We start from the raw sequence: 60948 nt of genomic DNA, 5'->3' as shown, positions 1-60948 counted from the left end.
GAGTGTTGAATTCCATGTTTTGTTTCTTGTGGCTTGTCTTTGCTGTCATCTCCTTTGTGCATAGCCTCATGTACCAAGGAGGGAAGCGAGTGGAAAACTTGGAATTACCTGCCAAGTTTCTTTCTGTGGAGCCTTGGAAAAGCCACTCGAACTTTTATTCCTGCCTCGTGTCCTGCGCTGGAGTCCAGTGTCCCATTGAAACTATAACACGACTGTGCAGCTCAGTTAAGCACCATAGAAATAATACTAATTCACTTTCAGTTAAGCTAATTTACACAAAATTTTATGACAGACAAAACAAACATCTAAGTATTTTTATTCAGAAAAAATATTTTATTCAATGAAATCTCCTGGAAAAGCTGTTAAGGCCTTGAAGGTACAGTATTAGAAAAACCGGTGAAGATATCTTCAAGAAGGCCTTCGATGATGTTGCCAACGCATGTAGAAGATAGAAGATGTGAAGCCTCCGGCAGAATCCTTTATTCAACACCTTTCATGAACTCCAGGAACTCTATCAGAGACAACGAACAGGTCAGTACATCAGTCACATCAGCAAAGCTATTCATTACTAACGATCCATGACTGGGTACAATGGAGGAAACAATGTTATTTTGAACTTTTCTACACAACACTGTTTGATTTCAAATCTATGGGTTTTAAAATCAAAGTCCATAAATATCATTTTCACAGTTACTCCTTTGGATTTTGTTTAGTTGCCTTTTGAACTCAGTTTCTGATTTTTGTTACTTTATGCACTTTGTCAGCCACAATAAAGAGCTCAGTGACTCTGTAATCATTCTCCGTGAAATGGTTTGTGAACGTGATGAGAATGTTCTCCTTATGTTGTCAGGAGTCAGCTGTTTTGTGCACATTTTAATTACAAATAAACTGCTTCCCATACCATCATAATCAATTTTGCCATCATTGTTTTTGTCTCCATCCTTCATCAACTCTTCGATGTCATCTTCAGTGATGGCCTCTCCAGTGGACTCCAGCATGGACTTCAGCTCTTCTAAGTCTATGTATCCATCTCCATTCCTTCACATAAAAATACACTCATCAATCCTACGTGGAATACTCGCTGAGCTCTTTTGGCATTAAGATTTTTACTGTATGTGTACTTCACATACGCAATAATATTCAAAACATCCCTCAATCTCCTACTGGCAGTTAGCAATGATTTGTGTGGTATCAGGCTGGTGGTATTTTCTTTGTATTCTGGCTGCGTGTGAACAAAAAATGCAAAAGAGACCTACTTATCAAACATGCGAAAAAGTTCAGCCAACTCCTCCTCAGATTTTCCTTTGCTCTCCTCCTTCATGCAGCGGACCATCATAACCAGGAACTCATCAAAATCTACCGTCCCACTTCCTGTGAAAATACAGCAAATAAATAAATCAGGACTATAATGTCTTTTTCACCTTTTAATTTTTTTAAATATGCAAACCATGTCGTGAAATAAACATGTTCCTGATGGAAACATACTAATACTGACATACCATCTTCATCCACCTCGTCAATCATCTCCTGTAACTCTTCAGGAGTGGGATTCTGTCCCAGCATTCTCATCACCTTTCCTAACTCCTTGGTACTGATGCAGCCGTCCTCTGCATCCTGAATGAAGATATCAAACGCAGCTTTGAACTCTGAAAAAACAAATCATTTTTGTTACTGAGATTGTTGTTAACGTTGCACACAACAACAAACAGCTGATGCAGACCAGACTGATGCTGAAAATATAACATCTGTGAGGACGAAACTAACTTTGAACTGTTTCTATCGGGGGCTTGTTTACATCATCTAATATTACAGGAATTCACTGATTATCCTTTGTTATGATAAAAGCTGTCATTTAAACACAAAGATCCAAATCCTATAATCTTATAATTTATCCACAATGGAAAACAGAAAACAAAAGAAAATATTTACACTGGAAAAATACTGTTATTTATTCTGGCACCATTTATGGGAAAGAAATAGGCTTTCCTGTGGTGTGAGGTTTATTGTCAAACAATGAAATAATCCAACAACCACAAATTTATCAATTTAGTTTTATTTATTTTGTTTGTTTTCTGTTTAACCATCTTTGATTTGTCTAAAATATTTATTTATGCTTGCTTGAAAACGTAGCTTCACATATCAGATACTTCACAATCTCAGGCCTTTTTCCACACATGGAAATCTGAGGCAATGATCAGGAATCCCTCAAAAAGTATTTAAAATAAAAGCCTGAAATGGTTCATTGGTTTCTCCTGTCATGAAAAATAATCAGGATCTGTAATTGAAACAAAATGAACACAAAAAATAATGAAAACAAAACATATTCATATTATTAATATAAAGTGCTTTGAGGTGACTGTTGTTGTGATTTGGCGCTGTAGAAATGACACTGAATTATAATTCTATAACTTCTTTCTCAAAGGTGGGATGAATAAAGCATTTTTCATTTCATCTAATAAAGAGAAAGACAGCAATGAAAAGAAGTCGTTTCCTCACCATTTTTTTGCTCCTCTGTTAAGTTCTCGACCTGGAGGAAAACATCACATTTTAATTGACATGAAATTCATCTGACTTGTGTTTTTCATTTGGTGATTGTTTGTGGCACTCAGCAGCAGCAGAGGTTCACGTCTGCAGCTTCACTCCTGCTCTCAGTATGGACTGCAATGTGACACTAATTTCTTCACTTGCTATTCTTGTTTATGGGAGTTGAGTTGACGGAGTCAGCAGCTGTCACTTCTCTTCTTCCCTTCAACTGTCCAGCTGTTCTTTGTTCTCTTGTCAGGCACCATTTATTTATACATATAAAAGTGACATTTTCAAACCATTTTCAGACCAGCGTCTTGACTCCAACATGAGTTTGGTGACCTCGGGCAAATATTCAAATGAATCCCTTTTTCTTTTCTATGAACTTTCTCCTAAAATTCTTCATTGCACTGCATTGTGAAGTTGGTCAAATATATCACACTGGTACACAAGGCTGACTGAACTCAGATTTCACTGTAAAGCTCCAGTAACGCAAAGCTTACAATAATAACATAACTTCACATTTTCAGGAGGACACTGACAGTTGTTAAAAAACAACTATACAGTCTGTCTTATAATATAATTATGTAATTGTCCAATAAATATGTATATCATAGAAAACATGTTATAGAAGGAAATATAACAGCATACTCGGCAATATCAGTACTCACCGCTGCTTTGTATACATCATCCATGGCTGCTTATCTGATCCTGCAGTTGAAACAAGAGCACACTCAGACACAGCACGAGGACTGGCAGTTATAACTCCCTCTACCTTTATTGTGAGAGGACTGTGAAACTAAAAAAAGGCTCTTGACCTATCTCACAAAATTCAAGGAGGATGGTGGGAGGGGTGACAGAGGGATTAAAAGAGAGAAGTCTATAAATAGGAAACAACAGAAGGCAGCAAAGAACAGTGAAACACTGTCAGTAGCCCCTCAGCTCTCCACTGCAGCACATTTGAATCATATCACTGCAGGCTTCAGCTTTTTCTTTTGGTCTTTGAAGGTTACTCCCAGTAAACACCAGGACTGCTGTAGTTCCCAGTGACCTACACTTACAGGACTGTAATGGACCGTAATATCTTAAGAGCTTCGCTGATTTTAGAAAAGACATGGTGTCATTGAACCGCTGAGTGCTGGAGGGAGCTTTAGTCGACTTCCAGTGAAGAAGAAGATAACGTCCTGCCATTAAGAAAGTAAACGTTAAAATATTTATTGGTTAGAGGTCAAGTGGGACATGGCAACATGGGGGAAAGGTTTAATGATCACTGAAAATGTCCTTTTTTCATGAAATCGAAATAATTCTGCCAAAAGTGAGTAAGTGATGAGCCAGAGAGTCAGTGAGACTGGGATGGATCTGTGACTGTCAGGTTTTAGAGAGCAGGACTGTATGAGAGAAAGCCGAACGCAGACTGAACCTGTGTGATTCTTTTAGAGCATTGTCTCACCAGTCATCCCCCAAATTTAGACCCAGTTCACGTTCCCAAGCAGCCTTTAGTAACTGGTGAGGAATCAAAAAATGACATTTCATTATAAACTTTAGAGCTAATTGGCTTTTGAAGAGGGTCTTGGCTCATAAGCTCCTCCCACTGCTGTGGAGAAAAGAACTGGGAATAAAACTTTGGCACAATGTCTAATCTGAAAGCACTGAAACAGGTCAGAAGGACGGAGATCTGAGAGAGAGAGATCTGTGACGCTGCAGAAAACACCATCATTGTAAAAATCATTAAAACATGCCAGCCCCTTATTATATCATGCTAAAATGGTTGAAACAGATGATTCCTCAATAAAGGAGATAACGTAGATACTTAGAGAGTTAAATTTGACATGCCTCCTAGACTGATGCCAAATTTTCAGTGTGGAGTGAACTAAGGGTTAAGCCAGAGAGGTTGGATGGAATAGAAGAAGTAAAGCATTTAGAGTGGATGAGAAACAGGACGGGGGCTCTACACTGCGCCATAGAAGGTCCAAAGATCTGAACCAGAAGGAGATTTTGGGGATATGCGCTGTCCAGTATGGAACAGGAAGTTAGGAAGTGACAATCCGCCTCTGAATTTTACATCTCTGAAGTGTGGATTTGTTCAGATGGTCATTTTAATCACACTGATTTTACCAATAAGCGAAAGAAGTAAGCTTCCCTATCTTTGGAGGTCCTGTTTAATTAGCAGAGAAAACAGCATTTAATGTTACATTGATCCTTGATGTTTAAAGTCAGAGGGGCCTAATTTAAAAAAGGGACATCAGAATGTGTGAGCAGTAATGATGATAGGCTAGCATTAACTTTTAGCGATGGTCACTCTATAATCAGAGAATGAACCAAATCTGTGAAAAGCAGATAAAATAAATGATTTGGAGAGAACAGGATCTGGGACATACAGCAATAAATCATCAACACAAAGCGATAACTTAAATTCTGTGCCTAATTGGGAAATTCAGCTAAAAATAGAGGAGGATCTCAGAAAGACTGACAGGTGCTCTATGTGAACAATAGGGGGGATAATGGGGACGCCTGTCTCGTGCCACAGGAAAGACTAAAAAAGCCTGAGTGAATGCTATTGGTGGAGATGCTGGCATGAGCAGATGTATAAAGGACTCTTATAGAAATGAGAGCGGCAGATTTTGAAATTAATCCAGTTTTAAGTGAAACTACTGCAGTTGTCAATGGTGACAAAGGCACCTGTTTGTCCATTATGGAAACTGTTAGCCGATAAAAGTCTAATCATTAAAAGTGCTTCTTTCTGTCACTGACAGGCTCTTATTATAAATGTCTACAGCTGCTTAGAGAGAGATTTGTTAAAGAGCCTGATCATTTTGGTTTAAACAGAAACAAGTGATTTATGCCAGAACGTCCTGTCCTCCCTGTTTCTCCTCACTGCTTCTCTGATATCCGCCCCTCCTCCTCCTCATACCTGCTGTGGCGAATGAAGCCTTTGGGCCTAACCACAGTTGGTCATTGAACAGTGTAAAGGTAAACCAAAACATTTTTCTTTTTTGTTTCTGTCAATCTTGAATGAAGTGATGCTAAAATACTGTTTCTGTAAACGGAGCTCTGCTTTGAACAGAGAAGTACAGATGCTTTTTGTGATGGAGGAAAATTATTTTATTCATTTCACAAAAAGATGTATCTTTGTAGACCATAGCGCTGTCAAACACTCACAGCTGTACATGGCTGTGATAAAACAAGTACTATCAATGAAAATACTTTGATGGCATGAAAAAATGTAACAAAAGGGCAAATTATTATGTGTAAACACAATACTGATGTAAAAAACAGTCTGGCATGCTCAGTCATCCAGATAAGGCAATTCTGCCTGACCGGAGAGGTGATGAAACGTTTCTCCCACTGAAAACATGAAAATAGGACTAAAAATAAAATATTAGTAAAAGTACAAATTTATGACAATTCTTGCATTGCATCAGTTTTCCTAATGAACTGCTTAATAAGTGTATATTAATGTTACAAATGGTAATAATGTTACAGAAGTTCTACATATTCATATTTTTATGCACATAGCAGTGTTTGAAGTATGATGTTGTTTTTCAGAGAGTAACTTATAATTGTGCAAAATATTCTTGCTGCACCCTCCTTTATAAATGATCTCAATAGGGAGCTGGAACAAGTTGTCCCGGTGGCATCTTCACCATCACTGTTGAGAGAGGCGATGCCAGCACAGACAAAGCATTGTTTCTTACATGGATTCTGCATGTGCAGATTCAGGAACACTGAATCTCATTTACCCTCAGCAACTGAAGCCGGCTGTGAAGTACTTCAGAACATCTTCCTTCAGCTGGATGCCAGCAGGCTCTTGACCAAAGTACAGATGCTCAATAATAATGTGTATGAATGAGCTGAATCTTCTGACAAATGGGCAGAATTTTATTTTAGACTGAAAGTGAATAAAATGATCCATTGGTTAAAACAGCAGAGGAGGGAAAAACTACACTTGAGAAAATGTTAGCAAACTTTGTAACGTTTGTTGAAGGTTGGTGAGCAAGTTCAAATTATATGTTTATGAGGTATGTCGTATTTATACTCCATGCAATACAGACAAAGAGTAAAGAAAAATATGTGATTTTGATTGCAGGGTGAATGTGCGTAAACATACTTACATGTGCACGACTAAAGTGTCATCTTATTGACCTCTTATGTTGGCAGAAATGTTGTCATTTTCATTTATCTGTCCATCAGTGTCATGTGGTTTGGGTTTTTCTTTTAAACTCACCTACAGTGCAGGCATGTATTGATCAGTATTACAGTTAAAATCTACACAGATCCATAAAGGAATACATCCAACCAGTGTTCCCTCTAAGCTGTGCATGGAGACTGTGTCAGCAGTGCGCGATTGATCCAACTAAAGCAGGATAACATTTATTGTTCCTGAGCTTCATGTCAAAGTAAGGAAAAAGATCAGAGATGGATCATCAGCGCAAGATTATTATCAGAAATGGTTTCCATACTGTTAACTGTCGAGTGGTTTGAAGACGCAAGACCATTAAGATCGGTGATATGCTCGGACTCAAGTTCATCATTGGCTAGTTTAGTATTTAGTATTTATTTATTTATTGTCATTGTCAAGAACAATGAAATTGCGTTTGGGGCTTCCATACAACCCAAAAAAAAGAAGAAAATAATAAATACCCCTTAAAACCCAAGTGTACATATTTAACCCAGTGTGACTCCAATGCAATAAGACAATCCTTAGCAATAATGTTCGTAGAAATTCAGACAAAGACCTGAGAAACATGACAAAATACAACAATGCAACCCATTCAATATTATTGTACTGTGAGATATGATATCAGATATGATAGTTATCTATTTAAGAAAGAGGGGGGGGGGGGGGGGGGGCAGGAGGGGGAAGAGAATAAAGATATGATGCACCAATGCAGACCAGTTCATTGCTATTAAGAAGTTGGATTAGTTTGCAAGACAGTCACTCAGATAGCAGGCCACACAATCTGATAGAGATTCAACAAACACTATGGAGTTGATACGATGGGGCTAATGGTCACCTTCTTGGGTACCAGCGCATCATGAATCAGGGGAAATGAAAAGGCAGGTGTTATGGGGAATCTTATGTTGAGTAATTGTATTTGTAATGTTTTATTGTAAGTTCGGGGCACTGAGAATTTAATTCATAGAGTCCCCAGGAGACATTGAAACAATGTTTAGTCAATATCAGGTGATTCTATTGAATCAACGTAGTGAATTGTAGTGAATTGTAGTGAATTGCTCACTACACTCCCCTCAGAAAATAAATGTGCTTTTGTTTTATCTTTGTTTTAAGACGATGATCAGCTCAAAGTGCTCAAAACGTACTTATAGACATTTCTCATGCTGAAATAAAGAGCACTTATCAGCCTACTGGAAACAGATTATTTCAGCCCGGTTTCCTGTTTGTAAACTGACTGATCTGCTGCCCAGTGTCCATCACTCCCTCCCGTTAAATCCCGTTTGTTACTTTTAACCCAGATCAGTCACTCTGAGAGGAAACAGGCTCCAACAGTTCTGCGCTGAGAAAACGGGCTGCAGTTGTTTATTTTGTGGAGGCTGACGTCACCAGGGGTGTCCAACCTCAGGCCTCGAGGGCCGGTGTCCTGCAGGTTTTAGATCTCACCCTGGGTCACCACACCTGAATCAAATGATTAGTTCGTTACCAGGCCTCTGGAGAACTTCAAGACATGTTGAGGAGGTCATTTAGCCATTTCAATCAGCTGTGTTGGATCAAGGACACATCTAAAACCTGCAGGACACCGGCCCTCGTGGCCTGGAGTTCCCCCACCCCAAACAGCAGCTGTCCACGTTAAACCGTCACTGTCACGTGGGCGTGTTTCCTGTATCAGCAGCAGGTGTTTAACAGCTGACAGGTAAACCCGCGTGCCCGTCAAACTAATCGTTGTCGTGAGGAAAATGTCGACTCGTTGTTTATGTTACAAAAAGACGGACCAGGCAGAAGGTGTTTTGGGGTTTTTTTTTAAATTAAAATAATTTAATTGTTATCTTAATATAATATCGATACGTGTATATATTTGAACGAGCTGGAGATGGAGACTTTATTTTGCGGAGGTCTTTAATATTGTTAGAGCGATCAGACGGTTCCGTGAAAATGACGAATCTGCGGGTGCAACATTTTTAACACGGAGAGTGAAAAACAAACAAATCTAACCAGTTAATGTAAAAACTAGTTAACAAGGAATACCGGGACTATTGCGAGGTTCTATGAACATCCATTGCTGTTTTTAAAAAAGTTTATTGGATGAATGGAAATGAAGCGATTTTGGGACAAAACGAATTCCATCAATTTTTCGGCGTATGATGTGTAGCGCATGCGCACCGCTTGCTCTTCCTTTTTGATAGCTTCTTCACCATGGCGCCTATTGTAAGTAAAAAGTCGTGCTAAAATCTATCGAAGTTGTATCTTTTCCTATATGAAATCTGGAAAAAACTGGCTTGTTGCATCTACATGGACTAAAATGCAGGGTTTGGGTCCGTTTGTGATGGTTTTTTTCGGTTACACAGCTGAGTTTTTTGTGGCCTATGGCTGTCTGTGAGTTAACGTTAGCTTAGCAGCGTCGCAGAGCTAACCACGTTGCTAGCCCTATAACGATACCTTTGTTTAATAAGGTGCGCAGATAAGGTTTTGGAGGCTGACAGTATCTACGGAGCTGTGTTTGTTTGTTTGACCTGCTTGTTAGTTAATCGCTCCGAGACGTGGACGTTACTAGTCGGGGGATTGACGCAGAGCTCAACTCATGGAGATGTTTTTAATTACTTTTAGTCGTACTTATCAAAACATTAAAGAGTCGAAAATAGCACTTATGCATACTTAATGTTGTCATTGAATGTTCTTATAATTAAAGTCGAGCTTTGGCTAGAATCGAAGTACAGTTGCATCATCACGTATATTAAACTGTTATGCTGAATACATATAACTCTGTAGGTAAAAGCAAAATCCGCTATTAATTCAGATTGCAGGATTTTTGAATTAATCAGTTGAATGTGATGGTGACCAGATTTTACCAATCGCTCTTTGGACCTATGTACTGCACAAACGGGAAATTAACATTTTGATACATTGGAATGTTAACAGTTGGTTGTTGTTGGGTGTTTTACTAAATTTTGTTCATATAAATGTAGTGGACAGCCTAGAGGTTCTTTGCAGTGAAGTAAATGTTTGTCCTTCCATTGGCAGAGGAAGCAGAATGTCAGCAAAGGTGGTAAGAAGAAAAAGCAGGTCCTAAAATTCACACTGGACTGCACGCACCCTGTCGAAGATGGCATCATGGATGCTGCCAACTTTGTAAGTTTTAAGCTGTAACTTTTTCTGAGTTATTTTATTACCAATTTAAGACTAAAGGCTGTCCTGCACAAGCTGCAGGGCTTCTTTGAGATGACATTCCTAGCCAGATCTGGCTCACTCTACACCCTTTTTGAGTTCAGCCTCCATTTGGATTAGCTCGGGAAACCACACCTTTACACACACACACCTAAGCTTCGGACTATATTTTTTTTCTTCTTCTCTTCAGTCGGTAACATTTCTTGCTACAGATGTCTTTAGGGCCACATGACACTAATGGTAAATGGCCTGCATTTGTATAGCGCTTTTCTAGTCCCTAAGGACCCCAAAGCGCTTCACACTACATTCAGTCATTCACCCATTCACACACACATTCACACACTGGCGATGGCAAGCTACATTGTAGCCACAGCACTGACAGAGGCGAGGCTGCCGGACACAGGCGCCACCGGGCCCTCTGACCACCACCAGTAGGCAAACATGGGGTTAGTATCTTGCCCAAGGATATTTGGCATGCAGCCTGGGATCGAACCACCGACCTTCTGATTAGTGGCTGACCTGCTCTGCCACCTGAGCTACAGCCACTAAGGATGAATGTCATTAACATTTTCTCAGTACTGGTAGTTGTCAGCACCTAGTTACTGATACTCACTATAATTTAGTGTGAAATGCTTAGTTACTGGTTATACTTATACGAGTTGTTAAGAACAAACTAACAAGGCCAATGTGGTTATGTATTACAAAGCTGAGGTGGTGGCAATTTTTCTGGCAAGTGGCAAGAAACAGTGTGTTTACATGTTTAAGATGATATCTAAAACAAATAAGAGTAGGGTTTTTTTTTTTCTTCTCTTTTAAGCAACAAGAAAATTGGTAAGTACCAACCAAGTTTCTGCACGTTGAACAGATAATGAGGTAAAGGTCTCCTCTCTGTGTGGCTCCTGTCAATTGATGAAGCTTTCTAGGTGCTAATTAGCTTTCTAAACTGCAGTTATTGGTTATTGCTCACAAGCATTTTGATGTCAACACAGCAGCATAACAGCTGTGATTGGAACACCTGAATTCAACAACTTGGGTGGGTGAGTGAATACTTTTGGCAATGTGGTGTACGCGCCACCAGAAAAGCTGTGCACAAGGACAAACGTTCTCATAATGCCAGTAACTGTACCTAGGATAAAGAAATGCAGATCTATTGCTTAAATAAAAATAGTGCTCGTTATTTTGACTTGAGGTGGAAAAACACTTGAACGTTTAGTTTGAACATTGAAGGCTTTGCTGGAAACACAGGACTCTAAAGCAGTTACATGTAACACAGTCAAATGTGCTGCACAAAAAAGTCAAAATGAATTAACACCGAAGGAATAACCCCAGAAATGACTAATTTTTGAATATGTAACTATCTACTTGGGGACAAGTTTAATACCAGGGTTCTGTAGCCATCAAACTCACAGCCATACAATTGGAAAACAGCTCGTAATAATGCATACTACTGTTAGCTTCATTTAAGCAAAAAGGCCTGATGCATTTAAAATCCACAAACTCATTCACCGAAAGAGCTTTGTTGGTTTTATTAGAACTTTGCTTGTTACTCTTCAGTGAACTTGTTGCTCATGTGGAGCATAAATAGAGCCGTCGATATAAAGTAACATTTTTACCACATGTTAATTGCAGGAACAGTTTCTGCAGGAGCGCATTAAAGTGAACGGCAAGGCCGGGAACCTTGGTGGCGGTGTGGTCTCCATTGAGAGAAGCAAGAGCAAGATTACAGTGTCCTCTGAGGTGCCCTTCTCCAAAAGGTATCAGGCACTCACTGTGTTGTTTGATCCTAATGTAAAGTTCTGAGTAAGATGACGAGACCACATTACTAACAGAAGCAAATGTAAAGACCAGTTAACTCAACATCTTCATATAGATCATGTGACGTTACTAAAAACTGCTATTGGTGATTTCACTGTGCTGAAGGGTTCATGCAGCTGCAGCCATTCACAAATACTAACATTAACATTTTCATTTTAAGACATTAACAATATGGTGGCATATCGGTGTCAAACGACAGCTGACACACATCTTTAATCCTGAATGATCGGATATCGGAGAGAATGTAAAAATAATAATAATGAAACGATGTCTAATAAAGTGTCAAATATATTATATGAAATGTAACTTTCTCTCTTGCTGTGCAAGAACAAAGCTGCACAGGGTTTTTATTGAGTAGAATCATCATGTGACGTGAGCTGGGATATTACAACTGAAGACTGGAACCTGTAGTTTAATTGAAAGTGTAATTTCACAGCTAGTGAGCTTATTAGTCAGTTTTTTTTATTTAATAGAGGATTCCAGAAAAGCTGAGTCTTTTCAAAACTAAAAATGGATAAATGTATTTGCCACGTAAGCAAATAGTTTAACAATTAATGATGATGTCAGGGAATGGATGTTTAGGGAGTTCATCATCATCATGATCGATGAGAAAACGGCCCATGGTGAACAGGATTCAGTTCTTAAAGGTATAATGGCAGTTATGAGTTCAGATGTCGCCACACCACCACTCTGTTGTGTTTGTGGGGGAAAAATGTGCTATTTTCATGGCATTGTTAAAGCAAGGTTTGCATAGCTTTTTGTAACATTCCATATACCAGGAAGCTATCCATTAGAGATGGACTGATCCGATATTACGTATCCGTATCGGTCCGATACTGACCTAAATTACTAGATCGGATATCGGAGAGAAATAAAAAAATGTAATCCGATCCATTAAATATCAAAAATCACCTCACAAAACTTGCGACATGGCATAACTGCTCATAACCGTAGCGCGTCGGAACAGTATGCATCACGTGATAGAGCGGCTGTGGCGTGCGGGACCTGTCCGCGGTCTGGTTGAGCATTTAGAGTTTGAACTTATACAAAATGCAGCAAGATATTAAAAAAACAGTTTTATTGATTAAAAAACACTATATCGGATTCATATTGGTATCGGCCGATATCCAAATTTATGATATCGGTATCGGACATAAAAAAAAAGTGGTATCGTGCCATCTCTACTATCACCCACCGTGCTGCTGTTCCCTGAAGGGGATTCAACTGATGATTCAACATCTCTTGTTTTTCCAGATACCTGAAGTATCTGACAAAGAAGTACCTGAAGAAGAACAATCTCCGTGACTGGCTGCGTGTTGTTGCCAACACCAAGGAGAGCTATGAGCTCCGCTACTTCCAGATTAATCAGGATGAAGAGGAGGAAGAAGATGATGATTAAAATGGCAATTAATCTGATTTTGTGTATTTAAATAAATGTTGTTTACAATACAGAGTTTTTGTTTAAGGTTCTTTTTCATAATGTGATGACAGATCCGGAGCAACATTATTCATTCCAGTGTTACTGCACTGTAGAGCACTCACTGTAGGATCTACATAGGACCCAATGAATCATGGAAACAAGATTTTAAAAAATTGCAAATTAAGCAGCTCAGATGGGCTGAAATAAAACTGAGCGATGTGATTTTGTTCATTCTTCATTGTTGTGAAGTGGGCGGAGTCTTCATATGGTCAAATATGAGTCAATTACTGCTGGAGTTGAAAACAAACTGCTTGTAATTTAATGTAAGAGTTCTTCACAGGGTTCTTTCTGTCCTGTGACAAACCCAGTACACCCTCTGACTTATTAGCTTGTAGATCCAGCTTTAGGAGGACATGTTTTCTGTTTGTCTTGCGTTGTTGTAGAGCAATTTTGGCCCCACTACAACAATCTGTTGTGGATTTGCTGGTGTGTTTGGGGTCACTCTCCTGTTTCTCAAACCAGTTTTGCTCCTTTCGTAGTCTTGATGGTGGTGATTTGGTGGCTGAGGAAAGGCACAGACCAGTTTCATGTCATTCCACATGATACCACTCAGCCAATCAAATGTGTGTATTCTGGGCAGCAAACACTACGACTGTACAGTACAGACAAGATTTAGAGGCAAATGATGCAGAAAAAGATGGTAGAAAGCAAAAGAGAATGATACATGTAGGGGGAAAAAAATGAGAGCGATACAGTAATGAAGTACCAATACTTCAGGTTTCTGTATTATTATTATTTTTTCTGACAACGTTTTGCTTTTAATCCCTACAGTTTTAAACAGGTATCTGAACTTTCTACTCCTTTCAAAACAGGCTGTTTGCTTAAGTTATGGTCAAACGTCTTAAAATACCCCAATTTGTCCTGTTATCTATTGTAATTCAAGTTGTTTAAGTACAATGAAAGCTTGAAATGTTACAAAGTGGTGAGCTGGCAGAGGTTTAAAAAAGTAAGGTTACTCAAAACTGAAAAATCATGTACATTTCACAATGATACATGGGTTAACAATTTAACCCTTGGTAGAACCTCAAAATCCCATCCTTTCGTGAACCTCGGGACCAAAAAATGGTCCCGCCCCAAAAGTGCTCTAAAAATGTTATATATCAATATTTTTTTCTACTTTAAATTAGTCAATCTTTTAAAACTACTTCTGCTTAAAATATCCATGTCAAGTTTTAATTATATTTTCATTGTTTTAACCCTTTAAAGCTGTTCTGCAGCAATGGAGGTTGATCAAGCCTTGAAAGCTGGTGTAATTCCTACAGCTGTTCCAGCTGTTGTGGATTACTTTGTCTGCATAAAAGTTGAACAGTGTTGTACTACAGAAAGTAGTGTGTTGGTACAAAAATGGTGAGAAAAAGGCTATTAACAATGGAAGAGAGAAGGACCATCATAATACTAGCCAGCTGAGTCTAATAATATGGGGTGATAACAGGAGGAGGAAAAACTGCAGAGGTGTGTAAGACTGGCCCCCACTATAGTCACGTTTTGGGTAGGTACAATAAGTTTGTCCAGGTTTCTAGAAATTAGAGCTGCTCCATCCAAACTGGGATGGATTCTGTGTCTCTTAGAAAGACCATGTTTTCCCCAGAAAATTTCCAAATGATCTATGAAGCCCACATTTTTGGACACCACTCAGACAGCCACCATTTTAAGGCAAACATGGACCCTAAAGATCTTTAAAATGTTTTTTCTAACCAGATTCTTACTCTGGATGGCATTACCTTGGCCTCCAGTAACACTGTGAGGAACCTTGACCAGGACATGTCCTTCAATGCACATATTAAACAAATATGTAAGACTGCTTTCTTCCATTCGTGCAACATCTCTAAAATTAGAAATATCCTGTCTCAGAGTGACGCTGAAAAAGTAGTTCATGCATTTATTACTTCCAGGCTGGACTACTGTAATTCATTATTATCAGGAAGTCCTAAAAACTGCCTGAAAAACCTTCAGTTAATCCAAAATGCTGCAGCATATTTCACCTGCACTGACGTCTCTTCATTAGCTCCCTGTTGAATCCAGAATCAAATTTCTCATCTCATACAAGGTCTTGAAAAATCAGGCTCATCATAAAGACGTTGTAGGCTGTTAATTTACTTGTTCCTAGAGTATTTAAAAGTAGAATGGAGGCACAGCCTTCAGTTTTCAGGCCCCTCTTCTGTGGAACCAGCTCCCAGTTTGGATTTGGAAAACAAGATTCCCCCTCTACCTTTTGGATTAGGCTTAAAACTATGCAAGTGCTGGATCAGGTGACCCTGAATCCTCCCTTAGTTACACTGCTGGGGGGCTTCCTTTGATGTGAGGAACCCCCCTCTCTGTTTCTACACTACTCCGCATTAAATCAGTCATTATTTCTCTCTGGTTTTCTTCCACTACAGTGTTGTCCGGTCTTCCTGGTCATGAGCGCCCCTCTGAGCCTGGTTCTGCTGTAGACTTCATGTTAAAAGGGAGTTTTCTTTCCCACTGTCACCAAAGTGCTGGCTCATAGAGGACAGCAGATTGTTTGGATTTTCTCTGTATTTTCCGATGGTCTTAACCTTACAATGAAGCACCACGAGGCAACTGTTGTTTGGTACTGTACAAATAAAACTGAACAACCTCCCCACCTCTGAGGTGGATGGATGGCTGAATCGTTTTGTTCAATCTGACCTGAGTAGAGGTTTGACTGCACAGACAAATTCATTTACAGGAATCTTTATTCAACCATTTCAATGAAATAAAAAAAAGAAGCAAGAAACAAACCAAACAAAAACATAACCCAGAGAAATTTCACCATTAAAAAGAACGCACTGCACCTTATCACGTTGAACGAGTTTAGACAGTGCATTGGTGGTTTTGAAGGTTCAGACCTGTTTGTGAAATTGCTTAGAGCGCTGTAAAAGTTAAACTTAATGAAATAAACAAGAGAAAAAAAAGAGCTAAGAGACTCTGTGGTCTTGGAAGGACTGAGGCGCGCATCATTGATGCAAACATTGAAGAAACAAGGAATGTAACATCAACATGAAGTGCACAGAACATGGCTGCTGTGTCTCAGGTAATATTCTTCCATACACTTACTATTTAATGCATAAGTGTGCTCACAATGACAAGTGCGACTGCATAGAGTAAACAGAGTACCTGAATGGTATACTCAACAGCTGGACCAGGATGCATACGAGCCATCCGTGTTGTTGCACCAGATCATCTTTTCTTAGTTTCCTGTATATCCATAACAACAATAAGCTTGGCATTTTTCAGACTTTTGGCAGTTGTTAATAAAGCTGTGGTGTTGTAAAACTGCACGTGGATACTCCAAGTATAATTTGCAAAGGAAAAAAAGCTTTTTAAACCTCATTCTGGGGCAGTCTCCAAAAGTGTTTTAATCAGATTTGACTTACGATTCTATGCATGCAGTTTGGTCCTGGTGAACACTAAAGTCAAACCTTCAATTCAATCAAAAGAAGCTTCAGAATAGCTGCCCAGAGGCATTACCAAGATGGCTGCCAAACATCAAGACAACTTCAGTCAGTGGAGAGTATACAACCAACTGTGTTTAATCTGGGTAAACACTATCCTGTCGACCTTAATGCAGTCTGCAACAAAGTACTTAAGTGCACTATATGGAAGTGTATTACTGGAAGTATTCAAAATGAGACACAGTGTATGTTCCAAATCCTGATTATAATCTGCAGCAGTCGCATACACTCGGTCACACTGCCACAGACAAGATGGATCAGCTGATCCTCGGAACCAAATAAACAAGAATTCCATAACCTGAACATACATGTAGAAAAAGGCACAGGTATGGAGTGTTGGTCTTTAAAATGCCCCCAGTAGGAAAAGACCGAGGGCTCCTGGAGTAGCACCTGTAAATGTCACAACTATCAATACTGAAACAAACAAACAGAATTAAGAGACCCGACATGAATGAGAAAAGAAACTGGAATGGGTTTTTTGGGAAGCACAACTTTGCTGGACGAGATGTGCTTAGAACAAACCGTTGCAGGCTCATTGGGAAGTAAAGATATCTTGACCATTCATTGTGAGAGCTGGACCATCCAGAGCATCTGTCAGTCTCCAGTCCCATCTTCTCTGATTTGAGTGTCCAAATTGTTGTGGAGTCTGTTGGGAGTCGAGATGTGTGGATAACCTTCAGACTCGTGAACACCTCTCCCCTCAACTCAACCATCCCACTAGCACGATGCCGTGACTAGTAGCGACTGAACAGGTCAGGTATTCCTGCTGATCACATGGTTGTTCCTCTGCTCTGTGAAATGGGTTGAGGTGTCACTGCTGGTGGGCCCTTCAGATTGTTCGGGGGTTGTACTCAGGCAGCTTTTTAAGTTTCTCCTGTTCCTGCTCAGTATCCTGTCTAGCAATGACCAGAGAGTGAGAGTAGCCCATCACCACCTGGAGAAACAACACGCACGTTATTTGAAAGAGAAGGACATTTCCCTGCTTCGTGGTAAATAGACAGGTTCTTATATTTTAAATCTACCCGAGTCCTCAAAGCGCTTTGTACAACCTGCCTCGTTCACCAAGTCTCACAGGCACTTTTGTCGTATGCTTTTTCAATTTAATTTAGCTGACTTTTTTTTTTTAATATACCACCACATCACAACAGATGCCTCAAGGAACTGTACATTGTAAGGCAAAGAGCCTACAGCAACTATTAGTTGCTATTGTTATTATTAATTGCTACAATGTGTAGCAATTAGTCTACAGGTTTAAGGACATCACTACTGAAGTGGAGTACAAGCAAACTAGGGCTGATATAATGCTTATTCAAAGTTTTGCTTTTATTCAATCCAAGCTCACACACATTATACAGTTTATCTACCCGTAAGCACTTATAACTCTCACACACACACACACACACACACACACACACACACACACACACACACACACTCAAGTTTTTGGGAGTCTGGGATCGACTCTGCAACCGTCTGATTGGTGGCTGACCAATCAAATCCAAGACTGTCTGAAACTATGCATCAGATTTGGATCGGATCATTCACACATTCTAATTATGTGAAACTTTGGCACTGCTTAATTTGATCAACGATTGATCAACGATTGATCAGCGATTGTAACAGTATGCATCTTAATGACTCTACTTCAAATAGTTACCACCTTGTCCATTTACCTGCTCAATGTAGATGCCATCCAAGGTCTTTACCTCCTGGGCGGTGGTGGAGGATTTGGGTTTGGTGTCTCCGTATCCCTGCAAGATCAATGACAGATGTGATCAATGTTCATCTCCTATCTTACAACAAAACAGCCAATATCACAATATTTCACTTGCATAAACATTGTTCGAATTTGGAAGCAAGTCACTGGTCAAATTCATCTTCATGTGAATGTCAAAGAGATTTTGACAAGACTGTAGCAACACTAAAGCACACTACAAAGTTTCAATGTAACAAGACTGTGGAGTCTTATGATCGTTTTCCAATTCATCCTCCAACTTTAATTTTCCTGTGTCCCACTTATTTTAAGTTATATTAAAATAATTTAAGTACTAAGTTGTTTTGCATCCTTTTCCCCTGTTTTCCCTCGCTGCCTACTGAACAGCCATCGGATGGTCTTCTGGTTTTTCGCCTTCACAAACTATACAACACACTGATGGCCCTGGATACTCATACTGCAGTCAAAAACAAAAATGCACAAGGTTGGAATCAGGCGGTGGGATAAAATTGTTCTTAGTATACAATGAAGTGCAAGCTGCGCCAAGTTGCAACTCTTACAGTTTAACAAGTCCATTTCAGTCTGGACTGTCAAAACTGATTCCAAAATAACTGACCAATGTGAAAGATGCAATGCCTCTTCTTGTAACCTGAGCCACATGTTTCCACTCCTGGTGTAAAATGAACAAATGTCAGACTGACTATTTCATGATCATGTCTAAGGTTTTAGGGACACGGGTAAATGCGGAGCTTTTCATTGCTATTTTTGGGGGTTCCACTTGTTCCCCTGTAGATTACAAGTCGTTCTCTGTTAGGAAGATATATCCGCCTTCTCTGGAGTTCACTTTTGACTTCCCCAAGTTTTTGTGGCTCAAAGACCAGATTTCTTTAACTGGAAAAGATCAATTTCACATTTAAAAGGTAGCTCTTAATTTCTTTCAAATTTCTTTTATTGGTTACATTTTTCCAACTATGTCTGTAGTTTGTGTATACCCTGTAAGTTGATTCTGTTCATCTTGATGTTTATCATAAATCCCCCCTCCCAACTGGAAAACTTGCTACCTGGCGCACTGCTCTGAGCATGCGTGTTTAAATACTGTCAGTGCGAGTTTCAGGCGAGCAATGAATGAGACTCGCTCGTTGCTTGGATTTTAAGGAGGATGTCAAACAAAATGTGGTAATTTCCAAAACATGCTGTAAAACTATTGCTGCAAACGGAGCAGTGGCATGAATTTATTCCACCAGCTGAATCATCCACTGCAGAATTAAGACTGTTTTACACTCTGCACGCCAACGTCTCCCCACACACCAGCGGAAACGTTAAACCAGCTGTGGCACCTGTGACTGTTCTCGGTCAGTAGTTTTTACACTCAGTATCTAGACTTTTGTTTCTGTAATTTGAGGGCATCACATTTTTTATTTCACAGATTTTATGTTATTAGCACAAAAGAGCATCTGTGTAATTTCAATCGTTTTATTTTGTCTCACAAAATATTGATATTTTCACTAACTAAATTTTAATTTTATTTTAACTAAATGTTACTATTTTAACCAAACAGAACTATTGTTCTGTATGTTTTTTGTTCAGGTTTAAAAACAAAAATAACGACAGATTATGTAGACGATGGCCTACAAAGCTGTTAACACTGGACATGTGATGTCTCATAATGACTCTTACCAGCTCTCCAAATGTGGGCGAGGGTCCCCAGCTGATTGTACTCTCATCTGCAGCAATGATGATGCTGCTCTTCCTGATCGATACAAACATGCAAACAGAGTCAGAGCTACGGATGTAGATAAGAAAACAACAAATAGTCCCAAAAGTGTATGTAAAACACTATTAAAAGTGCTTTACTTACATTAATTGTATTGTAAAGTACTATACATACATATTACACATAGGGTGCTGAATAACGACCCATCTTATCTTAAAGACCTCATAGTACCATATCACCCCAAAAGAGCATTTGGCTTTCAGACTGCAGGCTTATTTGGGTTTCCTTCAGCTTCCTGGTGCCTCTTCTGTGGAACCAGTTCTCAGTCTGGAGTCAGACACCCTCTCTACGTTTAATGCAACAGGTCTATGCTGCTGAAGGCTTCCCATGAGGAGTGTGACGTGTTTTTTCTTCACTCTCTTTTTTCATTCACTGTGTTTTTACACCACTCTTCATTTAATCAGTTATCCCTGAACCTTGTTCTGCCAGAGGTTTCTTCCTTTCAAAAGGAAGTTTTACCTTCCCACTGTTGCCAAAGCGCTTGCTCAAAGGAGGTCATGTGAGCGTTTTCTCTGTATTATTGTAGGGTCAACTGTTGTTTTGATTTGGAGCTATACAGGTTAAACTGACTCTAATATGCATATGATAATATATCTGTGTGTGTGTGTGTGTGTGTGTGTGTGTGCGCACAGTGAACCTTCAAAGGTCAGTCTATAAATCAAAGCGTGAGAGAACTGACCCTGAGGAACTGTCCAATTAGGGCAAGATAATCCCAAAACCAAAAAATACTGCCGGCTGTGAGTGGTACCCCTCAGCTACACCTATGGCATCAATATAAAAAAATCCTAGGCGACTTCCTTCCTGACTTATCACATTCACAATATTTTCAGAAAACGTGCCTTGTGATCTTGAGGTGGAGGTTTAAACTTATCTGAGGTTTCTAGTAGATACATCTATGGTATGAATCTACGTGAGCTTGTTCTTGAGTTATCACATCAACAAACCGTCCACGCTGTCCACCCACCTGGTGGGGTCCCCACAATACTCAATCAGGCTTTTATGGCTGAAGGGTAATAAAAACCAAAAGAAAAAAACGAAACAAGTGACGACAGCACTCACCCACATGCCAGGCTGCGGATCTTCCAGCCACAAAGATCCTGCACAGCTTTGGGGTACATGGTTGACTCTCTAGAAGTATTGGTCACCCCCCAGAAAAACAGCCCACCTGTAAAATACAACATGTACAGATTTATACGTGTGCTCCTCTCACACCTCTCATTAAAATTGTAGTTTCTGTAAACAACCTTGCAAAGAAAAAAAAAAGTTTTCTGTTCTTTAGAAGACAGAAAGTTAAAGCCTTTCTTTTTCACGATTACTTCTTTATGGTTTCAACAATTTGAATTCATTAAAAATGGAAAATAATAATCGCAGCTTGTAATGGCTTTTTGTAGCAGGAAATAGCCATGGTACAGTTTTTGTCCACTAGGGTCTGAATGGCATACACGTCATCATCTGCTAGGCTTCTGCTTCAGTGACGTCTGAGGGAGTCCATCCTCTTTATATTGAAGAACTGGTTTATATTTAATTGATTTAATTCTTCGTTCTGCCAGTGTAATCTTATGCAAATGACTATAACACAAGTCTAAAGTATGAGCAGACTGATAGGCGCCTCTTTTATGCTCCTAATTTCCTTCAAACAAATTTACTGTGCAGCTACAAAGTTACATTTTAACTCCATGAGACTTGTTTCTAAAATTCAGTTTGTCTAAACTGTTGATGGAATGGACTGGTGGGCAATTCTGCGTGCCATATGACTTCACTTTCCTGAACATCCAAGTTAAACAAGAATCTGTGAAAACTAACAGTATCAACGTTCGTGCAACCTACTTGAGCGAGACTGTTTAGAGATCTTGTTGCAATGTGACATACCCATCTCGCTGACAGCAAACGAACATTGGTAGCCTGCATAGATCTGACTGGCACCACGGCCAGGAAAGTCAAACAGCTTGACCAGCCGGGGAACCATCTCATCCTTCTGCTCGGTGTGACCGAGGCGCCCATAGCCGCCAAAGCCCCAGGTGAACACGCGCTTCTGAGAGTCCAGCACCAGCTGAAAACACAAACAGCAGCAGTTTGTAAACCCTTTTGCAAAATTAAAAAAATCAATCAATCAATCACTGGCCATCTAATTTGATTTGCTCCTGATAAGACTTCTGGGAATCCTCTCACCGTGTGATTAGCCCCGCAGGCCACGTCTCTCACAACCACGTTAGGCACAGGCATGATCTGGCCATCCTTGGACTTCTCAATGAAGATCGCGACACGACGAGGGATGAGCTCACAGTCGAACTCTATGCGCTGGGCACGAGCTATGAACTTTCCATCACTGTTGTGGCCTGCAGTGACAGAGATGCAGAACAATAAAAAACTAATGGAGTTTATCGTTCCCAACACATCAGTGCTTTCCAGTGCACAAACTACACTACTGTGTCTACATGATACATATCCCGTGGTATGAATTTCAGAATTCTATGCCACCTCATTCTCAAGTTATCACATTCACAAACTTGGATGTCCATGCTGTCAGCCCAAGTCTAACCTGGGAAATTCACCATGATGAAAATCATTTGCGTGCATTTAACTACAGTTTTCTAGAATAAATCAGCAAGAAAGGTTTTGTCAAACACGTCAGTGATGGTGAACTGTAATGGGCTCGATATAAAATGTCATTTCATCTTGATAAGTGTGTAGTTTGTTAACATATGAAAACACTTTATTTACCAACCCAAACAGATGCACCTATGGTATCAATTTCAAAATCTCGAGTTAACACATACACAACATTTTTGGAAAACTTGACCCTGAGGTTGAGATCGCTGAAATTAAAACTGCTCTAAGTTTTAGTAGATGCACCTATGGTAACAATTTAAAACTCCTAAATCGCTGAGGCGTGAAAACTGGTGTCATTGCAAACAATCTTCTGCAGCCTTAAGCAGTTTTAAACTGTAAACAATGTTAAAACATGAAAACAATGTGCTGAGAGCTTACCCAGCTGTCCATACTCTGGGCAGCCGAACGAGTACAGGTTTCCTTTGCAGTCCACCACCATGCTGAATTCAGCACCACAAGCCACCTTCACCAGGGGCTGCCCATTGTAGGAAATCTAGAGAGAAACACAATTCAGTTTTATTTATAAAGCGCCAAATCCCCACAGTTGCCTCTAAGTGCTTAATACTGTATGGTGGCACCCTAAAATAATGGAGCGAAAACCACAACAATCAGACAACCCCAGCAGCCTAACCCCATCACAGCAAAACTAAGGGAGGTTTCAGGGTAATCCGATCCAGCCCCAACCAGCTTTATTAAAAATGATGCTTTAAGCTTATCTTAAAAGCCACGAGTATATCCGTCTCTTGACTGACTGGTTCAACAGAAGAGGGACCTGAAACCTGAAGGCTCTCTCTCCCACTCTACTTTTAAATAGCCTAGCAGGCAGTCTGAGAGGAAGTGATATGGCTCAGCACGAGTAACAATAACTTTAATTGTGTATCACATTTTAACTGAATTTGTGCTTCACAGTTTGAATAAAAGACACATTAAAAGTATACATGTTCAGACATACAGACCAACCACATGGGGTAAAACATTCATTCCAACATACACACTTAGATGTAAACTACAGCCCAAAATAAAGAGGAAAAGATTAAGGGAACGCTAACCTATAAATGTGTTTTCAGCAGTCGTTTAAAAGAAATCTCACGCTCAACCTGACAGGGTGTTTGGGCACCACAGCCTCACCAACATAATGTTAGGAGACCCTGGTTAGAAGATTGGACAGGTCAGCCGCAATGGTAAGCTCTCTGAAGTTTACCAATGCGGCTGACTAATCAAAGGTCCTGGGACCCTGTTTCTCAGCTCATTCCAGGTGCTGCATGTTTGTTTTTTTATTACAGGTACAGCAGTTTGCCATACATTATACAGAGCTCGAGACTAACTTTTTTTCTTAGGTGCATCAGCATAAAAGTTGGGTGCACCCAAATTTTTTTGACCGCATCACATTCTTTACTTTGAAAGGGCCTGCTTCACCGCTCCACTTAAGATCAAAGTGGTATGTGGCCCGTGATGTAAAATGAATTTGATACACATCGATCATAATTTAAGACCAATGCATTAATTAATCAAAGGAGTAATTAATCATATGATTATTGGGGTTTTCTCTGTATTATTGTAGAGTGTTTACCTTACAATATACGTGCCTTCAGGCAACAATTTGCTACATTTATACAACACTGTTTCTGATGCTGGATTTAAGAAATAAGTTCGCTTTTAAAACATGTAAATGTTTTGTTCTTATGTATCACTTTTCTACTCTGCAGGAGCGCTCAAAGTTCTTTATACGATGCCTCATTCACACCTCTTCACACAAGCACTGTTTCAATGCAGAAGTGCTTTCTCTTTAACATTCACACACATTCATGCTCTGATGGATGCAACAGAAAGCCACTCCTGTTTGAGGATTCTGACAAGAGGAGGCAGCGGTGTTGATTCATTTAAATTAACCACCTCACTGCTGTAACCAGGTTTCTAGCAGGCAGAGTAAATCAATAACTTGATTAAATAATTAATCATTTACTCACAAAGACTTAGAAGAGCGAGACCACTATAGAGTAAGTTGTGCACAAGAAAACTATAATCCAGACAAATAATTTCATTTCACAGGATCAATTAAATTCCTTGCATGTAAATTCAATAACCTGCATGTGAACTTAGCAGCCACATGCACAAAGAAGCCACTGTCTACGTGAGTATGTCTCCTTGGTGCACTGTTGCAGTTTCACAGTCTGTGGGTAGCTCTCTGCGCTCTAAATCCTGTATGCACAAATCAACTGATTTCTGAATGTTGGAGGCAGAGCACAAAGGAAGGAGGTGTCCTGCTGTGGTCACTTTGATGGACTGTTCAGGTTACAGCTTTAAACTGAGTTACATCGCGGCAGCGCCGTAAGCGCCGTTTTAAACCATATTTGTTTACAATTTGGAAAATAAAGTTAGCAGAATTAACGATCCACAGTCATTGTTTGCTGTGTAGCAGAGGAATTGCTGACAACCAAAGGATTCTAAGGTAAACTATGAAGCCACTGCACTGCTGTCCCATTAATTAACAATTTTGTTTTTGTTTGATAATTTTATATAATTGTTTTGAGTTTGTTTTTGTTATTTTGAAACCATAAAAGCTATGGAATAGCAGATTAACTGTATTCATTTCCTGTGACTGACGAGACTTGGACAGCAGTGACACCTACACCACCACACTTTATCATCTGATAAAGGAAGGAAAAGTACGAGTTACACCCTGGCTTACCAGTGCTGGGGTGAGGACTGCATCAGTCTGGTTGCCCTGACCAAGCTGGCCCAGCTTGTTCTCTCCAAATGAATACACAGCGCCATCCTCTGAGGAGACAGAGTACCATCAGCAAACATGTTAAAAGCACAGAGCCATTACCGACTGGATTTCAGTTTGGAAACATCCTTCGATGACCTGTGCAATCAAACCAATAATGCGTAATCCAATCCCAGAATACACTGGTGTTTTATTTCAACAAGCGGCTGTATTACATGATCTTGTGGCTGTTCTGCACAACCACTGAAAACAGCTGCTGTTGTGCAAGGAAAACCCACACAGTCCCCAGTTAAGCCTACCTGTGAGTGCCAGGGTGTGATTGCGTCCACAGGCTACAGAAACAATAACATGCTCTGCCAGGGCCTCGATTAACTTGGGAGCTTCCAGGCGCTTGGTGTCTCCATGACCCAGCTGACCTTTGTCATTACGACCTAAGGAAGCAGGAAGACAAGCTCAGTGTCTGATAACACAACCAACACAGACAACCACTGTGCATGTTACTTACCCCAGCTCCACAGCTTGCCCTCTGTGGTTATGAAGAGACTGTGAGCAGCACAGGGGCCGGACACCACGCAACTAACCTGGACGTCATTTAGGCAGCCATAACGATGAGGGCCCCAGAGATTTTGGCCCAGGTTGCGGAAAGCAGCTAAGAAACACACACACAGAACCCGTGTCAAGACCCCCCACACACACAAATGCACAACACTGGCACAACCAGTGTTGCCAACTCCTCATTAAGGAAAATCGCTATTGGCTGTCCTAAAAGTTGCTAGAAGTCGCTAAATGACGTCATTGCCTAATTTGCATAATTGGTCACGCTAATCTAATTGTAACCTATGTTGTTGGAGAGAGAAATAACATCGTGGAAGAGACATAAAGTGAGTAAAAAACGTCCTAAATGCATTTAGAGTTTATTTAGAACTACAAATTAAATTTCTTTTAGCAATTGTTTTTTTTAATGTCACAATTCCAACCCTGCTCCTTTGTCCTTGGACCGGCAAAAGTGACCCGAAATAGGCACTCTGGTGGAGTTACTTTGTGTGTGTGTGTGTTTATAAGTAGTTTTAAACCTTGTGATCCACAAAACAGCATAAGAGTAAAAGAAGAACTGACTGCGTTACAGCACCCGCTGCTTGTTGAGAGTAAAAGCGATATACACTTTCACATCTTTTTTTAGTGACTTTTTTTAAGAAAAAAAGTCGCTAAGGGGTCTGAAAACTCGCTAAATATAGCGACAAAGTCGCTAAGTTGGCAACACTGGGCACAACGCTCCCTCTGTACCTTATTCTGTTCATAAACACTGCATTCTTTAAGAATGCTGACATTTCTATAAACGGAGCACAAAAAAGAACGTTTGTGTTTGATCATTTCTTGTAACAATACTTCTTTGTAATAACTAAGCTGCACGGTTGGCTTGGAGAACTTTAATAGTTTAACTGCACAAAAAACATTGTCAAAAAAAACAGCGTTGACTGTATTTATGTGCCAAGTCAAAAATATACTTTCTAAAGAAAATATTTTTGTTAAATGCAAAAATATATAAATAATGTCAAGTGCAGTCAAAGCTTAACATTTTTATTGGTCTGTGGAAAAAATGTTATATTTTTAAATAAATGCAATTTCATTAACACAATATTTTATATTATTTCAATTTTATTTTATTCAAAAAATATTTCAAGTGGATGTGGTCTGACACTGCCCACGGCCCCCTTTAGACTCACCCCTGCTTGGCCTTCAGTGAGCTGTGTAATATAAACATGCTAAGTTAACAGTTCATCTGCTGACTTTAACGGAGGATTTTTCACTGTGTAAAACAAACAGCGGTGGAGACAAAGTTTACTTTTCTTCAGGTCAGCGTTTGTTGATCAGGTGGTTTGATGAGGACTTTGCTAGCTTTTCCCAGTAAAAGGTTTTAATGGCGATTACAGGAACAGTGCCGCCGGTCAGCCCGACCTCCCGATGTTATCAGCTCCACCTCTCTGCTCTTCTCCGGTGTGTAAACAGACTCTAGGAGTGACGAAAAACTAATAAAATGCACCTGGAAAGTGTGGCGCATTATGGCGTGCATTTTTAAGGATGCACTATTCAAAAATCCGTGACAACCACCTCAAAAAACCAACTTATCATACATCTAGTTTCCTTTGAAAACTGCAAGTGGCCAGAGTCAGGAAAGACTGAGAAATCCACTGCTGCAGCTGAGCTGTGGTGTCTTTCAGGGAGAGCAACAGCTTCCCACTCCTGCTGATACACCAGGACAGCAGTGAGAGGAGGCAGCCAGCTGAGAGATGGAGAGCAGAATAGACACGCTGTTGTGCCTTTATCAAAGACTGATAGTTTAAAAATAGTTACCCGTTTTCAGGTAATATTTAAATAATTCTGTCATTAAAATGGGATGTTTTCAGTCGTGCTCAGGTCCTACAAGCAAAAAGTAAACAGGTAGTTAAACCTTCGACAACACTTAAACATCCAGTTACATGAAACATGGTGTATTCTGGATTATACTACTGTTACATCTATGTATTTGTTGCATGTTATTGTTGCAGATGTCAAATGCTTTATATATTTTACAGTAAGTTCACAATGATGATATTCATTTGCATCATCTCTGCGCTGTTAGAGCCGTTTAAGACTGATATCTTTTCCATCTGGCTTGAAACAGTGCACACATACAAGTACTCCCAGTGTCACACGAGCTTTTATTTCCTAAACAAAACTTACACTTTAATTTTTTTTTCCCATTTATACTTCCTTTGCAAAAAAATATGTTTGTAAATTCTGGATTTGACATAACCAAATAGATTGGAATATAAATACTCACTTCATGTAGTTAACACCATCATCAGCTGGTTAAATAAACAAGCCCATTCACTCATTTGCGGTCCAGATGTCAGCATGAATGAACCTATTTCAGACTCTTTGGCTGCAATGATTTTTTTAACCCCAGGATCACACAGACTGTGATGTGTACGGCCAGTTCATAGTGAACAGGCTGCATCATCAACTGACTTCTCTACTGCAGATGTAAACTAATCAACAACTTATTGATTTTGTCTGGGTCTGTATGCCCCTGCATCAGTTCTGCACCATAATGAGAACAGCAGTCAGGTAAAGACAAGAGCATCCACACAGTAAACAAAAGCACTCACATGCACAGAGAGTGCTTTTTCTTGGAGCCAATTTCTTTTTATGTTGTTTGGGAAACTGTTGCAGTCATTTATTGAAAATTTTGCAAATAAATGAAAATACAGGAAGCACAAAGTCTGTGCAGTTCTAATGAGCTTGAAATGAATATTTGATACGTCTTTGTTCTTTGCTCTCCTCTATGAAGATAACACCACACACTGCTGCATCTCTCTCGACCTCCTACATAGATACCAGATATTGTAAATTTGCATTTGTCACTCCTTAAGACCTGCTGTCACTGAATTTTGAGGAAGCTTGTGAGAGCTTTCCTTAGTAAATCAAATTTTTGCCATTTCTGTCTTGAACAAAGGTGACGACAGGATTCAGGAAAAGTTGACTCTAGAGGGTAAAGAATGGCTTCTTGACAGCCACACATCTACTTCTGATGAGGCTTGGCATACAGTAGACGGATCAACTGACAGGCCAGATGCATCTTTTAGATCCTGTGTTGAGTCTTTGCTTGATTATGTTCTTATTTCTTATGGACATTAGTTCTTGAAGATCTCTGAAAGCTTGGAGGATTATTGTTTACAATATTAAGCAAAGTATAAAATAGAAATAAGACGGCTCAAGATTTTTGAGGAATCATTTTCAATGAGTAATTAGTACTTTTAACTGGTTGTAATGAAAGATACAATCAATGTGACTCAAACTGCTCCAATGTTACAGGCTTAAAGCTTTCAACATGTCCTGATGTTGTCTCCACACTCTCAGATGTCCAACTAGGGGCTAAATTTGACGAGTACCTGGAATCTAGTTAAGTGCTAGGGGTTCAGCTTCCAGTGCAACAAGTCTGCAGCAGTATATCACAGCTGATAACATTTGTCTAGATCAGGGGTGCCCAATCCCGGTCCTCGAGAGCTACTATCCTGCAGCTTTTAGATGCATCCCTACTCCAACACAGCTGAATCAAATGGTTTGATCTCTTCAGCATGCCATCATGTTTGGCAAAGGCCTGATAACAAGCCATTCATTTGATTCAGGTGTGTGGGAACAAGGATGCATCTAAAAGCTGCAGGACGGTAGCTCTCGAGGACCGGGATTGGGCACCCCTGGTCTAGATGATGTTCAATGATTTCTCTGCCCAGGATATGCCCCTAGTGCCCCTGAAGACAACAACACATGGACTTGATATCTACAATATGGTGAAGAGATTCTTCATGGAGGGAAAAAAAAAAGAAGATACCAGTGAAAAAGCTGTTGACGTAACTACAAATGGAACAGGCGTCATTGTGCAATGTAAAAATTACACAGATTTCCCAACATTTCTACATTACCCCCGCACCATTCAGCAGCAGGTGATACATGCAATATGACAACTCCCATCATAGAGATCATAATTAGCATCTGGAACTTTTAGCTGAATATGGTAACCTGTTACAAAACACAAAGATCCGATAGTGCAGGCGGGGGCGAGTTTGGCAGTGTTTTTGTCACTTTTGAATTCAATGAGTTAATGCAAACCCAAAATGAAGACATCTCACTGGAAATGCATTTAAAGCTACGATGAAAATTCTCTCTGTACATTTACAGAGGAAGAAAAAAATCCCTGCACTTTCCCTCTGTGCAGTCAGTGCTGAATAACAATGCTTCTGCATCTGGGGCTTTGGACGAAGCTGCAGACAAGTACGCTCAAGTCTTAAACAGACTCGGGCAAGAGTTTGAGAACAAGTTTAGTGACTTTGATCGACTTGAGCCATGTGTGTGTTAGTCATCTGAAATCATTTCATGTAAGTGTACACGACATGCACTGCTGAACAGCTAAGTTCAACTTGGATGCTGAACAAGATTAAAATCCTAACAAAATGACCTCCACACATCTCAAGACTCACTCAGAAGTGCAGTGTTGTTTATATTGTAATTATAGCCCAGATTACAGTTCACTGGTGTACAGCATATCTGTAAGTGGGAAACCAGGCTTCCCACTAACAGATATTTACAAAGACGTTTTCAGTAAAAGACGCTGTAGTTCTGTTAAACTCAAATATTGTACAAAAATGTGATCAGTTCAAATAAAAAAAATGTTACATGATTTGAAGTTGTGACAGTTAATGGTTTCTTAAAGAAAATTATTTTAGACAAAATGCTACAAATGTGTTCATTCATACAAAACTGTCAAAATATTTACAAAAATATCACAAGTGGAAACAGACTTTCAAATGTTGATACAGAAGATTCGCACAAATAAACAATGTTGTGTATTTAAATCTGCATTCCCCAAATAATTGCAAATATTAATTCTGGGGAATCCTCGACACTACTGTGATCAGGTCACCCGCTCTCAGATAGAAATATTAGCACTAAAGGGGAACAGCTAAACTTTGTTATTCAAGATATCATACAAGTAGCACCTTGTACTACTCTGTATGCTTCAAGTAACTCTCAGTTTAACAAAAGGTCGGTGACCCTTGACCTAAAGCGCAGCATAGGTTGACCTCACAACTACCAGCACCATGGAAGCTCATGAAAGGTGTGTTTGTATCAAACAACAGACAAACTGTTTGATAGAATAGAAAGGTAAAAATAACATTTTGTAGCTTTGATTATGCACTGAAGCCTTTTCTTGATAAAAATAGTTTCTCTAACAGGCTCAGGACTACAGTGTGCACTCTCTGTACAAGGACCTCAGGAAGCTTCTTAATCACGCCATCATCACCAAAATATTAAAAATGACTAGATGAGTCATACTCCCTAAGAAAACAGGATACACGTGGCCATGCCAACATACAAAAACTAGACTATCCTGCGACACAGGTACATTATAGGATAGCCATTTGAATGGTGTTTACCTTGCTGTTTGGGAACCTCCTTTCTTCCAATCAAATCCCAGTTGGTTGCCCCAAAGATGAGCAGTTGGCCCTTTACCTTTGGGCACTCGAGTTTCTGCAAAAAGAGGACAATAACTATAAAAAACAAACAAACAATGAATAAACAAAAAAATAAATCTAATCTATTTCCTGGGTCAAAGGGAAAAGTAGGTTTTATTTTGTATTATTATTTAGCAATAACCAAACAGGGACAGCTTTAACACAAACTTTTCATACAGCAAATATTTCTTTTTAAACAAGAAAAACAATGAAAAAATTCTGATTAAATTTCATATTACAGGTCAGGCTGTACTATGAGAAGGGAAAAGCATAAACACACATGCTGATGAAAAACAACAAAGAAAGGCGAACGGTTTGACTGACGGTCATTATCAGGTAATAACTGAGAAATGTTTGTAACACAGAACACTTTAACTTTCAAAAACCAGTCAGTCTATGTTTGATCAAACGCACTATTTTCTCTTTCACGTCGTCTGCCACAGTGACCGGTTGGAGACCAGACTTGGTGGTGGGTTTGCCGGATTTCTTGTTGTTTTCCTGCTCAAAGTCAAACTCGTCATCACTGCTGAAATCCCTCTCTCTCCTTTTCCCGCTGGCTCGCTTCCTTTTCATCCCACCATTCCCTGAGACATCTGTCACCTTCTTGCGTGGCATCTTTCAAACTCAAGCTGTTTTCTGTGGAAAAGAAGAAACCACAGTGTTATTCAGACCACATGGAAACTTAATTGTCAAAGAAACAAAGGCTGTGGAAAAGACCAAACGAAGGCTTGTTGAATAAAACTACTAACGTGTTAAATTACAGAAACACTTATTTGAAGTACAGCACAACACAATAAGATGTGAATGAAAAACCCTGTGCAGGAGTTAATTACCAAAAACTTCAACTCATTAAACTCGTGGGCTGGTTATGGCGGAATGGACGTTATTAAAAATAACTAAATGCTTCAAATCGGTCTTTTGTTAACGTAAACTTTGGCGAATTGGCGAACTTCACTGGCTACAAGTTCACACGCTTGAGTTGATGCTGCCAGCACTATATGTGTGCCGTTATATAAGTTTGCCACATTCAAGAAGCCCTAATTCATCTCTATTGTTACGTACAAGCTAATAAAATCTCTCCGGTTTTCTTAAATTACATTCTTAGTGGCTGTCTAATACTCGGCTATTCGACATTGGCGTCGGGGGAAATACACAAACAAAAACAACCACCTAGCTTGTTATGCACACACACAAAAACCCAGCAAACTATAACAGTGCACCGGTTTAAGTTTGCGAGCTAGCTGCTAGCCTCATTAGGCTGAGCGGCTAACCTCTGTCGCTCTTTGTTCACATAATGGTCGGGTACCAAGCTAGCTGATGTGCTAACACACGGCGTACGAAGTTAAATAGTTAGCCGCTACACAAACAAGCTGCGCAAAGTTTGTATATTGTACGAAAACACCAACACTCTCGAACCCACCGTAAAATAATATCACATAAAATGGGAAAAATAGACGACTTGATAGGTTTCATTAAGCTAACGTTACCTCTCTACTGTATGCTAACACACATCCTAAATAAAGACATAAACACAAACACTCTATAAAACGATGATACAACATAAAACTTTATCCACGTTTTCTTGGCTGGAAATATTTTTTAATAAGCCCAGGTACAATCTGTGTGATTTCGGGAAATATCATTATTAATTTTAGACAACTAAAAATAAATCATACCGGCGATTTCCTGATTCAGCGGCTCTCTGTCCGTCTCTGGTTTGATTGATTTGAACAAAAGAAGCTGCAGTCTGCTTTTACACCACGTGGTCTGTTTTTCGTATTCATACAGGAAGCCGATACACACAGGGGTGCCGCCGGGTGATATGGGGCCCCGTGAAGAAAAACAGCACTGTGGCCCCCACCTCGTTCATATTGCAAACCATGCGAGCCCAAAAATATAACACTGTGCAGACATCAATATTCTGCTTGGATAATTACATTTTATGACTCTGTGCAAGCTTGATGAGATTTTTAATGTTAATGTTTGCTAATGGTTGGTACCTTATACTAAAAACGAATAAAATATACCTTTACTACTGTTTAGAAATAAATATATATATATATATATATATTTACTTAATGCACAGTTTGTGTGAAGCACCTATAATTTTGCTGTACATGTACAATAACAATAAAGGGCTATTCTCTTCTATATAAATTAAATAATCCTCTGATATGTTTTTTTCAAACAAAGTATTGCAACATGAAATTTGTCTCTGTCCTGAGACCTGGTGGAAATAAAAATAGATTTTAATCTGTTTTAGCTTCCTGAAAGCTCTCACCACCTGCAACAGTCAAAGACAGTGTGCAAAATACACCCAGAGCTGTACATCTCTAAAGGTTCTCTGCTCATGTTACAAAATAAATAATGTGTAGAAAAGTATATTTCCCAAAGGGCCTCCTGCAACTTTGAACATCACCTACTTCTTGGGTCCTACCTCTGCTCGCCACACAGCACAACCCTGACAATAGCAGCCATGGCAGTTTGTCTTCCTGCACCTGTTGGCTGTTCCTACAACAGTCCCAGCATGGGAATAATCACTGCCTAGAATATAAATAAAAACACCTTAATCTGTTTTATTTTATCTTATTTTTCACTGTGGTTCATTCATTCATCTAATTTGTTTTTGATTAATGTGTGTAGACATGAGTGATTGTGTTTATGAATACTGCTGTGATGGTAACTATTTATTTTATTAAGAAATAATATTTTTTCCATATGCTTGACTCGGGTGTTTTTTGGCAATAAGCTCTCTAGCTTTGGAGCAAAACCCTTTGACATGAAACTGAAGATAGAAGGGTGATAGAAGTGTTGCACAGCAAGCCTCGAGGGCCGGTGTCCCTGCAGGTTTTAGATCTCACCCTGAGTCAACACACCTGAATCAAATGATTAGTTCATCATCAGGCCTCTGGAGAACTTCAAGACATGTTGAGGAGGTCATTTAGCCATTTCAATCAGCTGTGTTGGATCAAGGACACATCTAAAACCTGCAGGACATAATTCACACCAACACTCTTTCTGAAACAGCGAAGCTTCAGACATCGTTAGATGTTGTGATGGCCAAACCCGTGGCCACACTCTAAAGTCGGTAACTTTTGTATATTCAGTTTTCATTTGAACATAGTAATACATTTTAGTTGCCAATAACTTTATTGATTGGTTTGGATACATTTGTTCTATTTGTAAGCGCGCACATTTAGTTTACTTATGTATTCATACTACTTCATTTCTTTGCTTTCTGACTAACCTTTTTCTTTTTATTTCTTACCTGCCATCATCCCTGGGAGTTGCTGGACAAAAGATGGCAGCCAGGGTTTGAAACCATTAAAAAGGACGATAATTGGACCACACCACCACTTCCTGCTGAGGGGGGAATGTGTGTTTTCTTTACTTTGAAAACAAAGTATTTGTATTTAATTAAATATTTGAGTTTAGGGTTTAATGGGGTTTTGATTTTCTTCTTTAGGGTTTAGTTTATTAACAAACTAGATTGTACTGCATCGTTTGTGATTTATGATTTTGTTTTGTTTGTTACCCCTCATGTGTCACAATGGTGTGATCAGCCATTATATATACCCTTGTATGTCATTTCATGTTTAGGTCAGTTATGTTTGTTGGTAGCAGTCATTTGGGTTGTTAAGTGTGCAGTCTTTGCCTGAGTTCAGTTTTGTTACTTTGACCTCTTTTATGAGCTCAACATTTATTACTCTTGTAAATAGACCTGACATGGGCTGCCCACATTCAGGTCCAGACCAAAAAGGCTAGGCAGCGCCTGTATCACCTACGACAACTGTGGAAGTTCAGGGTCTCTCCAAAGATCCTCAGGATTTTCTATACAGGCGCTGTGGAGAGCATCCTCACACAGAACATGACATCGTGGTTTGGGAACAGCTGTGTGAAGGACCAAAAAGCTCTCCAGAGAGTGATCCGTACAGCAGAACGCTGCTGCAGGATTGCTCTCCCCCCGCTTCAGGACACCTACACCAGGAGATGCCGGACTAGAGCAGCGCAGATACTGAAGGACCCGTCCCATCCTGGCAACAAACTGTTCCAACTTCTGCAATCTGGTAGAAGGTTCCGCATCATCCGGGCAAGGACAGAGAGACTCAAGAGGAGCTTCTATCCCCAAGCCATCCGTGCCCTAAACACACACACCCGCCCTCTCACATCATCTATAATTGACTGAGACAGGACTCTTCCAGACACTAAACCAAGGAACAATGTACATTTCAAATTCCTTTAATTTTAAACATGTTTATATTGTCTATCCTGTAAAATAGTCAGATGTCTATTCATATTAATGTACAGAATTCACCTGCTTGCTGCTACTACTGCACGTAGTACGTACGTACGTCCACACAATTGTTGCACATGTCAAGGAGCGTGTCAGGCTACATTTCACTGTGTGTTATACTTGTATAACTATGCATGTGACAAATAAAGAACCTTGAAATATAATTTTTGGGGGTTAAGTAAATGGAAACTATATTTTTCTAATAATTCCTGGGACTCCTCCTGTTTTTTCAACTCGGTCCATCACAGATGTCAACAACATGATCGGATGTCACATGGTCACAGTTTCAACCACTGTCCAAACTGTGAAACCTAAAATTAGTTTTGTTTTTTTTGGCTTTTTTCTCTGCTCATTTTTGTCATGCTGGAGTATAAACTCCACAGTATTTATAAATCCATTGTTCGCCTTTGGACTTGACTTCTCTTCTATTGGTTATCCCTACACAGAAAAGAGAGGGGCGCTGGTGGCCATCGCACACTCGTTCTCTCTAACCTTCTTACTCACAAGGATCAGCACACAGTAAGCATTATAGCATAGAATAGGTCTTTATTGTCACTGTTACAAGAACAATGAAAGGCAGTTTGGCATTGTTCCATGAGTTTAGGGTTTAATGTAATACTTACACAATAGCGTAAGTATTTACACAGTAACACCGACAAATTTACATTAACACAAGAAAGATATGTACAAGTTATATATACATCTGCATACATACGGATACATTGAGTGTGTGTGTGTGGGGAGGGGGATGCTGCTGTTGCACATCGAGTGGGGTGGGGGTGCTGTTGCTACTATAATAATTACAGTTTAAAAATGTAGGAATGTTGGTTGCAATATAGTAAAAATAAAAATACGGTCTATAAATAAGGTGTAATGTCCATGAGTGTTGGCAGTGCAGTTATCCTCCAATCAGGGTGGAGGTAGGGCATGTTTGATAGCCTGTGGGTAAAAACTTCTATTGAGTCTGTTTGTCTTTGAGATGATGGACTTGTAGCATTTACCAGAGGGAAGGGGGAAAGTGAGTGTCCAGGGTGCGAGGGGTCCTTGATGATGATGATGCTGGCTTTCTGCTGAAGTCTGCCAGTATAAATGTCTCTGAGGGGGGTTAGTGAGGTGCCAGTTGCCCGCTCTGCTGCCCTCACCACCCGCTGCAGTTTCCTCTTGTCTTCCGCGGTGCAGCAGTAAGTCAGGCTCTCGATGGTGGAGCGGTAGAAGTTTACTAGCAGTCTCCGGGGCAATTGGGCCGGACGCAGCTTCCTGAGAAAGTACAGCCTTTGTTGTGCTTTCCCTACCTGGTGGGAAATGTTTGTGGACGAGGTAAGGTTGCCGAGATGTGGACTCTGAGGAACTTAAAGCTTTCTAACCTTTCTACCTCCTCCCCATCAATGTAGAGGGTAGAATATCTCAGAGTAGGTTAATTAGGTAAGTATAATTTCAGGTTTTGATTATTTTTTATTTGATTCTGCTTTTGCTCTGCACCTGCTAAACTCCTTTAATAAAATACTCCGCAATTAAAGTGTAAATTGTTGACATTTCCTTTGTGAAGCAGTAAAGATAAAAACTTGAGAATTAATCTACATTAATATGAACAGCTCTCACTCCAGCAGTTTAAAAGTAACAGACCCTTGGGGCTTGGTCCAAGCCATTAAATTCAACCCAGTCAGTTACCAGGTACACAGATCTAGAGGTCAGCTGTCCTTAACGGGTGTGGCTGGTAGGACCAGGCCTGCAAAGCTACTCAAGCTCCCAGTTTTTAATCAAAAGAGGGAGGGTAGACACCCAAAGGGCTTCGATCGCCTCCCCCATTGTTTGTGAATGTTAGACAGAAAGCTTTTAAGCAAAAAAGTGCTTGTACTTAATACAAAAGTGCTTGTATTAAATGGTGTGAGTGGGTGAATGAGGCATGCTGTATAAAGCACTTTGAATGAACTGGGATATTACTTGAGTGTACTGATGCAGCTGCAATCACAGCATTGTCCTCTGTTCAGAAATGCTCTTTCCCGTTTTACATAAATGGCGTTCTGTCTTCTTGTTCGTCTGTTTTGTGACATTTGTTTAGGCTCATGTTGTTTGCTTTCCCGAATGATAGATCATGCATTTCTCCTGGCACGTAAAAGCATATGTTACTCTGTGCTGAGGGTTGGGCACATTTTAACGCTGGTTTAAGGTACAAATCAACTTTTAATTGTCCCCTATTACTAATGAAAATCTCACTATCAAAGTCTAGCATGTCCCCGTTGGTAAACTTGATTTGTTTTTTAACCAGGTTAATGTGATCAGTGAATTGTGGCACCTCTTGAGATTTAATTTTGACCAAAAGTCTTTGCCATTGTTAAAAATCTGAATTCCTGTGGATTTTTACTATTGTTTATGCCATCTGCATTTTCTTTTCAATATATCCACATACCTGAACTGATGACTTGGTGGTGTTCCAGGCTAGGATAACAGAGCGCTCTTTTTCACTTCCTCTATATACAAATTGGTGTCAGTAGGTAAAACTGGGGAACCCATGGCACATCCATGTTTCTGCCCGTTAGTAGCTACTGGCCCTTGTATGTCAAATATATGAAATGAAGACAGTTCCAAGAGCAGACTCACTTGAATCGGTGCTGATCCTGTTGCTGACGTTGGGACTAGCCTGTAATTTCTTACAAACCTTTGGGGCTTTCAAACCCCAAAACATGCCAAAAACTGGTCCACGCTAAGGATAAAGTCTTCGGTACAAATAGTGTATGCTACTAAGTGTCAGGGGGATTTATCGTCTTTCTGGGATGTTACCTGAGTCTTTGCTATTGCTGGTATCAGAGGCTGTAAATCCAAAACTATTCTACATATCTGTGGGCAGTAAAGGATAAAACAGAAATGTGTGTGGAAATTATACAATATACAATACTGGGGGTTATAAGCCTTAAAGATGAAAATAAATTCTAACATAAGCAAATATGTATCCACTAGTTAAATTTGAAGTCTAGTATTTCTTTTTATTTCCTCCACTAACTCTAAGAAAATTTACTTTTTAAGGAACACGGTTGAGTATTTAGTAAGTGAACTAAACAACTAAAGTTTTACCATATTGGTAAATAATCAGCTAAATTCCACCAACATCAAACTCTGATACAAAGTCAATTACAGTTACTTCAATGAGTAAAGCCCCAGAACACCTGCAGCAATAATCATTTCACTCACTGTCAAAGCCTCATCTCACAGTCTCATGTTAAGCTGCAGGCAGCTGCTGCAGTACTCTCCTGAGCGATAGGTGTCGCCACTCAGACAGTATCTCCACATAAGCGTCTCAGCTTCTTGCATAATACAGTGCTGCTCGCTCGTTGACTTGTTAGTTGTTCCCGTACACGACTCAGGGGGACGATGCCTTTCAGTCTGTGGCACCGTGTCTGTGGAACCGTCACCACCACAACAACATTTAGTTGACTCTGTGGATTCTTTTAAAAAGCAGCTAAAACAAAAGGCTTGCTGTTGAGAATGTTATATTGAATTAATATTTACTTAAAACAACATGCTTATTTTACTGTCTTTATTTAGTTAATTAATCATTTTTGTAGTCTTTTGTGTACAGTGCTTTATGACCACTTGTCTGTGAAAAGTGCTTAATAAATAAACTTTACTAAACCTTTTCTACACAAGCAAAAAAGACAAAACCAGAAAGCAAGACTTTGTTTTGTTGCAAAATGTTTTCCACAAACTCAAGTTTTCCAGCTGTTCCAACAGCTAAGCTTCTGCACTGGAGCCTGTGTTGTATAATTGAAATGGTAACAAAAACCAACAGGACACTTGTGTTTTCATGCCAGCTGCGGTGGCCACAGCACAACGCACCATGTTACAAAAATTGAGAGGTGCATGATGACCGACGTGCCTCAAAGGCTGTGTTGCACAACGCATGATATGATGTCTAAATCAGCACAAAACATCCAGTAGACAGACATAATGCCTCCATAAGGCCTGTCTGACACCCATCAATAAAAGCTGCCATCATTTCCAATATTAAGCCTTAATATCATTTGAATGTATAACATAAAAAAGAGGGGGAATTATTTACCTATCTACCTAGATAATTTTCTAAACATATTTTTTATTGTTATGTATTTCACATTTTGACTGAGTAAAGATTTAGGCCCTTCATTTTCTGAAAGATGTAACAGTATACATGTTCTCACTTTCATTAGAATTTTGTTTATCAAAAGGTCTGACATGGTAAATGCAAATAACAGCATTCTCATCACTTATTTCTTCAATACAATATGCATGTCCTTCATTCATCCCTTTGTGGAACTTCAACGCACTTCTGCTCTCCCCCATATTCCATCTTCACAAGCATATCCTGTGCGGAGATTGAATAAAAATTAGTTGACAGTAATTAATGGCACAAATAATCCAGTAATCAATTGCAGCACAGTAAAAAAAAAAAAAAAAAAAAAGGAATCCTCTTTGAGCCATTACTTGTGTAAAGTATTTTCCCAAAAGACAAAGACACAGGCAACAGGTAATACTGAACTAAATGTAAAACCTCAACCTTTTTCATTTTTACCTAAACCGTGTGCACAAAACTCTGGAGGGATCTATGCTAACGTAGAACCCAGTCAGGACGCCTGCTACTGCTGTTTGCTCGTTTTTTTTTTTTATTTTGTTTTTTTTTTTTTATGGGCGATCGTTTTCAGGCTTCAAGTAGCACCATTATACCAACATTTCACATTCTAGACATTGTTTTAGGTGTATTTGACCAAAAGTTTGACTGAAAATTCACATGCAAGCTTTTTTCAAGGCTGTGGTATTTGCCCGCAAACAATACCTTTCAGCTAGCTAAAACAGAATATTATGCTATCAGCGAGCAACATGGCTAATGCCTTTCACACAGCTTTGTCTCAACTCCAAAGAGCCACAGAAGTAAAAGCTCATAATAATAATTGAAACAATCTTTGAAAAAATGACTTACCAAGCATGGCAAACAACTCAAATATGTAGAGCAAAATGTTCTGAAACGGCTTCACTTCAGCTTCGATTGGAGCCGTGCTGGGGGCGGAGTCTGTGAATTTACTCTGTTGGTGTCATAGCCCCTCTAGGAGTTCAGAGTTAAGAGGTCAAGAGTTAATGTTTCCATTGTAACACCTCCAGATTTGACATAGAAACACTCATTTTTAACACTCGATTTTAACTACTATCATTTTACACCTCAGAGTTACATTAAAAGAATGTGACTCTGCTTAGAGTAAAATTAACTCTACTTTTGCAAGGAGACTATTAACACCAAAAAATTTAACACTTTTGAATTTGCTGTGTACCTTTGAGCTCAAAGAAGGAAGCAGTATTGCCTGATCCTAGACCCTCTGTTGTCCATGTGTTGCAAATTATCTTGTGATAACAATGTGTGTAGTTTTGCTCTCCCGTCCAGGACCTATTGAATTTTGCTCTTAGCTGGGCTTGGGCCTTCCTCCCAGTTTTTAATAATTAGGGTCAACACACCCTGTGTCTTCCTGCAAAACAGTAGATCAAGGGGGAACCTACCCAAATGCAAACAACCGAGGGTCTAACCAGCAATCCCAGTTGTGCTCATCCTCGTAATCATGGACTTTGAAATCTTATTCAGCTGCTCGACCAGCCTGTCAATCTGAGGGTGATAGATGCTGATGCAAACATCTTTAATGCCCAGTAATTCATACAGTTCTTTTAGTGTGGGAGACATGAATGCCCTGGTCAGACAGTATCTTTTTTGGGATGCCGACTTGGGTAATTACATGAAAGAGCACCTTCGCCACACTCTTTGCAGGAATGGAGTGCAGGGGCACTGCTTCAGGAGATCCCATTACATAGTTCACTAGAACTGATGTAAAGCAATATCCCCAATTTAAATAAAAAAGACTAAATGTGTGTGACGTGGTGTGGTCTGTGGCTCAGCTGCAGGAGAAGGATGGGGCTGTGGGTTTAGGGGCAGTGCCAGGGAAGACTCCAGGGGAGTGTTTCTAAATGTTGGGGCTTCAGAAAATCAACACAGTGTCAAGCACCTTATCCACAGAGAAAGCTAAAAATAACTACACTAAAATAAACCAACCAGAATACAAATGTAAATAAGCAAGAACTAAAAAAGAGGAGTCACGATATAAAGGAGTTTAAAAATCTAAAACAAACAAACAAACAAACAAACAGAACATCAAATAACAAGACTTCAGTAACAAAAACCCCTCAAAACTGGACCAAAGCCCAGGACCATATCAAGTTTTGACTTTAGAGCTTGTTAGATTTGCACAGACTCTTTTTTTTGTGTTGTGTACTATATTTCCATGTCTGTTTGCACGTCGCTGCACCTATTCCCAATTTTCAAAACATCAAGAGAAAAAGGGTGGCTCAAGACCTTTGTACAGCACTGTAAAATGACATTAATTCTATCTAAGACCTACCACATTAATGAAACATCCATTGTTTTTAATAAGCTGTACAAACAATAATGGTCTGGAATGTATTAGACAAAGTTGTTCACAGAACACAAGGACATAAACCTACAAACACAGAGGCCCACACAACACAACACAAAGAACACAAGTTCTTCTTCATATTAAGTCAAAATCAAAACCTAAGAAGTAGAAACCTTCACGGATCACATCAACTCAGTGGTTAAAAACAAAGTTTAGGGAGGAGGATACCAAGGATAATGGGTTACCATTCCTGGACAGTGTTGTGCTCATTGAAGAGGATGAAAGCCTCAACATTGAAGTTTACCAGAAACCCACACACAAGACAAGCGCCTACTCTTTAACTCCCACCACCCAACAAAAGTCCAATGGCAGGACATTTCTCTTGTCCAGATCAGGCTGGCTGTTCCACCTGATCACGCCCCTCCAGATCTAGCTGTCATTGTCATTGAAGTCTGTCGATACGAAGTGTGGCATCATCCAGAACCCCACCCAGCAACTCCAAGAAAGTTGAGTACTCTGAACTATTATTCAGCACAAGAAAACAAACCTTTTGTCTACTCGGAGAAAGCAAGAATACCCACTCTTGCCCACTGCCTCTAAGGGACACTTGAGACTGAGTCCAGTCCCTTGCCAGGAGCCTGGTTCTGGGGCCATTTTCAATATCAAGCCTAAATACTCTGAGCCAATAACTTTGGAAAGAAATTGGACTCAAAAGGATTAAAAATGTGTGTATGGTATGTTAATAAAGATTTACAAAAATGTTCAATCCACACACAAATACAAAGCAATTTAACCACATGTAAACTATTTTGCAAATGCATGCACCTAAACATGAATAACTACGGATCATTTACACATAATTTATGAAGTTCAACTTCACATGATTTTCACTTTCAAAAAGCTTTCCGTGCATCTAGATGTCTAAACTACATGTAACATCCTTCTCACTTACAACCTTAAATACGAGTGCACAAATTGCACAGGTCACATGCCCACGTGGGGACGAATTTCATGCTGCCAGCTTCACATAGACTCACAAATGTAAGCTGCGTTCAAGATCTTGCTGTCATCTGGCCTTCTTCTAAACAGAACTCTACTGGAAAACATAGATTTACCAATTACAGACACTACACAGTACCCTGTGAAGGTTGATATATATAGTTTAAATAAGCTGATGCTGTGGATGATAATGTATGCATTTATAACCCTTTTGAGCCAAAATTCTCTCCATAGATAACCACCTTTGTGTGTCTGCTTGGCCTGATTGACACTGTTGGCGTGTGTCTGATGACAGAATGTCGAACTTTCTTTGTAATACTTGGTATGAGTGAGACTTTCCAACTCAAAAGTTCAGGGAGGAAATTAGTATGAGTTGAAATTTTTTTTATGTCAGGTGACAACTAACTATGTCTTTCAGCTGTTAAAGCGCTACCTGCAACAAACTAATTTCTCAGATTCTCTTAGGTTAATTTATGCTGGCAGTTATTGGCTACACATGCTGGTTGCTGGCAGTTATTGGCTACACATGCTGGTTGGAGACAGGAACCAGATCAGGTTTGAGTCCACTGCTATGCTGGCTGGGTTGAGGACTCTTATCTCCTCCCTGCAGTCCTCCAATCATGGAGCCAAGGGTACTGCAGCTGCTGCTGTAGGTCTCCATCTGAGCTGCCATTCTCTTGCCAGGTTTGTCTTTCGGTGGCTGTGGCGAAGTTTGGTTCATGAGAAGAGACACTGGAGTGGTAGCCTTCTCGGTCAGACTCTGCACTGTCACTGATGACTGGCATAAGTACACATGGAAGGTACATTCATATTAGAAAAGATACATAGCTTTTTACACAATTCCATATGATTGTTATTCATCATAGTCGGTTTTAGTTTAGTTGTTTTTATTAACATAACACCGGAAGAGGGTTACAAGAATACCATATGACCAATCATATAACTGTCCCACTCTCATATTTTATGTTCCCATTAGTCCCAGTATATACTAAACATTAGCACTGTTTTCTGTAATCTGCCTGTAACACTCTTTTTCCACATTAAAACCAACGAATTGTGAATAACAAGGTTGGGAAATTTTCTGATCAATTTATAATGCGTACAAAATGCAATGTAGACCACAAAAAATAACATTAAAAGTATGTTTGTGATTATGGTGCTGTGGGGATATATTAATTCATTGCACCAGACTGCTACTGGCAGCAATACTGACTATGAGGTGAATCATGTACTTGCTATTAGATGATAGAGCTACACTATCTGTGTTATATAAGTGTCAGTAAATAAAATTATGTTAAATGTTTTTGCTCTCATAAATGTATTCAGTTCAATGCGTTTTTTGAAGCTTTTTAGCTATTCAATACAATTCAATTAAAATGTATTGATGCAGTGCCAAATTACAACAACAGTTGCCTCAAGGCGCTTCATATTATAAGGTCAAGACTCTACAATAACACAGAGAAAACAGAGAAAATGCCAAGAATCATATGATCCCCTATGAGCAAGCGCTTTGGTGACAGTGGGAAGGAAAAACTCCCTTTTAACAGGAAGCAACGTCCAGCAGAACCAGGCTCAGAGTGTGAGGGGAGGGAGCCGAGTTGGTTAATATGGAGAGCCAGAGATGAATAACAATTAAGAATGGGGGAGATGAAGAGTGGGGCACAATGAGTGAAAAAGGGTGAGCAAAAAAGAAACAGTCAGTGTATTGAGCTAAGAGAGGATTCAGCCCTGGCTATATCAACAAGGAAAGTCTGAAGCCTAATCTGAAAAGTAGAAAGGGTTCTGTTCTATTGGTGTGATGCAACAGTATGAGTTCTTTAGATTAAGATTCTATTCTGATGTTAAACATGGGCTAAAGAGGCAGGCCCAGGGAAGGCCGTCATCACACCGGGCAGTAATTGTGTAAATGGCCTGTATTTGTATAGCGCTTTACTAGTCCCTAAGGACCCCAAAGCACTTTATACATCCAGTCATCCACACACTGGTGATGGCAAGCTACATTGTAGCCACAGCCGCCCTGGGGCACACTGACAGAGGCGAGGCTGCCGAACACTGACCACCACCAGTAGGCAACAGGTGAAGCGTCTTGCCCAAGGACACAACGACTGAGACTGTCCAAGCCGGGGCTCGAACCGGCAACCTTCCAATTACAAGGCGAACTCCCAACTCTTGAGCCATGATCTACCTCTCCTATTTCAGCAGGTGTCAGGACCTGAAGAGAGGAGGTAAGCAGTGAGCAGGAAGTAGCACCAGAGATGAGTTGGGAGCTGCCGGCCTGCATGTGCCAAAGTGTTTGTGTGCAAAACAGTAATAAAAGAAACCGTACTTCACCGTGACCCTCTGGCTGTGTGTGAGGTCCTTAGTGCTCCAGTTGTGCCCAAAGCGAATCTGCGTGATGACGGATATGTGACCTGCACAACTGGTGGAGGCACTAGCACAAATGGTGGTGGAGCTTGCGATTATGCACTGGGAGCAGCCAGTGGCCACCCATAAAAAACACGTAGAACCAGTCCGAGAGCCAGACAAAGGTACCTCCCACAAAAGAGGAGGCCCAGTTAGTGAATATGGTGGTCCTGGAACAATTCATGGAGGGGCTCCCAGCGGGAATGGCAGAGTGGGTCTGCTGCCACCAGCCCTTGGATCTGGCGGTGACCCTGGCCAACGATCACCTAGCAGCACGGCCAGGGTCTCTAAGGGAGCTCCTGCAGCTGGAGGTTGGGAGCCGGGCAATTTCAGCCCCGAAGAGGAGGTTCCGGAGCATGTCTCAAGCTTGGCTATAGTTACTGCAGCTGCTGAACCGGATCCGCATCCCCTTCTGTTTCCACCCCCTTCTTCTGCTGATGCGACTCTGATTTGATTTGATTCAATTCAGTTTTTTACTCAGAAATATTATAATTATGATTTTTTATGAGTACATATCCATATTTTTATATCTATGTATAAAAGCAAAGCTGACACTTGTGAAACTTCATCAGAGGTGGGTGTACCCCTCTTCTTGATCTATAATAGCTGGGATAGGCTCCAGCCTAACTGTGAACCTGAATTGGATAAGAAGAAGATGGATGGTTGGATGGATGGAGAACACTGACACACACTGGAAGATGTGTTGCATTGGAATAGGAAAGAGCTTAGAAAAAGTGCTTAAGCAAATGGGTGTGAATGGGTGAATGAGGCAAGTTGTGTAAAGCACGTTGAGTGCTCAGAGTAGAAAAGCACTGTATATTAATGGTATATTTAGCATAAGTCAATGAGAAAATAATGCTAACATCTGGAACGAGATTGTAACATGCTTTTGAGAACCAGTTTTCATTAGCTTGGTGGTTACACTGTGGGTTAATTGGTGTAATACCCACGTGACACAATTGCAGTAAAACATATACATACAGAACACAAACATAAAAATATCAAAACAAAATTGTAATACATTGATGAAAATGTAAATTTATAGACACCTACAGTTGGTCAGGGAAGATGTAATACAGAAATAATGGGGAAATATTAGTATGAACCTGTTTTTATACAACAAATGAATGACTACAGTGCTATTCACAGCAGAACAAACATTTAAGGCTCAGTGTTAAACTATGTAGGACAAAAGCTGGAGGACATGCACGGATGCTTCTCTAATGGAACATATTCAGAATATTAAAGCACTTTAACTCACATTGCTCACAGATACCTGGCTCCCTGCTAACATTTTCTTCTTTCTGGCCATGTTGGGATTCCAGTGGCAAACCAGACTGTCATTCTGCACGCTGTAGTTCTTGTGGCCAATCAGCCAGTATGTATACATTTTGCCCTTACCCTGGCAGGAGAAGACCACGCGTGAAAAAGGAGCAATGACAAGGTACTGTTCACCAAAAAAACCAAAATGAAAACTAAGCACTGCATATTGTTTGTGTATATGTGGAAATTTTAAGAAATCTCTTAAAGTAGACTTGTGTTGAACATGAAGTAAGAAAATGTTTTATAAAAACTTGGACTAAAGACTCTTTAACAAACATAAAATTTCCACCAAATTTCACTTTTTTGTCTTTTAATTTAAATTTGGGAACGTTCTTAAAATAAATAAAATAATATTAATGATAACATATTATGGCATAGCTGGAAATTATTTTACCTTAATCTCAATCTCTCCACGAAGCTGCAGCTCATAAGCATTGTCTTTGATCAGAGCCAGGTATGCTTCTGAACTGATGTGGATTTTCTGAGCTGGCATAAAGAAAAATTAAAATCAACAGACATCATGTAAAGATTTAAGCTTTTCTAGATTTGTATTTGTATATTTGTGCAAGAAAGATCCAAGAAAGCTGTTTTTGGTACCAAATTCCAATACAACACATACAGTCTATTTAGTTTCATTTCATGTCCACTATATTGTGCTATATTGTGTGTGCTAGTGTATACTGGGACTAGCTGCACATACGCAGGCTGGTTGATTCCATTCTAGAGGCTGTGTTGACGGTATCTCCAAATAGACAGTATCTTGGCATCTTGTAGCCCACTATTCCTGCCACACATGGACCTGCATCGCAGGAGAAAAAGAAGCAACACTTTACAATCTTCTAAAAAAAAACCTTTAGCACTAAACATTCAGAATATTCATCAATGGAAGAAGATTGGGGAAAAAAGCAACGACATATCAACTGTAATTTTTGTAAAATGTGTGGTGGTGGGGTGTGGTTTGTGGCTAAGCTGGGAGGGGTGGTGCCAGGGTGCCAGCCATCACCTAATTGTGCCTTTCCTATTTTACACAATAGGACACTGGGAGTGAGGGGCGTGTGGAGACAGGAGAAAAGCTGCAAGCAGCAGTCAGAGTGACATTAAAGTGGCTAAAAGAAAGCATGAGAGATATGCCTGAGCGACGGCGCACACTAACCAACCTATGGCTACGTGCATTGCCCAACTCACGGGAACTCATGCAAACGCCACGACACTTCTGCCGGGTGGATCTTCTAGGCGGATGGTGTGTGTTCTGTGGATGGGCTAAAATCTGAGAATTTACACTGGATGATAAAGTACTTGTATTACTCTCCTTATCCAAATGAAAGTTATTTGCCAAGTGGCAGGGACCTTTTGTGGTCATGCAGTGAGTGAGGGATGTTGACTATAAAGTGGTGCATTCGGACAGGGGTGGAGCAAAACACATATAGCACCCCCACCCCCTTAAAGCATGGAGAGAGACAGAAACTGTATCTCTGGGGAACCTGGTGAAAGACCGTTGTGATAACCATCTCACGCTGGTTCAGACAACAGCGTTTTCCAGATGCATTCTCTCACTTGCCCATTCACACCACACTCACCACTTTGAAACTCACCCAGGTATAACACTGTGTTCATGGTCCTACAGATTATCTGTACATAAAAGACAAGTAGTTCAGAAGGAACTGGCTGTAATGCTGGAGATGAGTGTAATAAGAGAGCTGCACAAAGACGGCTCTATATGCTCGTGCGCAGACTAAAACAAAGTGAATGAGGTGTCATTGCTTATCCCATGACGCAGGTTTTTATGTGTATATAGGCTAGGTGCATGTTAGGTTCATAGCTGCCAGCCATCACCTAATTGTGCCTTCCCTATTTTACACAGTAGGACGCTGGAACCAAGGGCCATGCACAAGAAGGGAGCTTCCGCTCCCTTAAGGCCAAAACAGAGAGAATGAGGAGGAGCTTCTTCCCCCAGGCTATTCGGGGCCTGAACCAGGTGTAGGACTGGACTCTCCCAAACACGTCACTATAAGACTGGACTCTCACACACGTCACCACACGCACCACCACACATTTCCTATAATCCTATAATTCCTATAATTTATAATCCTTATCTTTATAATCTCTTCTGCTATTTGCACATTCTTTACTGTAAATTCCTAAGTTAATTTGTAAATTTTTGTAGTAAACTGTAAATTGTAAATATTGTAAAACTTTTCTTCTGTCATTTAATGGTCGGGCATTGTACAGCTACAAGCATTTCACCCCCATGTCATACTGTGTATGGTTGTGTGTGTGTGACAAATAAAATTTGAATTTGAATTTGAAGAAGCGGTCAGAGCAACATTCAAGTGGCTGAAAGCAAGCACGAGAGCTGCGGCTCACACAGCTGTGTGTGTGCCAAGCAGTGAAGACTGTCTGAACTGCCATACTCCATGTTAGACTTGGTGTTTTGGGTTTGTCAGTAGCCTCTTGTGTTGCAAAGAAACTGAAATACAAATTCTAGTCAAAATCATCTGTTGCTTTATCCATGGAAGTTAAAAAAAAGTACCTTTTTCAAATTTTTACAATCTTCCCTTCATGGTTGTCTCTTTGTGCACACCTGGACTGCTCCCAGCACTCCATATAGGCTCCTTATAAGTCCTGTTCAAGAATGTATACATGAACAACAAACTTAAACAGAGCCCAAAGATCAGTTTCTGTGTCAAAACAGAACCAATAGCAAACTGTTTCTTCAACTGAAGAATTGAAACCCTGTTGGTTTACGCTGTGAGTGACTGCCTTGCAAAAATCTTGGCAGCACAGATGCAGCACACTCATCCATTGTCACAAGTTGCAAGAACATGAGAATCTGCTAACATGTCCAAAGGAGAACATGCAGCTGTGGTGCATAAGGAGAAAGTACTTTTGAGTAAGTACTGCACAAGGAGACAACCTTCAAGAGGAGATTTGGCAAATGTAAATCAGATGTTCCTCAGACTTTTATATACTCACATATGTGGAAAGTACAAGATTGAATTAATGCTGAATAATGCTTAAGGAGCTATAAAGACTGTGTAAATCCACAAACAATGTGGACAACTTGAAATTGTTTGAAGAGTAAGTGTATACTGTATGCAAACTAAAAAGCACTCAAACACCTGGATATAGGCTTTGCATCTAAGAGCTACTAAGTGTTATTGAGTTTACCTGATGTCTATCATCTCCAATAAATTTTGTGGCTTTGTTCTGATGGTACACAGTTAAAGCTCCGTGAGGATGCCAACATTTCTATGTTTAAGATTTTCAACAGAATCGTCCTCTGAGGATTGTGAATTGTTGAGGATTGTTGCTTTTTAATGCCATTTTTATATTGTTAAGCACTTTGTGCAGCATCGGCTGTTTGAAATGTGCTATATATATATATATAAACTTGACCTTGACCTTGAATATCCAGGAATCGTAATCTGATATGGTTCCTTTACTAGATGGTACTTACCACAAAGCACCTGACCAAGGTCACTGTAGTGATTCACATTTTTATCAATCCCCACGCAGATTCAAATTTTCTATAACACAGAAAACATCTGCTGTATCTTAATAAATTCCTCTGACCTGTGTGGATGCCAGCTCTGAGCTGAAGCCTCTCATTGGGCATGTGAGGAATGGAGACCTGTCTGACGGCTGCTACCAGATCCAGAGCCATCTTGGCAATTTCATCCACATGTCTGTCTCCGTTCCTTTCAGGTAGGCCGCTCACCACCATGTATGCATCTCCTATAGTCTCCACCTGGATTAACAGATTTTTAGAACTACATAAAATATACAACCTACTCATGTCTAGGAAAATGCCGGGATCGGTGTGGGATCGACTCGTCTGATTTATATATTTTGCAATACCATATTTTCTGCACTATAAGGCGCACTTAAAATCCTTTAATTTTCTCAAAAATCAACAATGCGCCTTATAATCCAGTGCGCCTTATGTATGAATTCTGGTTGTGCTTACTGACCTCGAACTGATTTTATGAGGTACACGGCGCTCAAAAATCTGGCAAAAATGTTTTAGTACGACTTTGGTAAGCTACGAAGCCGCACCGCTTGATGGATTGTCGCAGCATTACGGCTACCGTAGTCAGGAGCCTTGCAGAGTAATCTGGGTCCAAACTCTGCTTCAGGTCCCAAAGTCAAACAAACACTGCAGCATCACTGAGAGTTAAAAAACTGTCTAAATTCTTTCATCTTTAACAAAATGATCAGCTATGCTGCTTTACCAGGTGTAACAATTAAGTTTAACATCCAGGCATCCATGAAAACAGAATTTATTATACTTAACAGAGTTAGCAGGAAGTTAGCTCGCTAGTTTCCACCTAAACATGATATACCATGTTCTGACTGAGAGATTTCTGAAAATTTCTGCTATCACTTAAATGAAGGACCCTCCAGCAGGAACAGAAGATGAAGAAGAAATGAAGACAGAAAACTACATAAATGAAGACAGAAAACTAAACAGCAGTGATGTTTGTAGGGTTAATGAAGTTGGGCTAGCTGGTATATAATGATATACACAGCTATGTTAGCATAGCATATACACAGTGAAGCTGGAGGATGAACGCTAACTTTTTTCCACTCGATAAAAGTTAACGTGAGGGTTCCCGATGGTTAGAGACAAATGCAATCGCATGGCAGGATGCTGTAAACGGACCAAACTTCAGTCAGGAGAACAACTGAGAAAATCCATCCACAATACGAGGTTAGTCATTAATATACTGCAACGACATTAGGAATCGATGGTATGGAAGTGGAGGAAGCAAGAAGAATGAGCTGAGTAAAGTTTGACTAATCTGACTGTTTTGTTTCGTTTAATGTGCCTTATAATCCGGTGGAGAGAGAGGTGGTCAGATTGTCCCAGGTGGGGTAGGGGTGTCGCTTTGCAGGTTTACTTGATGTTACTGTACACACGCTCCAGTATCCTGTGCCCCTGGTAGGACGCTTAACATGATGGTGGAATTTCGAGTTTACTGATTTCAAACATGGCTTATTAAAATCCCCAGCAACGATAGGGATGCCCTCAAGCTGGTCTCTCTGCTGTTTACTAATGATAAGTTTTAGGTGATCCCTTACCAGAGTCTTTGTTGCAGTCCTGGCGGTGAAACATCAGATATTTGTAGATGGAGCCAAGATTCAGTTATAATCAGTAGATAACACGCCCGGACAAAATGGTTGTAGTAAATCTTTGATTGTAGCTCTTCCATTTTGTTTGTGTGGGATCTGTCGTTAGTTAGGAAGATGAATGGAAGCAGGGGTTTGTGTTGCTGCTTTTGCAGTTGGACACGATAGCCAGCTCTGCATCCCAGCTTTTTATTCCTCTCCTGCCATCTCTTGCTGTTCCTGACAATAACCGATGGAGCTCCTGGTGGTCTTGCAATCCTGATGGATACTGTGGGTCCAATCCAAATAAAGTCTAGCTTCAGGCTGAGGTCAGTGTCTATCAGTTCCTGACTACTGAAAGTGATCAGTGCATTGCAGGAACTAGCAATGAAAAAGCATAAAAAACACAAAAAGAAAAGTGCTGCAGCACGCGTCCGTTTGCATTTCAATCTTTGAATTTAGCTTATTTGAAACTTTAGTAGGATATAAACAAGGTACCCTAAAGTCCAAGTTTGTGGTGAGAGTAGCCAACAGTGAAATACTGAAAATATTCTTTGAGACTAGCTTCACACTGGAGTACTGCATTCCAAGTGAAGTATCACAATGACAACTATGTGACAAAGTACCAACATCAGGTCAGAATCAAATCACTGAGCTATGACCCGTCCATATTTGCGAACTTAGCAGAGGAACTTTATAGCATTCTCCTGTTGTATGGCGACACTTTCACATCATCTGGTATGTAGCCAGTCTATGATAAGAGCAAGACAATAGCATTTAACGCAGATGAAGAACTGATTCTATGTGACAGTCTTGTAACTCTTGGAGAAAAAAAGTTTAAAAATGTCAGAAGTTTCATGTATCTTGGTGTAGTGCAGCTGCAGGGAAGGGGTACAGCAGAGGGTTCAGCAGCAGTTCTAGGTGCACAGCCACAGTGTGCCAGCCACTATTTTAACTCAGTAAAATGCTGAGACCGGTCATGTTCAGAGAGTAAGGACAGCAGCAGTGGAAGAACGCTGGAGGAAAAGCTGCAAGTGAAGCACACGTGTAAAACAGTAATTGTGAGAATAAACACGACCTGTTCAGTTGAAACTGAGAGTCTGAAGCTGGATGGTGGGTTTCCCATGACCGTGGTGTTACATTGGCACCCAACTGTGCCTATCACACAAGATGCAAGGGAGCCGGCCAACATGCACCAACAGCAAGAGACAGCACCACAGCAGTAACTGGAGACGCTGCAGGCCCAAGCCGAGCAGCACACACAGGTAATAGGAGAAATAAAATAAAAGTAAAGTTTATTTATTAAGCACTTTTCATAGACAAGCAGTCACAAAGCGCTGTACACAAAGGTTAAAATAAACAGAACGTTTGGTAACAAAATCAACAATACAGTCAATACAAAAGGTTGCATATAAATAAAAATGTAAAATTGAAAAAGGCGTTGATCAACAGAACTTCTGTTTAAACAAAAGTTTTAAACTGCTTTTTAAAGAATCCACAGAGTTAACCAAAAGTAGTTGTGGTGGTCGACTGTTCCACAGCCTTAGTGCCACAGACTGAAAGGCTGGAGGATTTGTGGCTCCGTACCTGTTAATCCTGTCTGTTCCTGCTGAAGGGTCCGAGGAACCTCTTCATTCATCTTCTGTTCCTACTCGAGGGTCCGAGGAACCGCTCCAGCCGTCTGTCTGGAGAGTCAGAGGAACCATTTCTGTTCCTGCTGAAAGTCCCGAGGGGTCGCTCCAGCCGTCTTCTGTTCCTGCTGGAGGGTCCAGGGGGTCGCTCCAGCCGTCTGTTCCTGCAGGGGGGTCTGAGGAACTGCTTCAGCCATCTGTCTTCGCTGGAGGGTCAGGGGAACCGCTTCAGCCATCTTCTGTTCCTGCTGGAGGGGCCGGGGGGTCGCTCAAGCCGTATTCTGTTCCTGCTGGACGGTCCGGGGGTTGCTCCAGCCCTCTTCTGTTCCTGCTGGGGAGTCCAAGGAACCGCTTCAGTCATCTGTCTTCACTGGAGGGTCAGAGGAACCGCTTCAGCCGTCTTCTGTTCCTGCTGAAGGTCCCGGGGGGTAGCTCCAGCCATCTTCTGTTTCTGCTGGGGGTTCTGGAGAACCGCGTCAGCCGTCTGTTCCTGCGGGGGGGTCCGAGGAACTGCTTCAGCTGTCTGTCTGTCTTCGCTGGAGGGTCAGATGAACCGCTTCAGCCGTCTTCTGTTCCTGCTGAGGTCCCAAGGGGTCACTTCAGCCGTTTCCTCATCCTGCTGGAGGGTCCGGGGGGTTCGCTCCAGCTGTCTTCTGTTCCTGCTGGAGGGGCTGGGGGGTCGCTCCAGCCGTCTGTTCCTGTGGAGGGGTCCAAGGAACTGCTTCAGCCATCTGTCTTCGCTGGAGGTTTAGAGGAACCGCTTCAGCCGTCTTCTGTTCCTGCTGAAGGTCCCGAGGGGTCGCTTCAGCCGTTTCCTCATCCTGCTGGAGGGTCCGGGAGGTTCGCTCCAGCCATCTTCTGATCCTGCTGGGGGTTCTGGAGAACCACGCCAGCCATCTGTTCCTGCAGGGGGGTCCGAAGAACTGCTTCAGCTGTCTGTCTTCGCTGGAGGGTCAGGGGAACCGCTTCAGCCATCTTCTGTTCCTGCTGGAGGGGCCGGGGGGTCGCTCCAGCCGTATTCTGTTCCTGCTAGAGGGTCCGAAGGGTCGCTCCAGCCCCCTTCTGTTCCTGCTGGGGAGTCCAAGGAACCGCTTCAGTCATCTGTCTGCACTGGAGGGTCAGAGGAACCGCTTCAGCCGTCTTCTGTTCCTGCTGAAGGTCCCGGGGGGTAGCTCCAGCCATCTTCTGTTTCTGCTGGGGGTTCTGGAGAACCGCGTCAGCCGTCTGTTCCTGCGGGGGGTCCGAGGAACTGCTTCAGCTGTCTGTCTGTCTTCGCTGGAGGGTCAGATGAACCGCTTCAGCCGTCTTCTGTTCCTGCTGAGGTCCCAAGGGGTCGCTTCAGCCGTTTCCTCATCCTGCTGGAGGGTCCGGGAGGTTCGCTCCAGCCGTCTTCTGATCCTGCTGGGGGTTCTGGAGAACCACGCCAGCCATCTGTTCCTGCAGGGGGGTCCGAAGAACTGCTTCAGCTGTCTGTCTTCGCTGGAGGGTCAGGGGAACTGCTTCAGCCATCTTCTGTTCCTGCTGGAGGGGCCGGGGGGTCGCTCCAGCCGTATTCTGTTCCTGCTGGATGGTCTGGGGGTTGCTCCAGCCGTCTTCTGTTCCTGATGGAGGGTCCGAAGGGTCACTCCAGCCCCCTTCTGTTCCTGCTGGGGAGTCCAAGGAACCGCTTCAGTCATCTGTCTTCACTGGAGGGTCAGAGGAACCGCTTCAGCCGTCTTCTGTTCCTGCTGAAGGTCCCGGGGGGTAGCTCCAGCCATCTTCTGTTTCTGCTGGGGGTTCTGGAGAACCGCGTCAGCCGTCTGTTCCTGCGGGGGGGTCCGAGGAACTGCTTCAGCTGTCTGTCTGTCTTCGCTGGAGGGTCAGATGAACCGCTTCAGTCATCTTCTGTTCCTGCTGAGGTCCCAAGGGGGGTCACTCCAGCCGTATTCTGTTCCTGCTGGAGGGTCCGGGGGGGTCACTCCAGCCATCTTCTGTTCCTGCTGGAGGATCCAGGGGGGGTCGCTCCAGCCTTCTTCTGTTCCTGCTGGGGGGTCCGAGGAACCGCTCCAGCCATCTGTCTTTGCTGGAGGGTCAGAAGAACCGCTTCAGCCAGGTTCTGTTCCTGCTGAAGGTCCTGAGGGGTCGCTTCAGATGTTTTCTGTCTCTGCTGGAAGGTCCGAGGAGCCCATCCAGACACCATCAGCGCCACTAGATCCTCCACCGTTGCCTGCAGTTCCACCACCTGCAGTTTCCACACTGTCGCCTGCAGTTCCACCACTTGCAGTGCCACCAACTGCTCCATCACCTGCAGCTGCCACATCTGTGCCATCTCCGTCCTTCACGTCCTGCTCGACTTCGTTCAGCTCCTCACTGTCGCCAGCCACTTTCCAGACTGCTGGCCAGATATCTTCGCCGTCATGGTCGGCCTCCGGACTTGCTTCGTCTGTGCAGCCGCCATCCACGTGGTCAGCCTCCGGATTTTCTTCGCCTGCTGCCTTTTCCATGGCCGCCCGCCGGACCGGTTCAGTCACCTGTGCCGTTGCCACTCTCCTTGTGGTTGGGCCCTGAACTGTTTAGCAATGGACTGTTGTGCTGTTGCCTTCCAGGTTGGTCACCTGAACTCTATGTGAACGTGTCCATGAGCTCCAGCATTTTCTGTGGAATCTGTTTCCTGTTCCTGCTCATCATGTCCTGTGTTTCTCTGGTTATCATCTCATGTTTCTCTCCGCATGTTATAATTCAGGTTTGTTTACTGGGTTTCCCAGTTCAGAGTATTTCTTAGTTCTGTCCCTGCCACCCTTGCTTTTGTTTGTTTTCACCTATTGTAAATAAAGCTCACTAGCATCACTGCCTATGCTTGCATTCTGGGTCCTTCTCTCATAAACTCCACACATCTGCCGTAGCAGCCGTGACATGTTTTATTGTGAAGGTCTCACGTTTCCATGTTCAGTGTGTCTACCTGTGGCGTCATGTTAATTCGTGTCAGTTGTGTTCCCCGTGTGTTCTCACTACCGAGACATTATCCTTCTGTGTATTTATGTCAGCGTCTCCCTCAGTCCTGTATCGTGATCGCCCTCATACCTCACTGTGTGTTCTGTCTGCCAGCCTGTCAAAGAAGTACAGCCCACCCAGTCAACCATAAAATGGCTGATTCCACTTCAACCTACCTAGCACTTCTCATTCTGGAGGCTCCTGGGAGCATGAAATCAGGGCTGTCCTGACTGCAGCCCTGGGTTCGCAAGATGTCAGCAAAGAAGTGCGGACAACTCGCAAACCAAGGGCAGTTGCTGATGATTTGGCCAACCATTTGTTACCACAGGCAGTATATCGCTGCTTGGACTGCCAAGTACTATCAGACCACTTCTGGACATGGTTCCTGCACTACTACCTGCCCGCCATACTCTCTCTTAGTGGCAGTCAGATACAGCCCTGCTTCAACTGGGTAGTGTTTTGATAATCACTGATCCCAACTTCCCAGAGCTTCACATAGCCTGTAGGGAACATTGGCAAGGTGATCCCTGGCAGCCTTATTTGCACTGCAGAGGTTAAAGTGATGGACCATACCTATGGATGACCTGTGAGGTAACCTCATTCGGCTGACTGCTGTTCCGAATGAAGATTTATACAATGGATTTAGTACTGCAAACTTGCTGGAGCAAGTCTGGGGGTGGCTGTTCTGAAGATGTCATTTACCAGCCTGTCCACAAGGGGCAGCTATGTACTGTACAGTGAGGCAAAAAAGTATTTAGTCAGCCACCGATTGTGCAAGTTCCCCCACTTAAAATGATGACAGAGGTCAGTAATTTGCACCAGAGGTACACTTCAACTGTGAGAGACAGAATGTGAAAAAAAAATCCATGAATTCACATGGTAGGATTTGTAAAGAATTTATTCGTAAATCAGGGTGGAAAATAAGTATTTGGTCACCTCAAACAAGGAAAATCTCTGGCTCTCACAGACCTGTAACGTCTTCTGTAAGAAGCTTTTCTGTCCCCCACTCGTTACCTGTATGAATGGCACCTGTTTGAACTCATCATCTGTATAAAAGACACCTGTCCACAGCCTCAAACAGTCAGACTCCAAACTCCGCCATGGTCAAGACCAAAGAGCTTTCGAAGGACACCAGGAAAAGTATTGTAGACCTGCACCAGACTGGGAAGAGTGAATCTACAATAGGCAAGCAGCTTGGTGTGAAAAAATCAACTGTGGGAGCAATCATCAGAAAATGGAAGACATACAAGACCACTGATAATCTCCCTCCATCTGGGGCTCCACGCAAGATCTCATCCCGTGGGGTCAAAATGATCATGAGAACGGTGAGCAAAGATCCCAGAACCACACGGGGGGACCTGGTGAATGACCTGCAGAGAGCTGGGACCAAAGTAACAAAGGTCACCATCAGTAACACACTACAACGGCAGGGAATCAAATCCCGCAGTGCCAGACGTGTTCCGCTGCTGAAGCCAGTGCATGTCCAGGCCCGTCTGAAGTTTGCCAGAGAGCACATGGATGATACAGCAGAGGATTGGGAGAATGTCATGTGGTCAGATGAAACCAAAGTAGAACTTTTTGGTATAAACTCAACTCGTCGTGTTTGGAGGAAGAAGAATACTGAGTTGCATCCCAAGAACACCATACCTACTGTGAAGCATGGGGGTGGAAACATCATGCTATGGGGCTGTTTTTCTGCCAAGGGGACAGGACGACTGATCCGTGTTAAGGACAGAATGAATGGGGCCATGTATCGTGAGATTTTGAGCCAAAACCTCCTTCCATCAGTGAGAACTTTGAAGATGGAACGAGGCTGGGTCTTCCAACATGACAATGATCCAAAACACACCGCCCGGGCAACAAAGGAGTGGCTCCGTAAGAAGCATTTGAAAGTCCTGGAGTGGCCTAGCCAGTCTCCAGACCTCAACCCCATAGAAAATCTGTGGCGGGAGTTGAAAGTCCGTGTTGCTCGGCGACAGCCCCAAAACATCACTGCTCTCGAGAAGATCTGCATGGAGGAATGGGCCAAAATACCAGCTACTGTGTGTGCAAACCTGGTAAAGACCTATAGTAAACGTTTGACCTCTGTTATTGCCAACAAAGGTTATGTTACAAAGTATTGAGTTGTATTTTTGTTATTGACCAAATACTTATTTTCCACCCTGATTTACGAATAAATTCTTTACAAATCCTACCATGTGGATTCATGGATTTTTTTTTCACATTCTGTCTCTCACAGTTGAAGTGTACCTCTGGTGCAAATTACTGACCTCTGTCATCATTTTAGGTGGGGGAACTTGCACAATCGTTGGCTGACTAAATACTTTTTTGCCCCACTGTATTTAGTGCAGATGGATCAGTGACAACCGGTTCAGCCATGCAGTCTCTTGGTTGGCTTCATCAGATCCACAGTTGATTGCTGTTTGTGTTCCTGTGTGTGCATCCAGAGAAATGTAAATTGTAACTTTGCAACTGTTCAGTAAGGCGTGCAGGCTGTGAACAACTTTTCAGTTTCTGATAAACTTTAATGTGCCTTATATTATTGTGTGTATGCATGTGAACCACATCTCTGTGCTGCCTTAAGAAGCAGTAAACCCATCAACTGTGTCATGATTCTTTGTCTGCATTGAGCCTGGGGGAAACATAGGGAGTGCATTCGAACCGATGTGATTATCACCAAGTGTAGCTGGCATGGTAGTTTAGAGCCTTCACCACAATAGCAACACAGCATAATGAACAGGATCCATACTGTCTTAATATCATTCTTTGCAGCAGAGACTTCAGGCTTCAATGATGGCTGCAGATAGAGAACCAGGGAAACTCAGCTGCAGCTTTTCAGACTGATTAGTAGTCTGAGGAGCAGCCCAGAACCCTGCTCTGTCTCTTCTGCAAGTACTGCAAAGGTTCTGTTGAGGTTTCCTTGTGTGTAACGGCACACACAAAATACCTAAATCAGGGAGGACTAGAATGTATGCTAGGGCAGCGGTCCCCAACCCCCGGGCCTTGGACCGGTACCGGTCCGTAAGTCGTTTGGTACCGGCCGCGAGAGTTGAGGCTCAGGTGTGAAATGTATGGTTTTCAGGGTTTTTATCGGTTTTCAGCGTTATTTTGTTATCGTTTTTATCGTTAACTTGGTTTTCCTGGGTCTTTTCAAGTGTGTTATGAATAAATCTTCTTTTTTTCGGTACCGGTACTAGTTTTATTTTGTTGTATTCATCCGCGACACCTTAAAGGCCGGTCCATGAAAATATTGTCGGGCATAAACCGGTCCATGGCACAAAAAAGGTATGCTAGGGTGTTACTGATTGACAGTGCATATTGTTACTGAAATCTGTTTAAGCCTGAGCTACAACCAAAATTAGGCTTTACAGAGGTATACTGAAAGGCTACAACTACTAACTAGCAGATTCAATACATCTGCATAAGTGCAGACACCCCAGATTTCAACAATGTATAACCTTAAAGCCCAGAGACATGCCCACAGAACAAGTAACTAAATAAAGAATTATTTCAATTGAAGTCAAAAAAGTGATGAAAGTGGAAGTAAAACTTGGGTTACCTTGTAGACATCATAGGAGTCAATGCGCGTATCAAAACACATGTAGAGGTTGTTGAGCATCTTCACTACTTGCAATGGAGTACAGGACGCAGATATAGAGGTGAAGCCCACAATGTCTGAGAAAAAAATGGTCACCTGGAACCAAAGGTAGAAAAGTAGTTCCATTACTATATAGAATTACTGTTTGTAGTGGAAATATAATAGAAAACATCTAAAAGAGAAATAAAATCTTCAGACGGAGAAAACGAAGTTGAACTTGTACCAGAATTATGGGAAGATAAAACTACAGAGAAAAAAAGGAACATCTTGTGATCCAGAGCGTATGGCGTTATGTGTCAGACATGGTGACCGCAGTGTTGTGCCATGGGGATGTATGGCTGCTAAAGGAATGTGCCACTACTGTTTACTGTTGATGCAACTGCTGAGAAGCAGCAGGATGAATTCTGTAGTATACAGGACTACACTTTCTGCTCAGATTCACCCAGATGCTTATAAACTGAACTGAGTGACTATGAATAACAACCAAAAGCAATTTTAAAGTTTCTCAAGGCAAAGAAACTGTTGATTGCATTGTTGTCAATTCATGAGAGCATGCTTTTCAGTTATTAAAGATGAAACCAAAAAGAGGGAGACACACAAACAAGCAGCAGGAGAATGGCTGTTGTAAAGGCCTGGCTAAGCAACTCAAGACATGAAAGGCAGTAACGGAGGATGTACATAGGTTCAAGACTTTAGGCAGTCACTACC

At 41.2% G+C, this 60948-nt stretch overlaps 5 protein-coding genes across 6 annotated transcripts in view; 1 reads left to right on the top strand and 4 right to left on the bottom strand.

Moving 5' to 3' along the window:
• Positions 1-300: 300 nt before the first annotated feature.
• LOC146684938 (troponin C, slow skeletal and cardiac muscles-like) lies at positions 301-3322 on the bottom strand. The gene is made up of 6 exons (XM_085443050.1): positions 3195-3322; positions 2497-2527; positions 1500-1646; positions 1257-1371; positions 902-1038; positions 301-511 (listed from the first exon to the last, which is right to left on the bottom strand). The coding sequence occupies exons 1-6, from the start codon at positions 3216-3218 to the stop codon at positions 480-482; spliced, it is 486 nt and encodes a 161-aa protein (XP_085299176.1). The 5' UTR covers positions 3219-3322; the 3' UTR covers positions 301-479.
• Positions 3323-8822: 5500 nt separating this feature from the next.
• Positions 8823-13126, top strand: LOC146684937 (large ribosomal subunit protein eL22). Its single transcript, XM_085445036.1, has 4 exons — positions 8823-8905; positions 9719-9826; positions 11492-11616; positions 12932-13126. The coding sequence occupies exons 1-4, from the start codon at positions 8894-8896 to the stop codon at positions 13074-13076; spliced, it is 390 nt and encodes a 129-aa protein (XP_085301162.1). The 5' UTR covers positions 8823-8893; the 3' UTR covers positions 13077-13126.
• A 2709-nt stretch (positions 13127-15835) lies between these two features.
• On the bottom strand, positions 15836-33348 carry rcc2 (regulator of chromosome condensation 2). 2 transcript variants are annotated; one of them, XM_085445034.1, is made up of 13 exons: positions 33168-33348; positions 31906-32127; positions 31414-31507; positions 25944-26087; positions 25738-25869; positions 25400-25488; positions 23089-23203; positions 22270-22436; positions 21970-22150; positions 21160-21265; positions 20004-20076; positions 18286-18363; positions 15836-17546 (listed from the first exon to the last, which is right to left on the bottom strand). In XM_085445034.1, the coding sequence occupies exons 2-13, from the start codon at positions 32104-32106 to the stop codon at positions 17442-17444; spliced, it is 1485 nt and encodes a 494-aa protein (XP_085301160.1). In that variant the 5' UTR covers positions 32107-32127; positions 33168-33348; the 3' UTR covers positions 15836-17441. The 2 variants fall into 2 exon arrangements, with proteins under 2 accessions (XP_085301160.1, XP_085301161.1); XM_085445035.1 differs by lacking the exon at positions 33168-33348 and adding an exon at positions 32325-32606.
• Positions 33349-43720: 10372 nt separating this feature from the next.
• LOC146684935 (atrial natriuretic peptide receptor 1) lies at positions 43721-50676 on the bottom strand. Its single transcript, XM_085444347.1, has 5 exons — positions 50506-50676; positions 47633-47731; positions 47327-47418; positions 46871-47011; positions 43721-43984 (listed from the first exon to the last, which is right to left on the bottom strand). Exons 1-5 carry the CDS (start codon positions 50654-50656, stop codon positions 43727-43729), a joined length of 741 nt encoding a protein of 246 aa, XP_085300473.1. The 5' UTR covers positions 50657-50676; the 3' UTR covers positions 43721-43726.
• Positions 50677-60050: 9374 nt separating this feature from the next.
• Positions 60051-60948, bottom strand: part of LOC146684934 (uncharacterized) — a 24008-nt gene continuing 23110 nt past the window's right edge. Inside the window, exons 6-7 of the mRNA XM_085442978.1 lie at positions 60202-60317; positions 60051-60059 (exon numbers count right to left, since the gene is read on the bottom strand). Coding sequence (XP_085299104.1) covers positions 60051-60059; positions 60202-60317 — 125 coding nt within the window. The remainder of the gene's footprint in view (positions 60060-60201; positions 60318-60948) is intronic.

Source organism: Copadichromis virginalis, linkage group LG20 (genome assembly GCF_057382275.1).
Source record: "Copadichromis virginalis isolate Kocher_CV1m ecotype Utaka linkage group LG20, C_Virginalis_male_GT1.1, whole genome shotgun sequence".
Taxonomy (NCBI): domain Eukaryota; kingdom Metazoa; phylum Chordata; class Actinopteri; order Cichliformes; family Cichlidae; genus Copadichromis; species Copadichromis virginalis.
Note: the sequence above shows the minus strand (reverse complement) of the source record. Positions and strands in the feature narration are given on the sequence as shown.

Coding starts and splice junctions, on each gene's coding strand:
- LOC146684935 (XM_085444347.1), bottom strand. CDS start 50,656: ATGGTGGTGAGCGGCCTACCTGAAAGGAACGGAGACAGACATGTGGAT. Junction 47,419..47,632: donor AATGGAATCAACCAGCCTGC/GTATGTGCAGCT, acceptor TCTTTATGCCAG/CTCAGAAAATCCACATCAGT. Junction 47,012..47,326: donor GTGGAGAGATTGAGATTAAG/GTAAAATAATTT, acceptor TTCTCCTGCCAG/GGTAAGGGCAAAATGTATAC.
- LOC146684938 (XM_085443050.1), bottom strand. CDS start 3,218: ATGGATGATGTATACAAAGCAGCG. Junction 1,372..1,499: donor TGACGAGGTGGATGAAGATG/GTATGTCAGTAT, acceptor GTATTTTCACAG/GAAGTGGGACGGTAGATTTT. Junction 1,039..1,256: donor CTTTTTCGCATGTTTGATAA/GTAGGTCTCTTT, acceptor TTTTATGTGAAG/GAATGGAGATGGATACATAG.
- rcc2 (XM_085445034.1), bottom strand. CDS start 32,106: ATGCCACGCAAGAAGGTGACAGATGTCTCAGGGAATGGTGGGATGAAA. Junction 25,870..25,943: donor GGGCAAGCTGTGGAGCTGGG/GTAAGTAACATG, acceptor CTGCTTCCTTAG/GTCGTAATGACAAAGGTCAG. Junction 22,437..23,088: donor CCCAGAGTATGGACAGCTGG/GTAAGCTCTCAG, acceptor CTGTCACTGCAG/GCCACAACAGTGATGGAAAG.
- LOC146684937 (XM_085445036.1), top strand. Junction 9,827..11,491: donor TCATGGATGCTGCCAACTTT/GTAAGTTTTAAG, acceptor TGTTAATTGCAG/GAACAGTTTCTGCAGGAGCG. Junction 11,617..12,931: donor GAGGTGCCCTTCTCCAAAAG/GTATCAGGCACT, acceptor TTGTTTTTCCAG/ATACCTGAAGTATCTGACAA.